Here is a 72,089-nt window from a genome sequence, read left to right as displayed (position 1 = left end):
CCAAGCAATTGTTTCATACTTTTGATGTTCTCAAACTTTTTCAATCTTCACGCAATACATGAGCGTGAGCCATGGATATAACACTATATGTGGAATAGAAGGGTGGTTGTGGAGAAGACAAAATGGGAGAATATAGTCTCACATCAACTAGGCGTATCAATGGGCAATGGAGATGCCCATCAATAGATATCAATGTGAGTGAGTAGGGATTGCCATGCAACGGATGCACTAGAGCTATAAATGTATGAAAGCTCAACAAAAGGAACTAAGTGGGTGTGCATCCAACTTGCTTGCTCACGTAGACCTAGGGCACTTGAGGAGGCCCATTGTTGGAATATACAAGCCAACTTCTATAATGAAAATTTCCCACTAGTATGTGAAAGTGACAACATAAGAGACTCTCTATCATAAAGATCATGGTGCTACTTTGAAGCACAAGTGTGGAAAAAGGATAGTAGCATTGCCCCCTTTTATTTTCTCTTTTTTAGGCCTTCCTTTTTTTATTTGGCCTTTCTCTTTTTTTATTTTTCATTTGGGACAATGCTCTATTAATGATGATCATCACACTTCTATTTATTTACAACTCAATGATCACAACTCGATACTAGAACAAAGTATGACTCTATATGAATGCCTCCGGCGGTGTACCGGGATAGCAATGATGCATGAGTGACATGTATGAAAGAATTATGAACGGTGGCTTTGCCACAAATACAATGTCAACTACATGATCATGCAAAGCAATATGACAATGATGGAGCGTGTCATAGTAAACAGAATGGTGGAAAGTTGCATGGCTATATATCTCGGAATGGACATGGAAATGCCATGATAGGTAGGTATGGTGGCTGTTTTGAGGAAGGTAAATGGTGGGTTTATGGTACCGGCAAAAGTTCCGCAGTATTAGAGAGGCTAGCAATGGTGGAAGGGTGAGAGTGCATATAATCCATGGACTCAACATTAGTTATAAAGAACTCACATACTTATTGCAAAAATTTATTAGTTATCGAAGCAAAGTACTACGCGCATGCTCCTAGGGGGATAGATTGGTAGGAAAAGACCATCGCTCGTCCCCGACCGCCACTCATAAGGAGGACAATCAATCAATACATCATGCTCCGACTTCTTAACATAACGGTTCACCATACGTGCATGCTACGGGAATCACAAACTTCAACACAAGCTTCTTAAATTCACAACTACTCAACTAGCATGACTCTAATATCACCATATCCATATCTTAAAACAATTATCAAGCATCAAACTTCTCTTAGTATTCAATGCATTTCATATGAAAGTTTTTATTATATCCCACTTGGATGCCCATCATATTAGGACTAAATTCATAAACAAAGCAAATTACCATGCTGTTTAGAGACTCTCAAAATGATATAAGTGAAGCATGAGAGTTCATCTATTTCTTAAAAATAAAACCACCGCTGTGCTCTAAAAGATATAAGTAAAGCACTAGAGCAAACGACAAACTACTCCAAAAGATATAAGTGAAGATCAATGAGTAGTCCAATAATTATGCAACTATATGAAGACTCTCTAACATTTAAGAATTTCAGATATTGGTATTTTATTCAAACAGCAAGCAAATCCTAACAAAATAAATTGACGCTGTAAGCAAAACACATATCATGTGGTAAATAAAAATATAGCTCCAAGTAAAGTTACCGATGAACGAAGACGAAAGAGGGGATGCCTTCCGGGGCATCCCCAAGCTTAGGCTTTTGGTTGTCCTTGAATATTACCTTGGGTTGCCTTGGGCATCCCCAAGCTTAGGCTCTTGCCACTCCTTATTCCATAGTCCATCGAATCTTTACCCAAAACTTGAAAACTTCACAACATAAAACTTAATAGAAAACTCGTAAGCTACGTTAGTATAAGAAAATAAATCACCACTTAGGTACTGTTGTGAACTCATTCTAAATTCATATTGGTGTTAAACCTACTGTATTCCAACTTCTCTATGGTTTATAAACTCTTTTACTAGCCATAGATTCATTAAAATAAGCCAACAACACACGAAAACAGAATCTGTCAAAAACAGAACATACTGTAGTAATATGTAACTAACGCAAACTTCTGGAACCCCAAAAATTCTAAAATAAATTTCTGGACGTGAGGAATTTATCTATTAATCATCTGCAAAAATAATTTACTAAATATCACTCTCCAATGAAAAATGGCAGCAATTCTCATGAGCGTTAAAGTTTCTGTTTTTTACAGCAAGATCAACAAGACTTTCCCCAAGTCTTCCCAACGGTTCTACTTGGCACGAACACTAATTAAAACATAAAAACTCAATCATAAAAGAGTCTAGATAAATTATTTATTAATAAACAGGAGCAAAAAGTAAGGAACAAAAATAAAGTTGGGTTGCCTCCCAACAAGCGCTATCGTTTAACGCCCCTAGCTAGGCATGATGATTTCAATGATGCTCACATAAAGGATAAGAATTGAAACATAAAGAGAGCCTCAAGAAGAATATGACTAGCACATTTAAGTGTAACCCACTTCCTATGCATAGGGATTTTGTGAGCAAACAACTCATGAGAACAAGAATCAACTTGCATAGGAAGGTAAAACAAGCATAACTTCAAAATTTTAAGCACATAGAGAGGAAACTTGATATTATTGCAATTCCTACAAGCATATATTCCTCCCTCATAATAATTTCAGTAGCATCATGAATTAATTCAACAATATAACCATCACATAAATCATTCTTTTCATGATCTACAAGCATAAATTTTTTAATACTCTCTTCATAAGCAAAATTCTTCTCAATCGGAATAGTGGGAGTATCATAAGAGACTCGAATACTATAAATTGTTTCCACATTAAAAGAGTAATGTTCAGAAAAAGGGTAATCATTATCATGACAAGTTTTATAAATATAATCATCACTACTTTTTATAGCATATGTATCATCACAATAATTATCATAAGTAGCAACTTTGTTCTCATCATAATCGATTGAAACCTCTTCCAAGATAGTGGAATCATCACTAAATAAAGTCATGACCTCTCCAAATACACTTTCATGATTATCATAATAAGATTCAACATCCTCCAAAATAGTGGGATCATTACTTCCTAAAGTTGACACTCTTCCAAACCCACTTTCATCAATATAATCATCATAAGTAGGAGGCATGCTATCATCATAATAAATTTGCATATCAAAACTTGGGAGACTACAAATTTCATCTTCATTAAACATAGCTTCCCCAAGCCTGGGACTAACATTAATTGGAGCAAATATATTCTCAAAAACATCATCTTCATCAAACATAGCATCCCCAAGCCTGGGCCTTTTCATATCATAAGCATAATAAATTTCATCATTAATAGTATGGATAGCACCAATAGTATAGCAATTATCATATTCTTCTAAGCAAGTGCCAAAAAGATTTTCAAGATCATAAGAAGTATCATTATCTTCCCAATCATAATCATCACAACAAGCAATAGGCATAACGATATCATCATCAAGTGCATCATCTTCCACAATTATATTTTCATGAGGCACAATAGTAATAGGAGCAGCATTATTTGGGAGAGATATCTTTTTACCTCTCTTCCTTTTTATTTTCTTCTTCTTCACCACATCATGTGTGGGTTTAATCCTCTTTTTGGAGCTCCTTATTAATGAGATTGGTTGAATAGAAGGCTCCTCCTCGTTACATGATTCATCATAAGAAATAATAGGAGAATATTGGGAAGTCTCTTCCCTTTCATTAGTATTATCTTTATCCTCTATTTGTTTTCTTTTCTTTATGTAATTGGCAATATAAGGATTTTCAATGCAATTCACCGCGCAATACATATAAATTTCTTCTAGATCAAAATTAAGAACTCTATAAAGGGAAAATTCTGGAATAACCTTAGTTATACGTTTCATTTCTTCATAACCCAAGAGCAAACTAAGTTCATTATGATGTGCAAGAGAAATCAAGTCATCACAATTTTTGGACACGATACGATCATGAAACAATTTGCATTGGGTAATGAAATGATCATGTTCATTGCAAAGTTCATAAGTACGGCTAAGAAAATTTAAATTTTCAGCACAAACATCTAGCCTTTCTTGCAACCATTTAGTTTCTAAGTACTTATGCCTCTTGCAATATCTATCTTCCCTATTTGGTGTGTACTTGCAAACCCAATGCACTCCACAAAAATTGACATGTTTATAGACACTACAAGAAATATGTCAACTTGCGACCCTCACTATTGGTCACTGAAAGGTCATTGATTTTCATTTGTGACCTTTTTTTGACCAAAAATAGATGGTCAAAAGCTGGCGGTCGTAAAATGAAATTAACGACCTTGTCTGTGAGAAGGTCGTGGAATTCCACAACCAAAACAAAAGGTCGTTGATTCCATGACCTTCTGTTTTGGTCGCTAGCTCTCTGCCCAGGCCACGTCGGATCCGACGTGGCAAAATTGCGGCCAATTGAAAAGGTCAAAAATTAGAATCGGCCCGGTCCAATTGGGTGTTTATATGGGCCGAGCCCATTAATTCACCCAATTTAGTGTGTTTTTTCTGTCAACTTTTGTTAGCTTCATGGGCCAAGCCCAACATCGCAGCCTTTTTATATTCAGAATTCAGCCTTTTTATATTCTAGGTCGTAGCCTTTTAATATTCAATTTCTTATTATTTTCGCTCTTCTCTAGCGTGTTTTTTCCATTAAATAAATAGCTCCAGTCCAACTTTGTTTGGGCCATGGCCAATTCAGGCCCAATACTATTTTCCATATGAAGTAGCATGTACAGAATTTTCATAATCTTCATGTCATTTAAAGCAGCATGTACACAGAGAATACAACATTTAATTACACAGGAATACATCATCTACACAATTTGCCTTAACTTACTACTACATCACATTGTTCCAACTCGTATTAGCACATCTCATGTGCTCCAGATGCAACAACTTGCCTTCCTATAAGAACACTCCAGTTCTATCTACTCAACCCCATTCACATGCAACATAAGAAGCTAGTGTAGAACGCCCTCTTAACCACATCCGCAGCAGCATAAACTGGTGGAGCGAGAAGCTTTAGCAAGGAGGCATAGGCTCCACCCTTGCGTCCGGTGGCACCTGCGGGGAGGGAGGGAGACTGAGAAGCAAGCAAATAGAACACTGAAGTTCAGGGAAACCAAGCTCATGCAAGCAAATAAAACAACTAGTAAAAAGCAAATTAGTTGCTCACAGCAAAAGGTGGATAAATCAGTTGTCATCTCATAGCAAAAGGTGGATATATCAGTTTCCATCTCACAGCAAAAGGCAAATTAGCTATGCAAGGGACAGGACAGAAAATGTATTTAAAGACCACAATACAATGGCTCAATGCCTGAAGCTTTTTTGCTTACGATAGGAGATTATACAAAAAAGAATACAAGATGCCTCTGAACAGGAGCAGAGCAGGTATAGAGCACCTATGTTAATGTCGCCCATACAATTTATTTAACTCTTAGGTTCATATTAAATTGAAATAATCTGGGACGGTTCAACAAACTACAACACAGCACAGCAAAAGTACAACATATGCTGGTAATCATATGAATCGTCATCTGCTATAGTACAACATATGCTGGTAAACAGAGTACAACATATGATAGAGCACCTATGTTGACACTCTGTTTACTTTCAAATCATCATAAGAAACTACAGCACAGCAAGAGTAGCAGATGACTGGTTTGTGATGGGCTGAGTATCAGGTTTAAAAAGCTCGATTTTCAAACATCAAATGTATCAGAATAATCATATGAATCATCATTTGCTCAGCCCATATACCAAGTGCAACTACTTCATCATTCTAGGTAAATTAAGATGTTAAATGACTAAAACTAGTAGTATGCTACAATCATATGGTACTGGTTAAAAAATGTGACCAGAGGACTACACTTGAACACATCACTTGCAATGCCTACTGGAAGGAGCAAGTGTATAGAAGAAAACAAACATTAGATAGGCTGGCCATCAGTCTTAAAAACCTCGATTTTGTATTCCTCAAAGAGAATCTCAAGAATATGTTGTTGTAGCATCATCTGACTAGCCAATCCATCATTAACACACGTGCACACACAAAGCAGAGAACGATTTGAAATCAAATGCAAGAATTGCTGTAGCACATACAACTAGCATGTTACAGTTTGTGGGTGATGGTGAAAATGCATGTGAAGTGCATAAATCACAAAGGGGTGTGTACAATACACACCATCTTTGTCAGCAAGCAAAACAGACAGGAATAGAGCATGTCAACTACTGTAAAGCACAATCACTAGCATGGTGGTGAGCCATTCTTCTTGCAGGTGCTAGACGCCCCGCCTTGTAGCGTGAGTGGAGGTAGCACGCAATCTGCACCAACAAAGCACCAAAAACAACGTCAATCCCCTGCATCACAGTCTCACAGACAGCCAAACCCTCTTAATCCTAAAAACAAAAAAGGTGTCAGCACCACCGAGGAGGAGGACGCACCAAGATGAAGGTGAACTTCTGGGGTGGCATGCTGACGCTGATCTCCCTGAAGTACTGTCCATTCATGTAGTTCTTGAGCGACACGATGTCGCCCTCCTCAGAGCAGAGGGTGCCGGCTACACCGCCGCCGAGGAGGAGGTGCTGCTGTGCCTCATCGCCACCGGAGAGGCGCGTGGCGACGTGGCTGTTCTGGTTGACGGGGTGCTTCTTGACCCGCTTTCAATTCAATAGATTCTGCACAATTGAAATCAACAGCATGAGACAACATATTAAGCCATAATCTTAAAATCCAAATTTCACATGAACTAACGGGAAGGACAACCACATGGCAACAACAATTTGAAAAGGGAATCAAGTAATGCTGAAATATAATACCAACTTAGAAAGCATCAGAAATAAGCAACATGATAAGTGGTAGTTCTAAAGTATAGAAAGATGTCAAAGTGACGGATACATTATCTACTTATTGGCAACACTCTGCCAGTGCCATGACGTGTGCACAGGAAAACAGTTCTTTTCACCAAATAACCCAGCAATAAAGAAACTAGGGATGTACAATAAGTCAATCTAACTAAAAAATAAACCCAATTGATAGCCCCACAAGCCCGTAACTGCAGATGACTAGACAACGCGATCCCTTGCATTTAGCAAGAACATGACGCACAGCATTGACAACTGAACTGCTTCTGTTGGATCTGAATTTGCTGAATTATCGAACGGCCTAAGAATATTTCAGTTTAGTAAACTGTTATGTAGTTTCTTGGCTGTAGATAGATGGAGTAATGGACAATGTTAGTGACAGGATCATGGATTCCCTAGTAACAAGCATGCTGATGTGGTCTAGTTAAGTCACCATCTCAACTAGACATATATCGAGCATGCTGATGGGGTTCTCATATCTCAATCTGGACATATATCGAGCATATCTCATTCGGCGGATAGTAACACAGGACGCAGAGAAAATGGTGAGTAACCAAAGCAGATTATGGACAATTTCGAAAATCGCAAGCAGCAACTAGTAAGAAAAAAAGTTTATGCAACTAACATGTCTCATTGGCTGATTATCTATCTGCATAATCGGCTTCAGTAAGCCCAAAGTAATCAATTCCGACTGAAGCAGCATGATGATCTATCTTTATAGGATCTATAACTACTTCAGATCTTTGCATATAGAACTTCCAAGCCTTACGAAACAGACAACTTCGGCAATGCATCCAAGCTGTTTGGTAGCAAACCACTTATGCCCAAACCGTCGGTTCCACTCAAAAGACTAGAGTAAAATGAACCATCACCGGTGGTGGATTCAGGCTGAAACTAAACCATATATAAAAACCCTATCAACAATTACATGGAAAAGAAAGCAAAGCAAAGCATCTCAAAGATATCAATGTTTGTCCGTTATAAGGCCCTAAATCTAAATGGTACCAGCGACGACACGTCAGGCTTCACATTATCATTATTGCCCAAGCCTGGTAGTATCTGAGGGGGCCTTGGGTTCCTCTTTCCTGCCGTCGGTAGAGCACTACACAAGGAAAAGGCTGCTGATAAGCGACAGTGCAACACATACCTCCGTGTTGGGTGAAAAACACAGCACTAGTAGAGCAAGGGAACATCAGCAGCTACCTGGTAGCCAGTGTTGCTGGTCGCCATCTGTACCGGATTCAGCAATTGCACCAAGGATAGTTGAGGTAATAGCACTACTGTTGCCAGGACCAGAAGAGGACATCCATGGCGCGCTAATGCGGAGAAGGAGCAACTATGGAGGCCGTCGGCGTCGTCCTGGCCGCTGGCAGACTGTGGGTGCACCTGGAGCTCGCGCATGAGGGCGCCGCATGCTGTCTCCATCTGCAGGAGTTGGTCATTGGTGGGACGGCCGCCGCACATCCCATCCACGGCGACGGCGCCGCGACCTGCAAGGGGACCGAATTGGGGGGAATTAATTAGGGCCATCCACGGCTTTGGGTTGTATGACAAACATGCTCACTCACCAGTGTGCGGCGACTTGGCGGGGTGGAGGAGCAGTCGACGGGTGCGGGCGGTGCGATTGGTGTGGGGATGGGGATGGGTGCGATGGAGGAGGGGGAGGCTTGATTTGGGCATGGCGTTGTGGCTGGGTGGGGTGGGGAATCACCGCGGCCCGATCTCCGCCCGCTCCGACGAGATCGAGTGGAGGATCAGTGGAGCTGGCGGGGAGGAAGGGGACGGGATCGAGAGGAGCTAGGGTTTGCGTGGGTGAGGAAGGGAGGGGATCGGGGAACGAGGGAAAGAAAGGAGGCGGGGGGTGGATGGAAATTGACCTGGAGGACATAGCTAGGGTTTCAGGGTTGGTGTGGATGGGTCGAGGACAGCCATTGGATCCCCGAGCATCCGACGGTGTTAGATGCACGATCCGCGTGATATGTCCACAAACCAATCAGAATGCAGTACGATGTTATGACCATCTAAATTGGTCGTAGTTGACTTAAAATAATGTGTTAAAATCATTTAAGCTACTTTATGATCTGAGAAATTCTATAAAAAATGGAAAACCTTCTCATTGTGTCACCAAAATGTGAACAAGTTTTCAGAAAAAATAACAACATGGAATAAGATAAATATCTTCAAAAAGGTGTCGTCGAAAATGAGTTTTTTTGCAAAAAAAGCATTTTCCCTTTTTCGAGTGCCCAAAATGAGTTTTTGTGTGCAGGACCTACAATATATTTATTGCAAAATTGGATGAAATCGATTTTATAAACTATTAGGCCATATTTAATGCATAAATGACCAAATAGTTGGGTGTCAAAAGATTTTATCCACCTCTGGTAAAAAAGACAAATTTCCGCTGATCCAGCTGGAAGCGGATCAAAAATTTGAACTACAACTGCCTCATAGTTTGCTCTTTATTTTTTCCCAAAAATCATTTCTAGGTATATAAGTATCTATTTAATTAGAGAAACACCAAAAGTTTTTTAAAAAGACATGAAAAATTCAAAAAAAACAAAAAATTAGGAAACCTTCGCATTGTGTCATTATATGTGATCATGTTACCAGGAAAAATGATAAAATTGTAATACGGTAATTATTTTTAAAAAGTGTTCCCACCAGAAACGAGCTATCATGTGTGGAGATCAATGGCTTTCAAGCCAAATGATCAATCTTATGGCCACATTCATGGCATAGTTTGTTCAAATAATCTCATATTGTGCACAAGGGTGCATCTTGGGATGGCAAACAATGTTGCCTAAGGGAGTTTTCATTTTCTTTTCACGGAAAATTCATTTTCCATTTTTTGAGTGCCCGAAATGAGGTTTTTTTGTGAAGTAACTACCAAATAAATGTTGTAAAAATGGACCAAATCATTTTTATAAAATACTAGGACATGTTTAATGCACAATTGACACAGTGGTTGGGTGTCAAAAGCCTTGATCCACCTCTGGTGAAAAAGACAAATTTCCGCCGATTCAGGAGGAAGCGGGTCAAATTTGAACTGTAGCTCCCTCGTAGTTTGCTCTTTATATTTCCAAAAATCATTTCTTGGTACATAAGTATCTATTTAATCAGAGAAACATCAACAGGTTTCCATGATTCAACAACTAGCTAGGAACGGTCAAGCCCGCCGTTCTGACCGCATTTTGAAACGGGTATAAAAAGTTCAAGAAAATCAAAAAATTGGAAAACCTTCGCATTGTGTCATCATATGTGACCAAGTTTCCAGGAAAAATAATAAACTTGTAATAAGGCAATTATTTTTTAAAAAAGTGTTCTTAGAAACGAGCTATCATGCGTGAAGATTCATGGCTTTCAAGCCAAATGATCAATCTTATGGCCACATTCATGGCATAGTTTGTTCAAATGATCTCATATTGTGCACAAGGGTACATCTTGGAATTCCAAACAATGTTGCCTAAGGGAGTTTTCATTTTCTTCGCACGGAAAATTCATTTTCCATTTTTCGAGTGCCTGAAATGAGGTTTTTTTATGAAGGAACTACCAAATAATTGTTGCAAAAATGGACCAAATCAATTTTATAAAATACTATGCCATGTTTAATGCACAATTGACCCAATGGTTGGGTGTCAAAAGCCTTGATCCACCTCTGGTGAAGAAGACAAAATTCCGCCGATTCAAGAGGAAGCGGGTCAAATTTGAACTGTAGATGCCTCATAGTTTGCTATTTATTTTTTCCAAAAATATTTCTAGGTACATAAGTATGTATTTAATTAGAGAAATATCAAAAAATTTCCAAGATTCACCACTAGCTAGGAACGGTCAAGCCCGCCATTTTGAACGTATTTTGAAACACGCATAAAAAATTCAAAAAAATCAAAAAATTGGAAAACCTTCGCATTGTGTCATTATATGTGACCAAGTTTCCAGGAAAAATAATAAACTTGTAATATGGCAATTATTTAAAAAAAGTGTTCTCAGAAACGAGCTATCATGCGTGAAGATTCATGGCTTTCAAGCCAAATGATCAATCTTATGGCCACATTCATGGCATAGTTTGTTCAAATGATCTCATATTGTGCAAAAGGGTACATCTTGGAATTCCAAACAATGTTGTCTAAGGGGGTTTTCATTTTCTTTGCACGGAAAATTCATTTTCCATTGTTCGAGTGCCCGAAATGAGGTTTTTTTGTGAAGGAACTACCAAATAATTGTTGCCAAAATGGACCAAATCAATTTTATAAAATACCATGCCATGTTTAATGCACAATTGACGCAATGGTTGGGTGTCAAAAGCCTTGATCCACCTCTGGTGAAAAAGACAAATTTCCGCCGATTCAGTAGGAAGCGGGTCAAATTTGAACTGTAGCTGCCTCATAGTTTGCTATTTATTTTTTTTCCAAAAATCATTTCTAGGTACATAAGTATCTATTTCATCAGAGAAACATCAAAAAATTTCCAAGATTCAACCACTAGCTAGGAACGATCAAGCCCGCCTGAGGGAGTCCTGGATTAGGGGGTATCTGGACAGCCGGATTATATCCTTTGGCCGGACTGTTGGACTATGAAGATACAAGATTGAAGACTTCGTCCCGTGTCCAGATGGGACTCTCCTTGGCGTGGAAGGCAAGCTTGGCAATACGGATATGTAGATCTCTTTCCTTGTAACCGACTCTGTGTAACCCTAGCCCCCTCTGGTGTCTATATAAACCGGAGGGTTTTAGTCCGTAGGACAACATACAATCATACCATAGGCTAGCCTCTAGGGTTTAGCCTCTCTGATCTCGTGGTAGATCAACTCTTGTACTACTCATATTATCAAGAACAATCAAGCAGGACGTAGGGTATTACCTCCATCAAGAGGGCCCGAACCTGGGTAAACATCGTGTCCCATGCCTCCTGTTACCATCCGCCTTAGACGCACAGTTCGGGACCCCCTACCCGAGATCCGCCGGTTTTGACACCGACATTGGTGCTTTCATTGAGAGTTCCTCTGTGTCATCATCATTAGGCTTGATGGCTCCTTCAATCATCGATAGCGATGCAGTCCAGGATGAGACTTTTCCCCCCGGACAGATCTTTGTATTCGGCGGCTTCGCACTGCGGGCCAACTCGCTTGGCCATCTGGAGCAGATCGAGAGTTACGCCCCTGGCCACCAGGTCAGGTTTGGAAGCTTAAACTACACGGCCAACATCCGCGGAGACTTGATCTTCGATGGATTCGAGCCCCTGCCCAGTGCGCCGCACGGTCACAATGAGCATGGTTTAGCTCTACCATCGGACAGTGTTCAGGAGACCGCACCGGCAACCGCTCCGACCCTCAATTCGGAGCCAATTGCGCCAACCATGGATGGGTGGATAGACCCCGCCACGGAGGCCGCATTCTCAGTGGCGATCGAGCCGAGTATCAACCTTACCCTTCATGAGAGCCGTGACGCCAAACTACCGGATTCTTCCCCGACTACGGACTCCGAACCGCCTGCGCCCGTGCCCATTGAATCTGACTACGCGCCGATCATGGAGTTCACCTCTACGGATATCCTTCAGTACTCACCCTTCGGCGACATACTGAACTCATTAAGGTCTCTCTCCTTGTCAGGAGAGTCCTGGCCGAACTATGTCCGGCAGGATTGGGATGCGGATGACGAAGAAATTCGCCGCCCACCCACCACCCACTTAGTAGCCACTGTCGACGATTTGACCGACATGATCGACTTCGACTCCGAAGACATTGACGGTTTGGACGACGATGCAGGAGACGAACAGGAACCACTGCCCACAGGGCACTGGACGCCCACTTCATCATATGATGTATACATGGTGGACACACCCAAAGAAAATGACGATGAGGAACGGAAGGACGCAGCGAAGGATTGTTCCCTCGAGAAGCAGTCAAAGTGGCGGCATAAGCGCCGCTCCAAATCCCGCCTTGGCAGCCGCACACTAGACGGCATCACCAACTAGAGCACATGACAGGTCGTTAAGACCACGAACATGGTTAGACGAGTCCGGTGCAGCTATATATAATTGATACAGGTTTGATGGATATACCCCTATAACAATACAAGGGGCTCAACGCGTGTAAACAAGTGACAATTAGGCTCAACTTTACTCATCTTGAACTGTACAAGGTTTATTTAGTATAATCTACCTTTTTGCACGACAACTTTTCAACTAAGTTCCTCTCTTTTACAGATGACCATCGTGCTACACCCGTCCAGGATACGGCACAACGGAGACACAGGCGCAAACGTGCAGTAGGGACCCGTTCCAAGGATTCTTTTTAGATTAAGACCCTGCGTAAACCTTTTTTTTACTATCTCTTGTTGATACACATCCCCCGGATTCTCAGTACAATTGAGAAGGATGCTGATGTATTGACATGTGGCCACGTCAGAATATTGCATGTACCTGGACATAGGGGCTTATTACAAAGGGCACTGTTTAGGCCCGGTTTACATCATAAAGACCGAATACCTTAGGGAGTGTTCGGTGTCGCGAGGTTGGCCTTATGTGCATCAGCTCCGAATCATGTCTTTGGTCAAATGTTGGGTTTGCCTGGCTCCTGTGTTTTGCTGCCTTACGTTCCGCTCTATCGGCTAAGGCGGCACCAGGAAAACTATTGCGATTGTGCCCTGGTTCATCCGGACGAGCACCTCGGTAGAGAAAGCCGAAAACTGACTGTCATGATATAGTGTGGGACTGGTCAACCACTCGATGACCTAGCGGAATCTTCGGGATTCCTCCGCCTTAACAAAGGGCCGTTTCCCGGCCAGGCATGGACGCGCCCCGAATTCGAATGAGCGCGGAGCCACCAGGGGCTATATAGTAGCCCCACTGTCAAACTCCTCTGGCTAAGTGAAAGTGTTAAAGCATTATAGTCCGATTGCCTAGTTCGTTGCGCTATCACCTCCTTAATGGACCAAGATGTTGGATCAAGTGTGAACATGCGTCTTCTGCGAACACCCCTGCATTATATGCGTGGGGGCTGAAGCCGACGACTTCCATCTTTCAGGTTATATACATATATACATAAATGGCCGCACAGGAGGCATCATAGTACTTTCGGGCAAAAGTATAAATACAGCCTTGATAAACTCAATAATACATTGTTTTTACAATGGGAATACATGTCACTTAAACATAATATTCTTCGAGCACTGAGCCTCTATCAAACGAGCGCCTTCAAGAACTTCTTCAAAGTAGTGCTCGGCAGCCACTCGGCCTATGGCCGAACCCTGTGCCGCAACAGTGGTGGCATCCATCTCCGCCCAGTATGTTTTGACACGGGCAAGGGCCATCCGCGAGCCTTCTATGCACGCCGACCTCTTTACAGCATCGATGCGTGGCACAGCACCAAGGAATTGTTGCACTAAGCTAAAGTAGCTATTCGGCCTTGGCCCTCCTGGCCACAGATGATCCACAACGGACCTCATGGCAAGTCCGGATAATCTATGGATCTCGGCCCCACCGGTCAATCGCTCATTCAGCAACAGCGGACAGACTGGAGCGTGAAACTGTGACCAGAACAGCTTCTCCACTTCAGGACCTTTCTGATCCTTCAAGTACTCGGCCGCATCAGCAGCACTTGCAGCCAAATCCATGTACTCGTCCGCAGAACTCCATAGCCGGTCCAGAGGCGCATACTTCGGATCCCCGAACTTAGTCCACAATAAGAAGGGCTTCCCAGATACAATATCCACAGCTTGATGTAGCTCCTCCTTCGTCGCTCTAATTTTGGAGCGGGCTTCCTTGGCAGCCACCCGGGCCTTTTCCAGGTCCGTCGCTTTCGCCCGGTTTTCTTCTTCAAGAAGCTGGTAATGGTCAGCAGCATCTTTTAACTCTACAGCCATCTTGGCTATTTTTTCTTTGCTCTCGCAATGCGCGGCCTGTTCGGCCCTTAACTCTTCGGTTGTCCTTAAAGCGGCCGCATTGCTACTCCTTGCTTGCTCCTTGGCTCGGGCAAGCTCCGCCCGAAGGGTCTCCACGGTGGCAGCTCCATCTGCAGTCACAACATATTAAAGATATTGGCATCATGCTGCTCTTATTATGTGACAATCACCAGAAAAATCACCTACCCTGTGCCTCGTCAAGCCGCTTGTTAACAAGCACGATGTCGGCATCTGCCGCATCTAGTTGCCGCCTTAGTTTGGCAAACACATCAGTCCGGCTAGCCACCAGAGCTTCAACCACCTGCACATAAAGGCGGTTTGGTTATTACCTGGGACTATGATCCTCTGTTTGCCGCCGTTTTCGACGACAACCAGTCTCAGGGGCTACTATCTACACAGGGCACATCTAAAAATGTGCGGTACTGTAAAAAATGTACATCATTTCAGGTACCTCAAAACCCGTCGGTAGACTCATAAAGGCTTCATGCAACCCGTTTTCGGCGGACGAAATCCTTTCAATCACCATACCCATCAACGTGCGGTGCTCTTATGAGATAGCCGCTTGCTCTAGCAGATCCCTCAATACGTCCGACCGCACACCAGACGGTGCCGGTCTCTTTCGATTGCTCTCTTCAAGAGCCAGATAATGAGGACTTCGGGTGGCCATAGGATTGCCTTCAGGCCTTGCCGGATCAGGAGAAACCCTCCGCGACGACACCTCGGGGTCGGTCGCCTCATGAGGCGGTATGGCAGGGGGAGGCGTTTCGCTGTCCATCATCTCTGGAAGAAGATCCCCTGAAGACGAGCTCTGCTGAGAAGGGCTAAGATCCGAACTGCAAGATAAATGCTTCGGTTATTTTCCTCGGAGGTAAAGCGAGGTATTTTTATTATTAAGTGCCCTTTTACTTACAGCTCGGTGGAGGGATGATCCCCTTGAGGGCATAGTGCGGCCAGGGTAGCCCCCGGGGTAGGACCCTCCGGTGAAGATTTCTTCCCCCGTTTGGAGACCATTGTCTCCGGGTCCTCGGAGGCGGTCCTCTTCCTTCTCTGGGGAGAGGAAGTTTCAGTCCCTCCTCCCCGGCTAACCTCCTTCCCGGAGGCGCTAGCCTCCTTGTTCCCCCCTTTATCTTCTCCTGAGGGCGCTTGATAAGGTGCGATCTCCAGCATCCTGGTTAGCACGGGATTTGGTGAGGTCTCAGGGAGGGGGGCCGGACACCTGATCAACTTTGCCTTCGCTATCCAATCCTGGTCAAAAAGCGGCTTTTTTAGGGCGACGTTGCGATAAATAAACAGACAGTGTGTTCATATGCGGGGCTACTTACTTGGGTATCTGGGCAATTGCAGCTCAGACCTGCATCCTCAGTGATGTCCGGACACATTATTTGTGGTCCGAAGAACAATTTGTACATCTCTTCGTGCGTCATGCCGAGGAAATGTTGAATAGCTCGCGGTCCTTCCGGGTTGAATTCCCACATGCGAAGGGGCCGGCGTTTGCAAGGCTGGACTTGACGAACTAGCATAACTTGCACTACCATAACCAGACTGAAATCTCTCTCAAAGAGATCTCGGATACAGCTTTGCAGTATTGGCACGTCCTTGGCTGGATCCCAGCTCAGCCCCCTGCTGATCCATGACATCAGTTGCGGTGGGGGGCCAGAGCGAAAGGTGGGGGCAGCTACCCACTTGGCACTTCGGGGAGCTGTGATGTAGAACCACTCCCGCTGCCACAATCCGGACACCTCTAGGAAGCAACCATCAGGCCATGGAGTGTCAACGATTTTGCTTATTGAAGCGCCTCAGCACACTGCGTGCTGCCCCTCGATCATCTTTGGCTTCACATCGAAGGTCTTGAGCCACAGGCCGAAGTGAGGGGTAATGCGGAGGAAGGCCTCACATACGACAATAAATGTCGAGATGTGAAGAAGGGAATCCGGGGCCAGATCGTGAAAATCTAGCCCCTAATAGAACATAAGACCCCTAACAAAGGGATCCAGAGCAAGGCCTAGTCCTCGGAGGAAGTGGGAGACAAACACGACGCTCTCGTTGGGTTCGGGAGTAGGGACGGCCTGCCCTCGGGCAGGCAGCCGATGCGAAATTTCGGCGGTCAGCTATCTGGCTTCTCTCAACTTCTTGATGTTCTCCTCCGTGACGGAGGAAGGCATCCACCAACCTTGAAGGTTGGATCCGGACATAGTTGAAGGTCCAAAGCACCTGACCTACATTTTGGGTGTTAGAACTCGATGCGGGGGAAGGATTTGATTGAGCAGGAGAGGGATAAAAGAAAAGGCCTTGTCCCCTTTATAGAGAGGGTGAATATCAAGCGTCCTCCTCGTAGCCATTTGGGACTTGCCTAAGATCTAGGAGTCCTACCAATCGGCACAGTTGGGTTACCCACGTCCGTATTGATGAGAATCCCATAATAAAGGGCACACGATCTCTGCTTCGACAAGACGTGCCAAGGAAACCGCCTCGCGGAACACGCTGAGATTGGTTATGAAAAATGATTCGAATAAAGACCTGGCTGTGGTGTGATGTCATGCTACGGGGTACGTCAGCAGATTAGATTTGTGGAAATATTATTCTCTCTACAGTGGTATGTGGAACTTGTTTTGCAGAGCCAGACACGATCCTCGTGTTCAAAATCTTCTATGAAGTATTCGGAGGAGGAACCCGCCTTGCAATGTCGAAGACAATCTGCGCACCGGACTCATCGTCATTGAAACCTGGTTCACGGGCTACTAAGGGAGTCCTGGATTAGGGGGTATCCGGACAGCCGGATTATATCCTTTGGCCGGACTGTTGGACTATGAAGATACAAGATTGAAGACTTCGTCCCGTGTCCAGATGGGACTCTTCTTGGCGTGGAAGGCAAGCTTGGCGATACGGATATGTAGATCTCCTTCCTTGTAACCGACTCTGTGTAACCCTAGCCCCCTCCGATGTCTATAAAAACTGGAGGCTTTTAGTCCGTAGGACAACATACAATCATACCATAGGCTAGCTTCTAGGGTTTAGCCTCTCTGATCTCGTGGTAGATCAACTCTTGTACTACTCATATTATCAAGAACAATCAAGCAGGACGTAGGGTATTACCTCCATCAAGAGGGCCCGAACCTGGGTAAACATCGTGTCCCATGCCTCCTGTTACCATTCTCCTTAGACGCACAGTTTGGGGCCCCCTACCCGAGATCCGTCGGTTTTGACACCGACACCGCCGTTTTGACCGCATTTTGAAACGGGCATAAAAAATAAAAAAAATAAAAAATCGGAAAACCTTCACATTGTGTCATTATATGTGACCAAGTTTCCAGGAAAAATAATAAACTTGTAATACGGCAATTATTTTAAAAAAGTGTTCTCAGAAACGAGCTATCATGCGTGAAGATTCATGGCTTTCAAGCCAAATGATCAATCTTATGGCCACATTCATGGCATAGTTTCTTCAAATGATCTCAAATTGTGCACGAGGGTGCTTCTTGGAATTCCAAACGATGTTTCCTAAGGGAGTTTTCATTTTCTTTACACGGAAAATTCATTTTCCATTTTCCGAGTGCCCGAAGTGAGTTTTTTGTGAAGGACCTACCTTATATTTGTTGCAAAATTGGACCAAATCAATTTTATAAAATACTAGGACATATTTAATGCACAATTCACAAAATGGTTGGGTGTCAAAATCTTTGGTCCATCTCTGGTGAAGAAGACAAATTTCCGCCAATTCAGTAGGAAGCGGGTCAAATTTGAACTGGAGCTGCCTCATAGTTTGCTATTTCTTTTTTCCAAAATTATTTCTAGGTACATAAGTATCTATTTAATAAGAGAAAAATCAAAAAAAATTCCAAGATTCAACCACTAGCTAGGAATGGTCAAGCCCGCCGTTTTGACTGCATTTTGAAATGGGCATAAAAAATTCAAAAAATTCAAAAAATTGGAAAACCTTCGCATTGTGTCATAATATGTGACCAAGTTTCCAGGAAAAATAATAAACTTGTAATACAACAATTATTTTAAAAAGTGTTCTCAGAAATGAGCTATCATGTGTGAAGATGCATGGCTTTCAAGCCAAATGATCAATCTTATGGCCACATTCATGGCATAGTTTGTTCAAATGATCTCATATTGTGCAAAAGGGTTCATCTTGGAATTCCAAACAATGTTTACTAAGGGAGTTTTCATTTTCTTTGCACGGAAAATTCATTTTCCATTTTTCGAGTGCCCGAAATGAGTTTTTTTGTGAAGGACCTACCATATATTTGTTGCAAAATTGGACCAAATTAATTTTCTAAAATACTAGGCCATATTTAATGCACAATTGACAAAATGGTTGGGTGTCAAAAGCTTTGATCCATCTCTGGTGAAAAAGACAAATTTTCACCGATTCAAGAGGAAGCGGGTCAAATTTGAACTGCAGTTGCCTTATAGTTTGCTCTTTATTTTTCCAAAAATCATTTCTAGGTACATAAGTATCTATTTAAGCATAAATACATGGTTTGGCGGTGATATGTTGAGGTTTGGACGGTGGCCCAAGGCCCCAACTCCAAAGCGCGTAGACTCGCATGCCCGCCGCATGGTCACCGCGTGATCGTGGCGTTGCCATGCGTTCTGGGAAGCCTAGGCATGTCTAGTAGGTTTGTCACTCCCCAAGTACATGCTTGGAAGAAAATAACAATAGAAGAATCTCACGAGGAGACCGAACAATGCTTAAACATGAATTAGCACCCAAGTGTTTGATTAGTGGTACGGGAAATGCACTTAGCCAATGGGCCTGAGTTTTGGCTGAGGATGATCATCTACTAAGGACACTATCTTGGAAAATTTGCAGCTCAAATAGAGGAGCCTAGGTGTCACTTGATTTGCAACGTACCACACTGGACAACCACACTCACATGTATTGTAAGATGGGGCTCAAATTTTGTGAAGAGCAATGATTTGGGAATATAGAAGATGTGGCAAAACTTTAGCTCATTAGGATATGCCTAGCTAGTACTTCCTTCACAACAGTTCGAGTTGAACAAAAACTTTGAAAATTTGCCGAGGTAGATTTACCAGGCAAATGGAGTTGAATATTGTCATGAGGCAATGATTTGGATAGTAAAGAATGCCCAATTTTTTGGGAATTTTGGGAATGACAGAAATATAGGTTGCTTCACAACCTAGGGCAAAAATTGACACATGGACATGACACATAGGCAAAACTGATGAGGTGGCGCCTAGTCATATAAATCCACCACAACTTACAAGGTTATGACCATCTATATTAGTCACGACCATCTAGAAATAAGGCAGCGGATCAGTGTTGTCTGCTTTGTGACCATTTCGTGTAAGGAAATGACGACCTCTCTGACCAAAATGGTCGATATAGTTTAGCGTTTGGAGCCCCCCAAACAGCTTTTGACCAATTGGTCTCAAATGGTCATAGATCAATGACCAATTCTTCCAGGGTCACTGCTAGAAGGTCACTAGTTGACATATTTCTTGTAGTGAGGAGACATTTTCATCATAACTAGTGCAATCATCATTAGTACTATGGATATTCAAGGGATTCATACTAACAACATTGCAATCATGCTCATCATTCAAATATTTAGTGCCAAACATTCTAATGCATTCTTCTTCTAGCACTTGAGCACAATTTTCCTTTCCATCATACTCACGAAAGATATTAAAAAGATGAAGCATATGAGGCAAACTCATTTCCATTTTTTGTAGTTTTCTTTTATAGACTAAACTAGTGATCAAACAAGAAACAAAAAGTTTCGATTGCAAGATCTAAAGATATACCTTCAAGCACTCACATCCCCGGCAACGGCGCCAGAAAAGAGCTTGATGTCTACTACACAACCATCTTGTAGACGTTGTTGGGCCTCCAAGTGCAGAGGTTTGTAGGACAGTAGCAAATTTCCCTCAAGTGGATGACCTAAGGTTTATCAATTCGTAGGAGGCATAGGATGAAGATGGTCTCTCTCAAGCAACCCTGCAACCAAATAACAAAGAGTCTCTTGTGTCCCCAACACACCCAATACAATGGTAAATTGTATAGGTACACTAGTTCGGCGAAGAGATGGTGATACGAGTGGTATATGGATGGGAGATAAAGGTTTTTGTAATTGAAAATATAAAAACAGAAAGGTAACTAATGATAAAAGTGAGCACAAACGGTATTGCAATGCGTTGAAACAAGGCCTAGGGCTCATACTTTCACTAGTGCAAGTCCTCTCAACAATAATAACATAATTGGGTCATATAACTATCCCTCAACATGCAACAAAGAGTCACTCCAAAGTCACTAATAGCGGAGAACAAACGAAGAGATTATGGTAGGGTACGAAACCACCTCAAAGTTATTCTTTCCAATCCATCCGTTGGGCTATTCCTATAAGTGTCACAAACAGCCCTAGAGTTCGTACTAGAATAACACCTTAAGACACAAATCAACCAAAACCCTAATGTCACCTAGATACTCCAATGTCAGCTCAATTATCCATGGGTATGATTATACAATATGCATCACACAATCTCAGATTCATCTATTCAAACCAACACAAAGTACTTCAAAGAGTGCCCCAAAGTTTCTACCGGAGAGTCAAGACGAAAACGTGTGCCAACCCCTATGCATAGATTCCCAAGGTCACGGAACCCGCAAGTTGATCACCAAAACATACATCAAGTGGATCATAGAATACCCCATTGTCACCACAGGTATCCCACGCAAGACATACATCAAGTGTTCTCAAATCCTTAAAGACTCAATCCGATAAGATAACTTCAAAGGGAAAACTCAATCCATTACAAGAGAGTAGAGGGGGAGAAACATCATAATATCCAATTATAATAGCAAAGCTCGCGATACATCAAGATCGTACCACCTCAAGAACACGAGAGAGAGAGAGAGAGAGAGAGATCAAACACATAGCTACTGGTACATACCCTCAGCCCCGAGGGTGGACTACTCCCTCCTCATCATGGAGAGCACCGGGATGATGAAGATGGCCACCGGAGAGGGATTGCCCCCTCCGGTAGGGTGTCGAAATGGATCTAGATTGGTTTTCGGTGGCTACGGAGGCTTCTGGCGGCGGAACTCCCAATCTATTGTGCTCCCCGAAGTTTTTAGGGTATATGGGTATATATGGGAGGAAGAAGTACGTCGGTGGACCTCCGGGCTGTCCACGAGGCAGGGGGGCGCGCCCACCCCCCACCCTCATGGGCAGCCCGGGACTCTCCTGGTCCAACTTCGATACTCCGTGGGCTTATTTTGGTCCAAAAATCAGTTCCGTGAAGTTTCAGGTCAATTGGACTCTGTTTGATTTTCCTTTTCTGCGATACTCTAAAACAAGGAAAAAACAAAAACTGGCACTCGGCTCTAAGTTAATAGGTTAGTCCCAAAAATCATATAAAAATCATATAAATGCATATAAAACATCCAAGGTTGATAATATAATAGCATGGAACAATCAAAAATTATAGATATATTGGAGACGTATCAGATCACTATTGTGAGGAAATCAAGAAGTTGAGAGTTGGCTGGACTATGTGAGGAAGCGTGTTCAGGAGCTCAAAGCCAACAACAACCAGGGCTTGGCAAATGATGTAAGCTCTCATGTTATAAGATTTGATGCCTGTTCTTTAATTAGCAATTGTTATAGTTGTATGAATTAGTTATCTGCCTTGCAAATCTATTTTTTAGAGAGAAATGTGAAGTATATATATTCTATACAAGGCTGTCACAGTAATGTGTAAAATTCAGAATTTATTGAATAACTGATTTCATGCACAGGTTGGTTTATTTTTCATGATACTTGCCTTTTCCGGGTATTTTAGTCCTTACAAGCACTTAAGAAGATATCCTAGGAGCATCCAACTGCCTGCTTGAGGGCTGACACACTAATTGCAGTACCAACATACCTTGACTTCTTCTCCATCGTGTTCAAGTAATTTTACTAAATACTTTCATGTTTTTCCAGCATTTAGACATAACATTCTCAATACTTAACTTGTTTTTTTGCAGCATTTAGAACTTGGGACATAATAATTTGTCATATCACTTTATCTTTTTGTTGTACACATACTGTAATACATTTTATTATTATTCACAGTTTTTTTTCTGGGTAGAATGTATACAGAGAGTGGTTTACCTACAACTGCTAATATGTGTAGGAAGCTTCCTTGAGATGCCTCAGATTTCGTAACGAAAGCGGTTCAACTGCTAACAAATTTTCTGAACTACCATGATGCAAAAGTATGCTTGTTGTTTGTATTTGCATACCCTAATTATGCCATGATACCATCTATTCTTAGATGTTGATGTTCTCAATCGATTTATTTCAGGTGCGGGAACATGTTTCCATTTGTCTGACTTGTATAGTAGAATCTTTTGCTTCATCTTCAGAGAAACTGGATCAATTTTGCAAGCATGGATTGATTGCACAAGCGGCTAGCTTAATAGCTGTTAGCAGCTCAGCGGGACAAGCATCACTGAGTACATTAACATATACATTATGCTTCTATTTCACTCTTTATTGCTACTGTATCATTTATGCAAATTTGCTAACTCTGGCTCATATATCCTTGAAGGGAGTAATTCATGTTTTGTCAATATGTGTAGGTGAATCTCCATTGGCAGGTAAAATACTCCATGGAATTAGGGGCACACTTAAAGTTATCCTTGCGGGTTCTGGTTTGGTTGCTGGTACAACTGTATACCCCACTAGGCCAGTTGATCAGGTGATTATTGCTTTATGAAGGCTATATCAAGCTAGATTATAGCTACTCGCTATTTTATTTGAAAGCCATTGGTTGATGACTCCGTTCGGTTGTCTTTTATCTGACTTAGCTAATGAAGCTTTTTGAGTGATACTCCCTCCGTAAAGAAATATAAGAGCGTTTGAATCATAGTGATCCAAACACTCTTATATTTCTTTGTGTGCATTTTCTCAGTTTTAAATTCACTGTAGTGTGCATACAATTCAGCTTTGTTTGATAATCTGAAATTAATCACACAACAGAATTTTCAAAATTTGGAAGAAAGTTGCAAGCAATTCAGGTGTGCATACAATTCAGGTCTGTTTAGTAAACTGAAATTAATACCACACAACGGAATTTACAAAAATTGGAAGAAAGTTGCATGCTGGATACTGCTTGTATAGTCCAGTAAAATGTAAATGTTTGTAAAAAAAGTTCAGAACGTGTATAGTGAACAATATATAATAATTTGCCAAATGTTTCCTGGTGCTCCTACTGTTTTTGTAGTGCTACAAGCTATAACAGTGAGAAAACAATGTGGTAGATTGGATTAGGGGTTTGGCATGAACTCTTGGTTGATAGACCTCTCTGTTTTCTACCTGATTTTGTTCCTCTAGCTGTAATATGCAATTCACAACGATATTATTGATCTTGATCAAGGTTTAGAGATGCGCTAGACTAGCGGTAGGTGACTGATAATCTTGACATCATACCTATATTACTTGTTCCATTTTTCTTTTTAATTTATCAAAAACCAAGAGTTTCTTATTGTACTCCCTCCGTTCCGAATTACTTGTCGTAGGTATGGATGTATCTAGATGTATTTTAGTCCTAGATACATCCATTTCTGCGACGAGTAATTTGGAACGGAGGGAGTAGTTGCTTATTGGACTCTTCTACCTTTTCTCTCACAAAAAATGTTTATAGTATGTATGTTGTCCTGCTTATGGTTTCTCATAAATGTTCATTAGAACTCAAAGTTGCTTATTTCCACCATTGACGGATTTTTCATCATCAGTCTGCAAAGAAGTAATAGGTGGCACATCTCTATACCAGGGTCCCTCGCCGTGCCGTGGACACGGCGACCTCGTCGGAGCAGTGTGCGGATGAGCCATGAGCTGACATAGCCAGTGGCTCCTATCACGCTTTGGTCCTGCTCTGGCGAGCCGCTACTGCCGCTGCCCATCTTGATCTTGCCCTACGTCTCCCTCAAGGGAGGGTGCTGGACACTGAGGACCAGAGAGGAAGTGGTGGAACTGTCAGTCCGTCCATGTTCTAAAGCTGTATTTGTGCACATCGTAAACTAGCTAAGTTGCAGGTTGTTAGGAGTACTGTGCTGCAGTTCCACTTAGATGGAAAGAGACAAGATTCATTTTCATTGACTGTCATGGATTTTTCTTTGCTTTTCACATAAAACGCTGACCAAAGACCTCATCATTGCCATGTGCATGTGCTAAAAAAGATGAACAAAGCAACTTGAAGGGGTGGAGACATACTTAGCACCGCAGAGTCACCACTCAGGAGGCGCACCAAGGGTGCGCCCCAACCACTAGTCTTGCTTAATGCGTTACTCTATTTGTTACTTAATACTTTGAGATGCATGCTAGATAGCAGTCTTGTGGTGGAGTAACAGTAGTAGACGTCGATAAGTTCAATGGTCTACTTGTCACAGATGTAATGCCAATATGAGTTATGCCACGAAGAATCACAATCATAACTATGCACACTTCTGTCAATTTCCCAATGGTAATTTGCTTACCCACTGATACTAAGTTTATGAGAGAATGCCTCTAGTTATGATTACCATTGGGAAATTGACAGAAGTGTGCATAGTTATGATTGTGATTCTTCATGGCATAACTCATATTGGCATTACATCCTTGATTGATAACTTGTGTTGTTTGTATCGGCTGGGGGCAATGGCTAACTCCTCCCAACCTCCTCCCTGGGGGTATGCGAGTCTTGCTTTGCTTTGCGGGTTGATAAGCTCTGCAATAAGTACTTGAGTTCTTTAGGACTAATGTGATTTTTTTGGATAATAAGCACTTCCACCTATCCATATTTTGCTAGCCTCTTCGGTGCCGTGATTGCCCGTTCTCACCTTGAGACTTGGTGCACACTTTGCAGGTGCATCCAAACCCCGTGATATGATACACTCTATCACATATAATCCTTATGTATCCTTCCTCAAAATAGTCACTATATACCTACCAATTATAGCATTTCCATAACCATTTCCAGATATATTGACATGCAACTTCCATTATTACCATTCACATGACTTGAACATTCATTGTCATATTGCTTTGCATGATCATATAGAGTCGACATGATATTTGTGGCAAAGCCCCTGTTCATCATTGTTATTCATGTTACACTAGATCATTGCACATCCTACACTGCCAGAGGCATTCATATGTAGTCATATTTTTCAGTTTAGTGAGTTGTAAATAAATTAAAGTGTGATGATCATTATTATTAGAGCATTGTCCCAGTGAGGAAAAGAATGGTGAAGACTTATGAGTCCTCAAAAAATTGGGGATGAGGTCCATGAGATTGTTCTAAAAAATAAAAATAAAAAATGAGAGAAAAAGAGATAAGGGGCAATAACAGCATGTACTTCATATAAAGAGTCTCCATGATTTTGCACTTTTATATAGTGGTGGGATTTTTACATTATAGAACATGGCCTGTATATTCCGATGACGAGCTTCCTCAAATGCTCGAGGTCTTCATGAGCAAGCAAATTGGATGCACACCCACTTTGTTTCATATAGAGAGCTTTCATACACTTGTAGCTCTAGTGCATCTGTTGCATGGTAATCCTTCCTCCTCACATTGACATTGATTGTAAGGCCTCTCCATTGCCTAACAACCTGCCTCGTTGATGCAAGACTTTCTTATACTTTTGTCTTCCCTTATAAACCCCAATGATCATTCTCTTTGCCACCCAAAGTGCTAAGTCCATGGTTCACGCTCGAGTATTGTGTGGAAGGTGAAAAAGTTGAAGCAATAAAAAGTATTGACCAAATTACTTAGTTTAGCACCGAGGTGTTCATGACAAATATCTTTGTGCTAGGAATACCGAGCTATGCCGTGCTTACATGATTAAATTAGTACGAATAACATTCTTTACCACTTATATTTTGAAGGGAAATGATTGATTACTAGTTTTCAGGTGTATTATTATTTTGATGTCAAATTGATAGAGTATTTCCTTAATCATTCACTTCCCAATATTCATACTGCAGTGAATTACATGATCAAAGAAACATGCTAAGTAACATTTCATATCAACAATTCTATTTTTATCATTTACCTACTCGAGGACGAGTAAGAATTAAGCTTGCGGATGCTGATACGTCTCTAGTGTATCTATAATTATTGATTGCTTCATGCTATTATATTATCATTGTGGTATGCTTTATATTCAATTTTATATTATTTTGATGGACTAACCTATTAACTTAGTGCCCAGTGACAGTTTCTGATTTTGCCTATATTTCTTTGTTTCGCAGAAAAACCATACCGAACAAAGTCCAAACACGATGAAACTTAACAGTGATTTTTTTCTGGACAATAAGAGACCCTAGAAGCTTCGGGAAGAGACCAAAAGACACACCAGGGAGCCACAAGCTCACCAGACGCGCCGTGTGTGGGGCGCTATTAGCACTTGTGGGGCCCAGGAGGCTTCGTCTAACCTAATTCCTTGTCTATAAATTCACTAATATTCCAAAAACTCCCGAGGCGAGACCTAAGACAATTTTATCTCCAAAGCATCTATTCTCCAGAGATCCCATCTAGAGGCCTTTTCAGGTACTCTGCCTGAGGGCAAACCATTGGGGAGCCAATCTTCATCGACCTTGATGCCTCCATGATGATGTGGGAGTAGTTCCTTCAGGACCTACGAGCCCATAGCAGTAGCTAGATGGCTCTGTCTCTATCTCTCTCTCTCAATCTTTGTAGGATCGAGAAGATAGAGTCTAGAGGGGGGGTTAATAGAAACTTAACCAACCAAAGGTGCAGTTTTTAGTTTACTTGAAGATTAGGCAAATTTTGTCACAAGTTAAGTTATAATCAATACTTTCTACACATGCATATCTAGAGATAGGGTTGCGGAAATAGTACAACATGCAAGTGTGCGGAAAGGAAAGAGGGTAGAGATGGGAAGATCAAACGCAATGAAGACACGGTGGTTTTTGGCGTGGTTCTGATAGGTGGTGCTATCATACATCTACGTTGATGGAGACTTCAACCCACTTAGGGTAACGACTGCGTGAGTCCACGAAGGGATCCAGCCACGAAGTGTCCATGAAAAAGCAACCTTGTCTATCCCACCATGGCTTACGCCCATGAAGGACTAGCCTCACTCGGGGTAGATCTTCATGAGTAGGCGATCTCCTTGCCCTTACAAACTCCTTGGTCCAACTCCACATGATCTTGGAGGCTCCCAAGTAACACCTAACCAATCTAGGAGACACCACTCTCCAAAAGGTAATAGACGGTGTGTTGATGATGAACTCCTTGCTCTTGTGCTTCAAAAGATAGTCTCCTCAACACTCAATCACTCTCTCACGGATTTGGCTTGGGTAGGAGAAGGATTTGAGTGGAAAGAAAATTGGGGAGGCTAGAAATCAAGGTTCAAATGGTTGGATTGGAATGCCTTGATATCAACACATGAGTAGGTGGTTCTCTCTCAAAAAATGAATGGTGGAAGTGTAGTTTCGTTCTGATGGCTCTCTTTGAGAGTGAGTGGGGGTGGAGAGGTATTTATAGCCTTCACCAAGAATCCAACTGTTACAACCTTTTGACTCAACTTGGTGACACCCAAACAAATCTCGGTGAGACCAACCTGTGTAAAAGATCCGAACGTTAGGCATCTCGGTGAGACCGAATGAATCAACTCGTAGGGACCAATATGTGATGACCTAAGTGAGACCTTGTTTCAGTAATTCTGATCAAACCAACCTAGTAATTCCGAAATGGAATGGAAGGGTTATAGAAACTTGGTCACAACACTTTGGTGGGACCGAATGTCATCTCAGTAGAACCAAGTTTCCAGGTTTTGGCCATGGCTCTGTCTAAGTTAAACTCGATGGGTCCGGAAGTGGCTATATTGGTGGGACCGAGTTTGACACTTAGGGTTTGGACAAATTTGAGTGTGGGAAAGTGGCTGAGGGTTATGGAGCAATATCTTCAAGAACTTGAGCAACTAAGTCATGATCAAAACCTCATCCTATGGACTCAATGTGATCTTGGATCACTTAACCAAAAATGAAGATACTTGGAGCTTTGTACCAATATGTTTCCATAGCATTTTGAAGGGTCCACATCCACATGTCCTTGCCAAGACAACATTGAACTTTTCCTGAAATATACCAGGTGAAAGTGTTAGTCCAACAACATGTATGTTGACATGAATTATCAAAACCACCAAGGGAGCAAATGTGCTTTCATCTTCAATACAATGATCTCCTTTGAGATTATTCGATGTAATTCTCATGGTGTGTTTGGTGGGATCCGATGAATTGTAGGTTTATGATCAGATTATTCATTGAAACTATTTGAGCCTCTTGAGATTTATTTATGTGTGATTTTTATAGATACGTATGCTTTTCGCTCTATGAGTCTTCTTTGGCCAATTGGATGAGTAGATCTTCAAAAGGGAGTGGTGCATAGTAGTAGGCTCAATCTTGTTGTGTCCTTACTTTGTGATAGGAGGAGTTGCAAGGCACATATTGTATTGTTGCTACTAAGGATAAAACAATGGGGTTTGAACATATTGCTTGATCTTACTTCGTCTACATTATGTCATCTTGCTAAATGCGTTACTCTGTTTGTCATGAACTTAATACTTGGAGATGCATGGTGGATAATGATCTTGGGGTGGAGTAATAGTAGTAGACATTAGTAAGTTTAACTGTGTACTTGTCACATACGTAATGCCTATATATGAATTGTGCCATGAAGAATCACAATCATACTATGCTCACTTTAGTCAATTGCCCAACATAAATTGTTTACCTGTCGATGCTATGTTTATGAGAGAGATGCCTCAAGTGAAACTATGGCCCCTGGATCCATTCTCTATTATTACTAATAATCCTATAATTGCTCTTTGTTTTTCATTTTAAATTTTTATTTGTTTACCTACCACTATAGGATTTAATCCTTGCAATTGGCGAGAACAAGGGGATTGACAACCCTCTTTCCTTCATTTGGTGCAATCATTTGCTTTGTGTGTGTGAAGGTATTGTTCATGTTGTTTGTGCGTCGTATCCTTTTGGTTCGACAAAACTTGGGTCTTAACTAAGGGAAATATTATCTACTACTATACTACTTCACCCTTCCTCTTAAGGGAAGCACAACAACTCTATAGAGAGTAGCAATGATCACAATGATGTAGGACAAGTTATGTGATCTAAACATTGAAGCTCAAAGAGAGATGGTGCTACACATCTATTATTAAGTATAATTCTAAGACCCAAAAGGCCCCTCAAAGTCGTCTTTACAGGTTCACCCCGCAATCCCAGAATCACCCCCAGATGTTCTCGATGGATGAACAAAGCGAGATGAGTCACCGGAGCACACGAAAATTAATTTGAAGACCTAGAAGGTCCTGAAAGTAAAACATCAAATCCGAAGCTCGTGGCCCCATGGGATGAGAACCTGAAGTTAGGCCCAAGACATGAACACGAAGCCCATTCTATGAATAGTCATTGGGTACTAAATGAACTCGCCGATGAAGATCAAAAGGGCCCAGAATCGCAAAATACCCCTAAAGGGAGGAAAGAAAAGAGGAAACTCTAAAAGGTTACTCTTGTATTAACTATCGGTATATATGGTAAGAGCCGGTTTCGTATCCTCTAGTGATTTTCCTTTATCGTCCAGCAAGTATATCGGTGACTTTTATAGCAACTTTTTAATATATTCTTATATTAGCAACCATAACGGTCCAATGCTTTTAATATTTTCAATTTCTTAGTTGTTTTCCAGCTTGAAACAGTTATTTGCTGGTTTACTCCATATTCTAACTATAATGCAGTAGCCCAGCTGTTTCTGGTGCATATTTTGCTTTTATTACCGCATCTATTATATAACGAGCCTATGAGCCGGCTTGTGAGTTTCTTTCAGCTGGCTCGCTAAGCTTCACGAGCTCAACCTCCCTTGGGTCAAGTCTCAAGCTTTATATCCATACCTACACAAATATACAAATAGTTGTTTTTTATAATATGAACAAATATCGATCCCTTTTTTGCTTCCAATCTGATTGTTCATGTGGATGATACCAGTGCATTTCTTTGCAAGGTTCTTCTTGTTCCGTTATCACGTGGATTATGTATGTTTGTTTATATCTTATAGTTTCAACAAAAAGTACAATAGTAAATAAGATCACACAGTCATCTCCATGGTTGGTAGCACAACCCACACTATTGCAACATGGTCGTGTTGTGTTGTGCTATGAAGGGCCTTAGGACTTGGCTGTCATGGAATGATGTTGAAAGTGCATCGATACCCTAATTGGGTTCTTGCATTGATGACATGTAAGTACTGGGTATAAAATTCAAATTGAGTGATCAACATATTATTAGTCCCTAGTCCCTAGTTGTGAAACAGATGGAGGTGAGTAGCCCACCAATTGAAAAGGGTAAAGGTGTTGGCTCGATTAGAATTTCTGATGATTTTCAGTTATTTGAGTTGTAGGGAAGCCGCACTTATAGAGGGGTTGTGGTGGTGTTCAAGTTTTTGGATCATGATATACACACATGCTGCATATACTCTACTAAGATCCAAACACTTAGCTTCCACAACAAAGACGTCCCATTACCCTTCTTTGCATGCTCTCTAGACTGTCTTAATGCTACCAGGTCCGGATTTCTGGACATTGCGTTGGGTGAGGTGCCTCCTCTCTGGACACCACAAATTTCAGGACTAGATTTCCTAAATTAAACTTTGGGCTATGTATTACGCCTCTGGACATTTCGGGTTTCCAGGGCCTAGATATTCGGTATTAGCCCAAATTTCCAGGCTATACACGCTTTCAGTGGCAACAATTGGAAATGGGGGAATTCTATAAAATAGACCCTTCTTATACCTCTAGACCTAATCCTTGAATTGAAGGTTGCCCCCCATTGTTAATCTTGGCAAATCTCACACCCTTCCAGCACAACTTCACCAAACTTTGAGAAATCAAGGAGGAATGTTAGATTTACTATATCATCGAGCAAAATAGTGATCCCATTGCGCTTAAGGAAACTTGTTACTCACTACTATAGATCGACATACTAGTACCCCTCATCACTGATCGGCCACTGATGCGTGCCACTGATAAGGGTCATCATCGATGGGCCAGCGTAAGCGCGTCAGTGATAAGCATCTGCAAGCCTTCCAAGACTATTAAGACAGATGAGTAAAATTTGTCGGTCAGTTATAATGTCCCCCTCAACCGTTTCGAGGTCGAAATTTTTATCACAAATGGATCTCAAAATGTCATGCCAGTGCTATTACTTATCACTTACCCCCTCCCCTTTTAGTTGTTGGTCATTGTTGTCTATTCAAACATCAGCCTATCTTTCCTGCAATGAGAAACATGTGAAATGGAGTCTTTACACATCCATGCCTCCTCAATTACCAGTGCCATCACTCAGCTACCTGTGCCTTGGTCTCCAATGAGCATGCATTGAACCGGCGACGATTTCCATGGTGGGGACTGACCGACTCTCAGTGTGCATTTTCCATGACACCAGTTGGCCGACATTATTCCCTGGCACATTAGAAATGTCAAAATGGGATTGGCACAGGAAATGAAGACCCAAAATCCTATGGTAGAGGAATACTGATGGGATAATCTTCCAGCTGGTCTATATTATACAATCATCATTGACAGGCCATTTCTGGCGGTCAGTCGATGATGAATCCAAGTGCGTATATACCCACACTCTTAGTACGTAACACTATCCCAACCCTCTGCTACCGTTCACCTTAACACTTAACCCTATTGCAATCCTCTATCGCCCCTATCTTACCCCCGCTACCACCCCATTGTCGGATCTAGGCTACCTCTGGATGAACCCTCCCCGTCGATGCGCGATGCAGTAGGTGCCCCTGCAGACGTGTGGCGTGCTGGTGCCACCGCGTGCCAGTGGTGAGGGCGTGTGACAACTGATGTAAGCGCTAGTGTGGTGTTGTCGGGTCTCCTGGGCCATAGTGGGTGGTCATAGGCCCCGACATCCCTCCCACGTTCTTCGGCCACATAATCGTCTACGATGATGATCTTGGATACACTCATAATTTTTGGATTCATGCCTAATTTTTTTATTATTGTGAATATATTGTTTGCAATATAAATTATATGTTATGTTGTATTACAAATTGGTTATATGTATCTTGATGTTGCCAATTGCTATATTCTTTTTTGTGTAAAATTGTTATTGTGCCAAGATTTATATAAACATTATCTTGCAATTGGTATGTGTTAATATCATCAATACAGTGATTTCGAATAGAAACATGTTGCAAATTATATGTTACAATGCCATTATGCTAATAGTTACAAGAAGAATAATGTCTAATTTCTATGTCGTTGTGTTGTATGTACTAATAGTTATACACAAAACACTCCAGTTGCTATGCCACTGTGATGTATGTTGAAATCTCATCTGAAGTGGACACACTCTTGAAAAATATTGTTATTTTGGTCACACTACACAAAAGGATCAGATGGTTGGTTTTGACCATTGAGGAATATCAACGGAACCCACAAGGTCTGCTCTGTTTTGCTCAACCAATCATTTTTTGGAAAATCCAGGTGAGGGAGAGGGTGCTATATTTTGTTACCTAGAATGCTAGGTGGGTGTTTTTGCTAGGCTCATAAAGTAATTGTTGTTGTCTTCCGTTATTTCTTAGCCGAGTATAGTTTGTCCTTTTACAAACATGGAAACATGATTCACCTCGTTTCCATTGGGACCTTTCTATGTACTGTATAAAACACTCTTTTTAAGAGTGTTTTGTACAGTGCGACAGAAATGTCACACCGGTGATGTTTCACGATTTCTGTCGCATTGTACAATTTTTCTTGAGTCTTCATGACATTACCTGGTACAATCGCACCAGCTAATGATTCAAAATGGTGTCCACAAGACAATGGTATAGTTATTACGAATTAGATCGCTTTAGTTAATTTGTATTGCTATGTATCTAAGTTTTTTTTCCAGTTTTTTGAGCAACCTTTACCCATGTTCAAGCTGATATGTAGCTCTTGAAAAGAAATGTGAGTTTTCTTCAATAGTCAGGATATTCAAATGGAACATGGGAGATCTATGTACGAGGAGAAGGGTGGAACGAATGGTGCGACAACGACAACACTAAGACCAACAAAAATACACAATCATGTAAGTTAAAATGTGTCAATGCAATAATGATGATATATAATTGTTTATATGTAGGGCTACCCTATGCAATGTATGAGATTGTTTGTATGTGTAACCCATGATTGAAATGCAATGTAAGAGACTTTGTATATGTGCATATGAAATGGATTATTGGAAATATGTGTATGTGATGTCGTGATTTGTATGGTTGTGAAGCTGGGGCTGCACTGCTAGTAGTAGTCCGACTGGATGACCTCTCCTAGCAATGCAACCTTTTTCTACTAGCAAGAATTTACATCACTGGCTGGCCTCTAGACTAAGGATGGTCAGTGATAAGACTCTCATTAGGGCCCTTCTACTATGGAGCACCGATGGATCGTGTGGATTGTGATGACAATTATCACAGACATGTTAACTAACACGTCTGTGATGGCAACATCATTACTGACCCTGACACACTGACCAGCCACTTGCATGTCCGTGATGATATAATTTGGACGGTCAGTGCTATACTGATTTGCAGTAGTGACTGTTAGAGTTGTGGAGACTTTAAAGCAGTAGGATTCTGTTCCAGAAGATTCGGAGGTGTGGCTCCAAGAAGTCAGTTGTGAAGGCTTGGTGGTCACCTCAAGGACAACTACTGTTGATTTGAGATCCTACTTCTTGCTGGAGGCTCAAGGAGAAGAAGGCTTGTCTTTGTGGAATTCAAAGATCTTCCTGGTAGATGCACCTCCCACAGTAACTAGTTTCCCCACAAGGAAGTGAACATCCAGATACATCTTTGCCTTTGAATAATTTGGTTATTCCTATCCAAGATCTTTGTCACTCATATTTGTTTGCTTGTTGTTGCCCTTTATTAGCATCGCATTGGTTGCTCCTCACTTAGTTTCATTTAGACGAACCATATTTGTCCATACCCCTAAAACTTGTGATGAAAATCTTCAAATTTGTAGAGGCCTATTCACCCCCTCTAGTTCCATCTTGATCCTTTCAATGGACATAAGAGCAAAGACTCTTTTTAAGGGCTCTATGATCTTAAGAGTGATATGGCCAAAGATGGATGTTGGTGATCTCTACATTGACTCGCAATTGCCCTATACGACCAAAGATAAAGAAGATGATGGTCGATTACAAAGTAAAAATAGACGCTTCCATGGAAGAATCAATAATTAGAAACCGACCAAAGCCCTCATATGTTTCTTCATGTGATGTCCCCTCCACTTCTCAAGTGGCAGAGAAATCATGGATGACCTTTGATTCATCTGGTGCCCCTCTTACACACCACCACCACCCTCCACACCTCATATTCACTATACTAGTCCTCCACTCACCTTTGACGGAGCACATTTTGTTCATTGGATGTTTCCTATTGAATCACATATCTGAAATGCTCTCACGAAACGAGGATTCAACCCTAGGGTTCCAAGAAATCCGTCCCCTTGTGAAGTGCTAATGAACAACTCAATGCCACCACTTTTCAGTTACTTCAAAGGGTTTGTCAGGAGATGTAGGCTTAAGTGATTCTCATTAAGTCCATCAATGTACTACATGATTGTCTTTGTCTCGTGAATGAAGGCACCACAAGCATTCAAAGATCAAAGTATGAAATGGGCAATGATTAGATTAATTTTATTTTGATAAACCCCAATGAAACTCCCCAAGCACTCTATTCAAGACTACCCAACGTTCTTCTGGTCAAATTGCTAGGCTTTGGGCGTGAGAAGATAAATGATGGATTTGTCCTTCACGATTAGTTCATTGCGAGCAAGCTCCTAGGATTAACATTCAGCACAAAGGGGGGTTGTACACTTGCAGCTGCCTGGGGTCATGTTACTCGATGCCCAAGTGCAAATGTGGCGGAGGCTGTGGCTTGCATTGAGGTCCTCAAGCTGGGTCTAAACTACTCACCGAGCCCACTGCTGAACAAAAACAGATTGTAGCTTGCTGAACAAAACAGATTGTAGCTTTGTTGTGAAGGTATTCCAACCAGAGCCAAATGGCTGGTCTACTCTGGGTCACATTGCAAAGGAGTTTTCCACAAGATCCCGGATGGCAGAATTGCAAGGTGTGCAAGGTTAGCAGAGATACAAACATGACTGCCCATAATTTAGCTCAGCTACGTCGTAGAGAGTTGTGTGGTGGGGTGTTGCACAGATTAGTTCCAGCCTGCGTGCTGGATTCGATCTTGCGCGATTGTAACGACGATATTACTTAAGTAATAAACAACTCCTTTTCCAAAAAAGTAACTCATTACGTTCTTTGTTTCACAACCCCATGCGTAGGGCTGGACCAAAAGCTCGTAGGCTTAATGAACAGAGCCAACCGCTCGATAGCTCAGCTCGTTATGCTCGTAGCTCGCTTCTTAAGAAACGGAGCCAATCATGGATTTTAGCACGGATTCCAAGCAGCTCTTTAATCCAGCCCTACCCATTTGAGCCAACTGCGAGGCAGAGGAGAGAACAACGCTTTGGAATGGAAAATAGAAAAATCTATGGGGGACTTGTTTCTCCAAACCTGAGAATAGCCTGGCACAGAAGGCGGGGCACATGAATCCTCCACCCACCCGATCAAACACAGGTTCCAAATGATCTCAGAAAAAAGACACAATTTCTAAAACAACGACGACGACGACAACAACAACAACAACAGCAGGTTCGAGCCCACACAGCAGGGCGCTTGCTTTGCCAGTCTTTGTCTAATAAAACTCCCCCAAAACTTGTACACCAGCCTCATCTCAGAGGAGAAGGAAAAAAAAAGCAGCACATGGTTGCCTGAATAAATGACAGCAGGGTTCGTCCATGCCGGACGAAGCAGACTTGGACGAACGATCGATGACGATCCGGTACACCCCTGAGGCAGCAGCTCCACGAGATGAATTATTGCCGAAGCCGGAAAAAATGTCGATGCCTTTGGTTCCTGCAGGTGGACAGAAATGGAGATCATTGGGATGCTGGAGCTTGTACCAGAATGGTAAGATAGCTTTTGATTCAAGAGGCAACGCATGTATAAAGAAGATGCAGGCGACAGTAAAGCAGTTCCTGCCAAACCATGGTGGAGCAGAAAATGCGGTGGCTTTAGGGGCGCAGCCTTATGTACCGAGATCATCAGAGGCCTAAAGAGATGCTGCAGACCGACACAGTGGCATCTGGATGTATACTTACTACTTCACACCTCTGTCAATGCAGTGCACAATGACAGTATAATTTGCACGCGGAAGCTTTAAACGATGCACAGTGAACAGAAACATTCGGCTTTTGTACCTACCTTAGTGATGCACATCCTAGTGTTTTGTTCAGAAAAGTGAAATCAAGACATGATTCAGAGTGCCTAATCAAGGTAGAGAAGGGGAAATAGCAGACTTATGAGGTAAACGCACATCTGAAATTCAGTTCTTTTATAGATAGTATGTTCATCTGGATGTGCCCTAGACAGACCATTTTTTTTAATCTGTATAAAAAGTTTGTTTGCACATTTAGACTTAGTCACTTAGATCCCCAACCAACCAACCAGGAACCACTTTGCCGACATCTGAAGCAAGCTACGTTAAAACAATAAGGCTCAGTGGGTAATTGTCTAGGTGACTGCAGCGGAGTGCATGGAAAAAAACATGACATGTGTAGGACCTGTCATGTTCAATAACAGTTTTGCTAAAGCACATGCGGATTTCCATTGTGATAGTTGTATGACTTGATAACCATCAGTGTTGTTGTAGCAAGGATATATATATGAACAGTAACTACATTAAGATGGAGTTGACAAATGTTGTGCCCAAAATTAGCAACTGTGGCCTTGAGAATGAATTACTGTGATGATCATACTACTATTACTGTATTATTAGCAGGGAAAATGCAAAATGCCGGGCAATAGCAAATCACAGCCCATGTGATTGGCCGGTCTCCTGCGATGCAAAATTCCCTCCCAAAGGGAAGCAATCGACACCTGTTTGGCTCGAACCATGCAAATTCAGCTAAATGCAGATACCTGCCGCTAAGATTTCGACACCCGTCCTTCGTGACGAAGCATGATTTGTGCTTCGTGGGACTTTGAAGGACACCTCGAGCAGTGCCAAAAAGTTTGCAGCTACGCCAATATAACGAATCTAATCTTAAATCGATCAATGGTAATAACGGGGCGAAAGATTGACAGTCTTACCGCTGGAGAATCGGGGTGATCAGTTCTTGCTCTTCTCCTTCATGCCGGCGTGCTGGAACCCGTTCCACAGCTGCATCGCCGCGGTCGCCGTGAGATGGTTCTCCGACGCGAGGTGCGGGGCGGTGGCGGCGGCGTTCGCGTACAGGAAGGGAGGGCTCGGACCGTCGTCCAGGTCCTGGAGCTGCCGCTGCTGCTGCTGCTGGTGCTGGTGGTGGCTGGAGAAGTGCGGCGAATTGGACTGAAGGGGCCCCCTGGTGGCACCCATGTAACCGGAGTTCATCGAGAAGTCGAGGCTGTAGTCTCCGGCTTGAGCCGGAGCCGGAGCCGCCGCCAGCCCGCCCTGGACGAGCGAGAACTGCGTCATCTGGTTCTGGGCGGAGGGGCCGAAGTTGAACGGCTGCGCCGGCTGCAGGCCGAACGGGGGCGCATTGCCGAATCTGAAGCCGGGGTACGTCGGCACCACCTGCGCGCCGCTGCCTTTGCCGGGGTGTGCGATGCCGACGCGGTCCGCGGTGACCGCGGAAACGGCCTGCTGCGGCTGTTTCTGCCAGGACTGCCTGCGCGGAGCCGCGGAGGCAATGGCCGACGCCGGCCCCGCCCCGGTGAGCAGCTCGGTGAAGGAGCCGGCCTGCGCGGAGGGGTTGCTGGCGACGGTGACCTCCTTGTCCCGGGAGGAGCCGCCGCCGACGCGGCCGTCGGAGCGCGAGAGCGAGAGCTCGGACCCCTTGCTGGTCTCCGAGGTGCTGCTGCACAGGGACCTGCTGCCCTGCGGCTGCTGCTGCTTGCCGGCGCGGGGCGCGGCCTGGTGGTCGGCCGGCATGTTGGCGAAGGCGGCCGGGTCGAGGGAGGGGAGCTCGTCGATGGCGGCGGAGGCGGCGTTGATGAGCCACTCGACGGCCTTGCTGGGCTGGTCGAAGCCGAGGCGGTCCTGCAGGTCGTAGAACTGGATGGCCGTGGGCACGGAGAGCCGCACCCGGCGGTCGCGGATGCCCTTGGACGTGTAGACCTTGCTGTGCCGGTCCTTGCCCCCCGACGCCCTCACGCGGCAGATCCGCGAGGCCGGCCCCTGGAGCTGCGGCGGCTGCTGGCCCGGCGGCGGCGGCGACCCCCACGGCACCAACTCCATGCCGTCGCCGCCGGCGGTCTCCCTACTCGCAATCGCGCCGCGCATGCGCTTGCCGCGGCCCGGCGGCGCCCCGGCCCCGGCCGCCCCACCCGCTGCGTCGGCCGACTCCATCCAGCCCCGTACATACGCTGCGGCGACAGCCAGCGAGGCCGCCTTTTATTGCGCTCGGGACGGGGAGCAGCCGTTTCGGCTGCGCTGTGCGCGTGTCAGGGCTGGAGCTGGCTTGAGTGGCGACGCCAACGGCTCGCGGCTCGGCCTTTTCCGGCAAGCAGATTTGCCCCGCCCAGCCGGCGCGTCTGCCTTTTACGATACTGCCCCTACGAGCTACCGCAGCTCAGCGGCACCCGCACCCCTGCCTGATCGTTCGTTGGCGCCGCCCTTTTTTTCAAGCCCCCGATGCAGCAGCTGAGCTCGCTCGCTCGCACGCGGCAGCGGGGGAAACAGTGGCGGCGGCAGGCTTTGGAGGGGGACCCCGGCCGTGGCGTCGGGCTGTCAGATCTGCCTAGCTGCGGCGGCGGCAGCAGCGCTGCTCGCTGCTGACTGGCTCTGCTCCACACACTTGTCGATGCTGGCGCGTAGGAATAGGAACGGAACGGTGTTCGCCTTCGCCTTTGCGGCGGCGGCGGGGTCGCTTTGCGGTCGACGCACCACGACACTTGCTCGGTGCGACGGCGACCCGAACGTATGAATGTACACGTTCGGGTCGTCCGGTTCGCCCGGGCTCACCATGTGTTCGATTTTCTCTCTTACTATTTTACTAGCACATGTGCCCGTGAATTGCAACGGCAGAATTAGACGGTCACGCGCTTGTATCGGTATGTGTTGTCGCTTTCTCTCTTCGCCACCATGGCTAACGGTGGTCTTGTTGTTCACCTATTCTATTCACGACGAGTGATCTATCACAAGGAGATAAAACTGATCCACCCTGGCTAATGGTGGTCTTGTTGTCCATCTATTTTATTCACGACGAATGATCTATCACAAGTAGATAAAATTGATCATTACAATTTGTCTTGCCCTTTCATGTAGCGATTTATAATTTTACGGATATAATGATAATATAGTGGGTGTCACCCCTATCGCACCTACACTTGATGCATGCACGTTCACCACACTCCCGCGACTGCACCCGCAACACCCGCAATGTGCTCCTGAAGTGTGCGGCCGCGGTGGCCAACCAGGGCCAGGGAAGGAACAACATCGATCACTGGCGGAGCTTAGTGTATCTCCCCCCCCCCCCCCCCCCCCCAACCTTGGACAATTTTGTGAAGGAAATATTAAGTAGAGGGCTTAGTTGGAAGAAAAATTAGCAGTTTGCCCGCTTAAATGTTCACATTTTGTGTTCCGACCCCCAAGCATTCTGGTGTAGCTCCGCCACTGACATTGACGATGTCGCATCGAGAGACACCCCAATTCATGGGCGACAGACGAAAACAAGGGATCTCGGGATGTTTTGGTTCGTGCGGCATGCGGAGTCAAGCTCCCATGCGCTAGCTTGCGACGTGCGATTCGTGTGCTAGCTCACCACTGAGGAGAAGTGGTCGGGCATAGAGCGAGCGGGGCACGTTAGTGGAGAAGCGGCAGACGGGGCACGAAGCGGCGAGAGATATCCAGGGGTTTAAGATTTCATTTCCGACAAGACACAAGTACTCTGACATATGCACCTTGATTGACTGTCATGTAGTCCCATATGCACATAGCAAGCAAGCTAGCTTAGCTGTTGGATTGATTCGCTTGCCTGATACAAACATAGGTGCTGGACTGATTCGATGGCTATCATTTATTTATTTATTTTAAAATAGGAATATATTAATATCATGAAAATAGCAATTAGACCTAGCCTCTGCATGAACAAGAAGTCAAAAACTTGGAACACCTAGTGTTTGAGTTTTAATAAAAGGCTATGAGGCTTTTGCCTCACAATATTCAGCCAAAAAAAAATAAGAAGTCACAAAGACAATCAGGATGCACACAGCCCGAAAAGAGAAGAAAAAAGAAAAGGTCTCGTCATAATGATCAACTCCTCTCAACAGCAGCACACAAACCACCACCAAAGACAACACCCGAAAAACATAAAAAGTCTCCAAAAGCGACGCCTTCAAGAAGGAAACAGTGCACAAGCGTCGTCGTTGTCCGATCCAAGATTATAGGTTGTCACCCTGGAGAAGGACCGAGCTCTCGAAACAATACCTTCAACAAGGCAATTGCTAGGCACAGCCAATGAAGGCCCGAGGACCACCACCAAATATGAAATCCTCTAGTGTTGCCGCCTCCACTTGACACCGCTGATACTGAAAGTTATGAAACACTTGGCTGACTCCATCACCCTCAAGGCCCCCTTCGCCTTACCGATCCTACGATCTAAGCAATCAAGACTTTCTTCGCCGTTGTCTGTATCATGGAAATCGATATGCCGACATGTCCCATGGTGTCAACAAACAACAGAGTTTCGTGTCGCGCCCTCCTGGAGCCACGTAGGATTTGTAATACAAGTATGTAGATGTGGGATTTGATTAACCCTGATGGTACTTCCATCAGGCTGGTGTCTAGCAGATATGTAACCACTTGCAGGGCTTGGCACTTCCATCAAAACCTCTACAATCGCATAAAACTTCTTTCTATTAGTCCACTTAGTCTTGGCATCAAACTCATGTTTGACTACATAAGTCCTGAAACACATCCTAAACTCATCCATGTTTGCCCACAACTTCCCCACTTCAATAACATGGTTTTCTTTGTCATGAACATTTATCAGCTCATCATCATGTGCATCATCTACATCATCTTCCATCAACTGTCCATCCACATCTTCACATGAATCTCTATGAGAATCTACAGGCAAACTAGATTCACCCGTCTCCTGCTTATCTGTATCATCTACTGGAATGCCAGAAAATTTGCCATCTCAGTGTCAGCTACTACTTGTGAGCTGCATTGGGATTTTCCCAGAAGAGGAAGGGTGAAGCAATATAGTAGCTGATAAGTATTTCCCTCCGTGAGAACCAAGGTCATTGAAACAAATAGTCAAACCATGCAAATCCTAGTCAAACAGCACCTGCACACACAAGAGCAAATACTTGCACCCAACGCAGGCAAGAGGGTTGTCAATCCCCTTGAACTCGTTACTTGCAACGATCAAATCTGGTAGTGGTAGATATATAAATTGAGAAGTAAAATAAAAGAGAGAAAATTGCGTCAAGGTAACTTAGGTTTCTGTAATATGATTTAAATAGACCCCGGGGCCATAGTTTTCACTAGAGGCTTCTCTCTCGAAACATAGCATACGGTGGGTAGAGAGATTACTATTGGGCAATTGATAGAAAAGCGCATAGTTATGACGATATTCGTGGCAATGATCATGTATATAGGCATCATGTCCATCACAAGTAGACCGACTCCTACCTGCATCTACTATTATTACTCCACCAATCGACCGACTCCTGCCACATGACATGATGGAGACAGAATAAAACCAAGCAATATGATTAAATCAAGTTGAGAGTTATATAATAAAGATTAGTTTGAGTTTTTGTTCTTTACTTTGTTGTTTCAATCAAAATAAAGAAAATAATGGAAAAGATCATATGCTAATCTTATGGTAAGACATCACATAAGGAAAAGTATAAGTGGTAAAATTTACTGAAAGTTGACAAACATAGCATTGGTCAATGACGCAATTCATGAAACAATTAATAAGGGAAAAGAATATTCACATGCAAATATACCATCTTGGACATCTTTTATGATTGTGATCCCCAATTAAATATCTTATGGGATGTTGGACAAGGAAGACAACGTAATGATTTATGTTTGTTCATATTCACATAGAAGTTATATTGTCATAGATCCTCCAACATGTGGTGCTTGCCCAATATCTTTGCTAGCTAAAAATCACACTAAGTAGATATACTACTTGTGCATCCAAAAACCTTAAACCCAAATTCATGTTTTGAGAGTCCACGATACCTACCTATGGATTGAGTAAGATCCTTCAAGTAAGTTGCCATCGGTGCATAAGGCAAGAAAAAATGCTTATAAATATGTTTGATCTTTTAGTGTAAGAAAAAAATAAGCATTGTATGGACTTGTGATGGCAAAGTAATAAAAGCGATAGACTGCATAATAAAGGTTGCTATCATAAGGGGCAATATAATGTGACATTCTTTTGCATTAAGAGATTGTACATACAAAACCAAAAAGCGCATGACAACCTCTGCTTCCCTCTGCGAATGGCCTATCTTTTTTACTTTTTATGCAAAAGTGAAAGTGTTCTCCTCTATTCCTTTTTATTTCTATTTTGCAAGCACCATGGTGAGTAGTGGGCCCCCTGGCCTAGTTCTGGTGACCATCTTCTGGTATGTAATGTCATTTACCCTAGAAAAAAATAAGGGGAGGACTTTTGGGACGGAGCGCCGCTGTCTCGAGGCGGAACCTGGGTAGGAACACTTTTTCTCTCCGGCGAAGCGATTCCGCCGAGGATACTTCCCTCCCAGTGGGGAAAATCGAAGCTATCGTCATCACCAACAACCCTCTCATCGTGGGAGGGCCAATCTTCATCAACATCTTCAACAACACCATCTCATCTCAAAACCCTAGTTCATATCTTGTGTTCAATCTTTGTATCACAACCTCAGATTGGTACATGTGGGTGACTAGTAGTGTTGATTACATCTTGTAGTTGATGCTAGCTGGTTATTTGGTGGAAGATTATATGTTCAGATCTGCTATGATATTCAATACCCCTCTGATCTTGAGCATTGATATGTTTTGTGATTAGTTACTTTTGTTCTTGAGGACATGGGAGAAGTCTCGTCATAAGTAATCATGTGAATTTGATATTTGTTTGATATTTTGATGATATGTATGTTGTGATTCCCTTAGTGGTGTTATGTGAACGTCGACTAGATGACACTTCAGCATCTTTGGGCCTAAGGGAATGCATTGTGGAGTAGTTATTAGATGATGGGTTGCTAGAGTGATAGAAACTTAAACCCTAGTTTATGCGCTATTTTGTAAGGGGCTGATTTGGATCCATATGTTTAATGCTATGGTTAGATTTTATCTTAATTCCTCTTTCGTAGTTGTGGATTCTTGTGAGAGGGGTTAATCATAAGTGGGAGGCTTGTTCAATTAAGAACAGCACCCAAGCACAGGTCCACCCACATATCAAATTATCAAAGTAGCGAACACGTATCAAACCAACATGATGAAAGTGACTAGATGAAATTCCCGTGTGTCCTCAAGAATGCTTTGCTTACTATTAGAGATTGTTTTGGCATGTCCTTTGCTACAAAAAGGATTGGGCTACCTTGTTGCACCTATTGTTAATATTGCCACTCGTTACTTGTTACAAATTATCTTGCTATCAAACTACCTATTACCGACAATTTCAGTGCTTGCAGAAATTACCTTGCTGAAACCCGCTTGTCATTTCCTTCTGCTCCTCATTGGGTTTGACACTCTTGCTTATTGAAAGGACTACGATTGATCCCCTATACTTGTGGGTCATCAAAACTCTTTTCCGGCGCTATTGCCGGGCAGTGAAGTGCTCTTAGTAAGTGGATCCGTTGCCGGCGGCGGCGCTGATCCGGCCACGGGGTCGTCCCTGGGAGCAGCGTCCGAAAGCATGAGGAAAGGAGGAGGAGACTATATTTTTCTGGACTCTCGGGTAAGACTACGGGATATGACTATGATGGAGGCGGGGGAAGGATTGCATTGACCGAAATACCCTCATTCTGACTGCTGCCCTCCGGACTACAGCGCCACCACGTTGCTCGCCGGACCCCCACACAACACACGCGTCCGCCTGTCTCCACCCGCAGGAGCCCCGCCGGTGAAACTCGAGCATCCACTCTCGTGTGTCGTCGTACGCGTGCCAGTTGAGTTCGATGCCCATCAAATCACTGTCTTTTCGCCTGGAGCGTGGGCATCCGTCCCCCTCATGGCCCGGACCTCTGCGCCCCTCCCCGTTGGTGCACCCTAAAAGGCCACTCTTGATATTCCAAGGAGCCGTCGCGTTCCAGATTTCCATAGCTCCCTCGCTTCGACCTGGCTTTTGGCTCTTCTTGCATCTGCGCTGAGGGCAACGTGTTCGATGAAATGCCACTGGCTGGGCTTTTGGCTCGGCGAGTCATGCGTGGGAGAGCTGAACCGCTGGTGAGGTATGTGCGTCCTCTCAGAGCGTGGACGTGATGGCTGCACGACAGTAGGGAGCCATAGGAAGAAGAGTTCCCTTACGCCGATGTGCCCCGGCCCAAGAGGAAGTGGGAGAGGAAGCCGTACGTGACGCCAATGAAGGTCCTCATCCGGAGGGCCAAGGAGGAGAGACGGGCTCGACAGGAGGCCTCGTGCTGGAGCACCCGCCCGCCAATGGCCTTCTCGTGTCGCACCTTGTTGAGGTTGCGCATCGAGTACACAGAGCAAGGGAGAGGCTCCTCAGCGGCCTCGCCAGCCTTGTCAAGGGCGAATCTGCCATCCTGGTGAAGTGATGCATGTAAAAGGATAACATGCACACCCTGATGACAATGTAATTTGCTTTGTGCAGCCATGGTCTAGTGGATTCAGCAACGTGGTAGGAGTAACAATGTCAAGTGTCTGAACTACTACTACCACGGGGTCCTCTTCATCCAACCCCCACCAGGAACTGTTCATCCAACCCCCAACAATGATCACTGTTCATCAAGAGGCAACAGTTTCGATCGGCTTCAGTGAGCAGCAGTATGGAAGGAATCACTCAAGTTCAGTTAACAGCCAAGGGATCGATCGCTCGGGTTCAGTAACGTAGCCAGTGCAATCACTCGGGTTCAATAAGCGATAGCCTCGCTCGGGTTCAGTTAGAGACCAACGCCTCGCACACACACACACACACACACACACACACACAAGTGTACGAGAGAAACGTGCAAACCTCCGTGCATCGCTCGGCCCCGACCACCCACCGTAACCGGAAACTCCCTGATATTTTCCTCGTCCTCGCTTCTACCTTGATATATTATGTCAATGACGGCCCAAAGAATGTCATGCAGGTCCATCCTCGGCCCGCCCTGGATGAAAAGCCCATTTTTTGTCATGATTTTTTGTCATAGAATTAGGAGCCCACCACATCTATGATGATACACGCTTTTGTCACAATTATCATCATAGAAGTGTCATAAGCATGTCGAAAAAAAAATCGTTCGACCCAAAATGGCGTGGATGTGTCTTTTTTTGTAGTGCAAGGAGTAGGAGACGTCATCGAGCCGCACGTGTGCTAAACTCGGAGGTGATGTCCGTTCGACACTAGATCGGTTGGATCGTTATTGGATCGCGAAGAGTACAACTACATCAACCGTGTTATATACGCTTCCACTTTCGGTCCATGAGGGTACGTAGACACACTCTCCCCTCTCGTTGCTATGCTTCTCCTACATAGATCTTGGGTGTTCATAGGAATTTTTTTCATTTTCATGCTTCGTTCCCCATCGGTGGCATCATGAGCTAGGTCTATGCGTAGATGTATATGCACGAGTATAACACAAAGAGTTGTGGGCGTTGATGCTCAAATTTCTTACCTCTCTTGTCTTATTTGCATTCGGTGGTATTGTGGGATGAAGCGGCCCGGACCAACCTTACTTGTCCACGCACAAGGGACCGCTTCCACCGACAGACATGCAACTTGTTTTGCATAAGGTGGCTAGCGGGTGTCTATCTCTCCTACTTTAGTTGAATCTAATTTGACGAAGGCGGTCCTTATAGAGGGTTAAAAGGCAACTTGATTATCACCGTTGTGGATTTGTGTAGGTAAGAACGGTGCTCGCTAGTTGCCCATAGCAGCCACATAAAATTGGCAACAACAAAGTAGAGGACGTCTAACTTGTTTTTGCAGGGCATGTTGTGATGTGGTATGGCCAAAACATGATGTGATATATGTTGATGTACGAGATGATCATGTTATGTAATAGGTTCACGACTTGCATATCGATGAGTACGGCAACCGACATGAGCCATAGGGTTGTCTTTAATTTATTAATTGTCATGTAATTGCTTTACTTTATCGCTATGTGTTAGCAATAGTTGGCGGAGACGACCAGATGACGACACGATGATGGAGATCGTGGTGTCATGACGGTGACGATGGAGATCATGCCGGTGCTTTGGAGATGGAGATCAAAAGCACGAGATGATAATGGCCATATCATGTCACATATTGTTTGCATGTGATGTTTATCCTTTTTATGTATCTTATTTTTCTTAGAACGACAACAGCATTATAAGATGATCCCTTCACTTAATTTCAAGAATCCGTGTTCTCCCTAAGTATGCACCATTGCAAAAGTTCAGAGTTTCGAAGCACCCCATGATGATCGGGTGTGATACACACTATGTTCGCATACAACGGGAGTAAGCCGTTTTTACATGTGCAGAATACTTGGGTTAAACTTGACGAGCCTAGCATGTACAGACATGACCTCAGAACACAGGAGACCGAAAGGTCGAACATGAGTCATATAGTAGGTATGATCAACATGAAGATGTTCACTATTGATGACTACCCCATCTCACGTGATGATCGGACAAGGGTTAGTTGATTTGGATCATGTGTCACTTACACAACTTGAGGGATGTTGATTTAAGTGGGAGTTCATTAGTAATTTGATTAACTAAACTAAATTATCATGAACTTAGTCTCAATTATTCATACATCTCCAATGTATCTATAATTTTTTATCGTTCCATGCTGTTATAGTATCATTCTTAGACGTTTTACATTCATTTTATAGCAACTTTATATCTTTTTGGTGACTAACCTATTGACATAGTGCCTAGTGCCAGTTGCTGTTTTTTGCTTGTTTTTTTACTTCGCAGAATATCAGTACCAAACAAAGTCGAAATGCCACGAAACTTTTTGGAGATTTTTTTTCTACCAAGAAGCAAGCTTGGGAACCAAGAAAGGACCAGAGGGGAGGCCCGTGGGGCCGACAACCCACCAGGGTGCACCGGAGGCCCCTGGCGCGCCCAGGTGGGTGGTGGGGCCCACGGGAGTCTATCCACCGCCTCTCAGCTCTATAAATACCCAAATATTCCAGGAACCCTAGGGGAGTCGATGATACGTCTCCAACGTATCTATAATTTTTGATTGCTCCATGCTATTATATTATCTATTTTGGATGTTAATGGGCTTTATTTTACACTTTTATATCATTTTTGGGACTAACCTATTAACCAGAGGCCCAACCCAAATTGCTGTTTTTTGCCTATTTCAGTGTTTCGCAGAAAAGGAATATCAAACAAAGTCCAAACGGAATGAAACCTTCAGGAACGTGATTTTCTCAACAAACGTGATCCAGGAGACATGGAGTGGGCATCAAGAAACAATCGAGGAGGCCACGAGGCAGGGGCGCGCCCTCCACCCTCGTGGGCCCCTCGTTGCTCCACCGACCTACTTCTTCCTTCTATATATATCCACGTACCCCCCAAAACATCCACGAGCACCACAAAAACCTAATTCCACCACCGCAACCTTCTGTACCTGAGAGATCCCATCTTGGGGCCTTTTCCGGAGCTCCATCGGAGCGGGCATTGATCACGGAGGGCCTCTACATCAACTCCATGGCCTCTCCGGTGATGTGTGAGCAGTTTACTTCAGACCTTCGGGTCCATAGTTATTAGCTAGATGGCTTCTTTTCTTTCTTTGGATCTCAATACAAAGTTCTCCTCGATCTTATTGGAGATCTATTCGATGTAATCTTCTTTTGCGGTGTGTTTGTCGAGATCCGATGAATTGTGGGTTTATGATCAAGTTTATCTATGAACAATATTTGGATCTCCTCTGAATTCTTTTATGTATGATTGGTTTATCTTTCCAAGTCTCTTCGAATTATCAGTTTGGTTTGGCCTACTAGATTGATCTTTCTTGCAATGGGTGAAGTGCTTAGCTTTCGGTTCAATCTTGCGGTGTCCTTTCCCAGTGACAGCAGGGGCAGCAGGGCACGTATTGTATTGTTGCCATAGAGGATAAAAAAGATGGGGTTTATATCATATTGCATGAGTTTATCCCTCTACATCATGTCATCTTACTTAAAGCATTACTCTGTTCTTATGAACTTAATACTCTAGATGCATGCTCGATAGCGGTCGATGTGTGGAGTAATAGTAGTAGATGCAGAATCGTTTCAGTCTACTTGTCGGGGACGTGATGCCTATATTCATGATCATACCTAGATATTCTCATAACTATGCTCAATTCTATCAATTTCTCGACAGTAATTCGTTTACCCACCATAATACTTATGCTCTTGAGAGAAGCCACTAGTGAAACCTATAGCCCCCGGGTCTATCTTCCATCATATTAATCTTCCAACACTTAGTTATTTCCATTGACATTTATTTTACTTTGCATCTTTATTTCTCTTTATCATAAAAATACCAAAATATTATCTTATCATATCTATCAGATCTCACTCTCGTAAGTGACCATGAAAGGATTGACAACCCCTTTATCGCGTTGGTTTCGAGGTTCTTATTTGTTTGTGTAGGCGCGTGGGACTCGAGCGTGATCTCCTACTAGATAGATACCCTGGTTCTCAAAAACTAAGGGAAAGACTTATGCTACTTTACTGCATCACCCTTTCCTCTTCAAGGGAAAACCAACGCAGTGCTCGAGAGGTAGCAAGAAGGATTTCTGGCGCCATTGCCGGGGAGATTCGCGCCAAGTCAAGTCAAGATTTGACTCCCGACAACGAGCCATTTCTGGCATCGTTGCCGGAGAGTCTACACACAAGTCAAGACATACCAAGTACCCATCACAAACTCTTATCCCTCGCATTACATTATTTTCCATTTGCCTCTCGTTTTCCTCTCCCCCACTTCACCCTTGCCATTTTATTCAGCCTCTTTTCCTCTCGCCCTCTCTTTCCGTTCGCCTCTTTTTCGCTTGTTTCTTGTTTGCTCGTGTGTTGGATTGCTTGCTTGTCACGATGGCTCAAGATAATACTAAATTGTGTGACTTTACCAATACCAACAACAATGATTTTCTTAGCACTCCGATTGCTCCTCTTACCGATACTGAATCTTGTGAAATTAATGCTGCTTTGTTGAATCTTGTCATGAAAGATCAATTCACCGACCTTCCTAGTGAAGATGCTACTATCCATCTAAATAGCTTTGTTGATTTGTGTGATATGCAAAATAAGAAAGATGTGGACAATGGTATTGTTAAATTGAAGCTATTTCCTTTTTCCCTTAGAGATCGTGCTAAAGCTTGGTTTTCGTCTTTGCCTAAAAATAGTATTGATTCATGGAATAAGTGCAAAGATGCTTTTATCTCTAAGTATTTTCCTCCTGCTAAAATCAGCTCTCTTAGAAATGATATTATGAATTTTAAGCAACTTGATCATGAACATGTTGCACAAGCTTGGGAGAGGATGAAATTAATCATATGTAATTGCCCCACACATGGTTTGAATCTTTGGATGATTATACAGAATTTTTATGCCGGATTGAATTTTGCTTCTAGAAATCTTTTAGATTCGGCGGCGGGAGGCACTTTTATGGAAATCACTTTAGGAGAAGCTACTAAACTCCTAGATAATATTATGGTTAATTATTCTCAATGGCACACCGAAAGATCTACTAATAAAAAAGTGCATGCGATAGAAGAAATTAATGTTTTCAATGGAAAGATGGATGAACTTATGAAATTGTTTGCTAATAAGAGTGTTTCCTCTGATCCTAATGATGTGCCTTTGTCTACCTTGATTGAGAATAATAATGAATCTATGGATGTGAATTTTGTTGGTAGGAACAATTTTCGTAATAATGCGTATAGAGGTAATTTTAATTCTAGGCCGTTTCCTAGTAATTCCTCTAATAATTATGGTAATTCCTACAACAATTTTTATGGAAATTTCAATAATATGCCCTCTAAATTTGATACTAGTGTTCAGGAGTTTATGAATTCGCAAAAGAATTTCAATGCTTTAATTGAAGAAAAATTGCTTAAGATTGATGATTTGGCTAGGAACGTGGATAGAATTTCCCTTGATGTTGATTCTTTGAAACTTAGATCTATTCCACCTAAGCATGATATCAATGAGTCTCTCAAAGCCATGAGAATTTCCATTGATGAGTGCAAAGAAAGAACCGCTAGGATGCGTGCTAAGAAAGATTGCTTTGTGAAAGCGTGTTCTTCTAGTTTCTATGAAAATAAACATGAAGATCTAAAAGTTATTGATGTGTCTCCTATTAAATATTTGTTTTGCAATATGAATCTTGATAATGATGGGACTGGAGATGAGTCACCTTTACCTAGAAGGCGTTCCAAAAATTCGGAGTTTTTAGATCTTGATGCAAAAATTGGTAAAAGTGGGATTGAAGAGGTTAAAACTTTAAATAGCAATGAACCCACTATTTTGTATTTCAAGGAATTTAATTATGATAATTGCTCTTTGATAGATTGTATTTCCTTGTTGCAATCCGTGCTAAATTCTCCTCATGCTTATAGTCAAAACAAAGCTTTTACTAAACATATCGTTGATGCTTTGATGCAATCTTATGAAGAAAACTTGAGTTGGAAGTTTCTATCCCTAGAAAACTTTATGATGAGTGGGAACCTACAATAAAAATTAAAATTAAAGATCATGAGTGCTATGCTTTGTGTGATTTGGGTGCTAGTGTTTCCACGATTCCAAAAACTTTGTGTGATTTGCTAGGCTTCCGTGATTTTGATGATTGTTTTTTAAACTTGCACCTTGCGGATTCCACTATTAAGAAACATATGGGAAGAATTAATGATGTTCTTATTGTTTCAAATAGGAACTATGTGCCCGTAGATTTCATTGTTCTTAATATAGATTGCAATCCTTCATGTCCTATTATTCTTGGTAGACCTTTTCTTAGAACGATTGGTGCAATTATTGATATGAAGGAAGGGAATATTAAATTCCAATTTCCATTAAGGAAGGGCATGGAACACTTTCCTAGAAAGAAAATTAAATTACCATATGAATCTATTATGAGAGCCACTTATGGATTGCATACCAAAGATGGCAATACCTAGATCTATCCTTGCTTTTATGCCTAGCTAGGGGCGTTAAACGATAATGCTTGTTGGGAGGCAACCCAATTTTATTTTTATTCCTTGCTTTTTGATCCTGTTTAGTAATAAATAATTTATCTAGCCTCTGTTTTGGTTGTGTTTTTTGTGTTTAATTAGTGTTTGTGCCAAGTAGAACCGTTGGGAAGACTTGGGGAAAGTCTTTTTGATCTTGCTGTAAAAAATATAAACTTTAGCACTCACGAGAATTGCTGCCATTTTTATTTGGAGAGTACTATTTAGTTAAATATTTTTGAAGATGATTAATGGATAAATTACCCACATCCAGCAATTTATTTTAGAATTTTTGGGGTTCCAGAAGTTTGCGTTAGCTATAGATTACTACAGTCTCTTCTGTTTTGACAGATTCTGTTTTTCATGTGTTGTTTGCTTATTTTGATGAATCTATGGCTAGTAAATATAACATCCCAAATTTTCAATTTGGAATGTTATACATTAGAGCATCTTTGCATATCATGTTTTATTGCATTTTGGTTGATCCTAGAAATTCCACGAAACTCAAGGACCTACAGATAGAGTTGGGGATTTCGTTATTTTCATATTTGAGGTTTTCTCGAATTATGAAAAGAGGATGATTTGATTTTAATTATTTTTCTCTGAATTATTTATTTTATTAAAAATGAAAGAGAGAGGATAAAACGACTTCCTCAAAATAAAGAAATATTAGAGATTTAATATTAAAATCAAATAAGATTTTTTATTCGGAGTTTTGTCGCTATTTTACTTGAATTAGGAAAAAAGTGCGGTTTTCAAATATGCGTTTTAGGCCCAAATAAATGTTCACCTTGTCCGACTTATTTTTAGAGGACGGGGAAAATTTATTTCTGGATTTTTGGAGTCCGTTTAGTATTTCTTTTCTTTCTTTTTCTGCACGTCAAAATTATTTTAAAAAAAAGTCGATCGACTTAGGGCCGTACCCGGCCATGACTTCTCGGGCCAGGCCTTTATAAGCCACCGCCCCGAGGCCCGTTACCGCCGCCCCACCCGAAACCCTAACCCTAGCCGCCACCCGCCGCCGCCGCCGCGCACCGTCGCCCGCGCCGGAGCCCGCCGCCGCCGCCGCCCGCGCCGCCCCGCCGGAGCCCGCCCCCGCCTCGCCGGAGCCCGCCGCCGCCCCGCCGGACCTCCCGCCACCGCTGACTCACCGGATCCCGCCAAAGTTCGAGGTAGCCGCCGGTTTTTTTAAAACCAATCAGTTTTATTTCGTAAACCCTAGATCCGTTTTTTTCTAGATCCGGTTCGGTTTTTTTTCTTTGGTTTAGTTATTTAGCGAACGGCCGCTTTTACGTTCGGTTTTACGAACAGTTTCCATCGTTTAGCCGCAGACAACGAACGTTCGTCCGTTAGCCTGTTCGTCAGGTTTTCTTTTTCTCGGATTTTCCACGATTATTTTCTGTCGCGATTCCTGATCCGATTTTCGTTCTAGTGTAACTTTTCGCTTGTTTATCGGAATCATGCAATTCAAGCGCCTAGAGTTTCGTCTCGAAACCCTCTTTCCGTTTAATCAACTTAAACAAGTTTTTACTACTGTAAAATTTGACCTAGGTCTAGATTAGTAAACGAAGCTTGTTTCTCTCGCCGTTTGAGTTTTGTTGCTTCGTTTGATTTGATACTTTTTGCCAACCGGAGTTCTTAAGTTGAACTTTCTGGTTAGATCTCTTATTTGAGTTTTACCCGTGCCTTTGCTTGATTGCTTATTGTATGCTTGTTTGTTTGTGATAGAGTACCCGGAGTGCGGAGCGTGCTACATCGAGTCTCTAGGTTTCGTGGATCATCAGCAAGGCAAGTAACACTTTGATCATACCTCCTACTACCCAGTTTTCATTGCATTAGATCAATCCTCAAACATTGCATGGTTAGGATCTGAATTAAATTGTGGGTTTGGGAAGTAGCTGAGGTAGTACCTATTCACCTGTTTCTTCATCAAACCATGGGAGTTACTTCTACGTTGCTTATATTGCTATGCTATGCTCGTAGACGTGGATTGGGTTTGAGTGTTTTCATGACAGATGTGAGATTGTTAATTTAATGTTTACTTAAGGTGGCAACTTTAATACACATCTGGGTGGATTGAGGCACCTGGGGAACCCAGTGATTGCCTGTATTTTTGGAAATCCCGGGGTATTGTGTGATTTTCCTATGGACCGCCACTCAGGCTCAAAGGGATCATAAGATTATTCATACTGGAAACTTCCGTGTGCAGCCACATGCCATTATGGGCTCTAGCATAGTTGATTAAGTCGTGTGGACTCTTACAGTGGTAGACTAGCAGATGTAGGGAATTGTATTTGTACCGGTCTACCCATCGTAAGGTGCTAACGCTTCTGAAAGACTGTGTCTCGGTCATCCGTTTCTCAAACACCATGTAGTGCGAGAAATCCAATGGAGGAGATCGAGTCTTGTGGGGAAAAGTGCACAAACCTCTAGAGAGTGTACAAACTAATCATGGTTAGCCGTGTCCCCGGTTATGGACATCTTGAGTATCTAGTTCTTGGATTATCATGTGGATCTCATCACTCTTAAATTAATTTGATTGGGTCTAATGATGATTACTTTTAATTGGGATCGAGTTGGGTGAACCTTCTCAATGTTTAGTAACTACCATGATAGTTAAATAAAATTTATTCCTTTATAGTAGGGAAAAATTGGCTTTTCACAAAAACCTATTAACCATACAACCTCCACCAGCCATATATGCATATAGTGATAGCTTTACATTGTTTCATTACTCTCTTGTGTTACCTTGCCAGCATATTCTATGTGCTGACCCGTTTTCGGGCTGCAACATATCATGTTGCAGACTTTTCAGACGACGAGTAAGGAGCCTTAGGTCGTGATCTTTCACTCAGTGATGCCGTTGGAGTTGATGGACTCACTTTATCTTCCAAGCCTTCCGCTTTTATCGTATTAGATGGCCTTAAGCCATATTTATTGTAATAAGTTCTCTTTTGAGACATTCAATATAATAAGTGTGTGATTGCCACTCTGTTATATATCCTTCAAGTACTGTGTGTGTCAGCATTACCGATCCAGGGATGACACTTATACATAGAGATCATACTGTTTGAGGTCTGGTCGCTACAGTAAAAGAGTTTATAAACCATAGAGAAGTTGGAATACAGTAGGTTTAACACCAATATAAATCAAGAATGAGTTCATTACAGTACCTTGAAGTGGTGTTTTGTTTCCTTTCGCTAATGGAGCTCACGAGATTTTCTATTTTGAGTTTTGTGTTGTGAAGTTTTCAAGTTTTGGGTAAAGTCTTGATGGATTATGGAACAAGGAGTGGCAAGAGCCTAAGCTTGGGGATGCCCATGGCACCCCAAGGTAAAGTTCAGGGACACCAAAAAGCCTAAGCTTGGGGATGCCCCGGAAGGCATCCCCTCTTTCGTCTTCGTCTATCGGTAACTTTACTTGGAGCTATATTTTATTCACCACATGATATGTGTTTTGCTAGGAGCGTCTTGTATGATTTGAATCTTTACTTTTTAGTTTACCACAATCATCCTTGCTGTACACACATTTTGAGAGAGACTCACATGATTTGCAATTTACTAGAATACTCTATGTGCTTCACTTATATCTTTTGAGCTATATAGTTTTTGCTCTAGTTCTTCACTTATATCTTTTAGAGCACAGCGGTGGTTTTATTTTATAGAAATAATTGATCTCTCATGCTTCACTGATATTATTTTGAGAGTCCTTCAGAACAACATGGAAATTTGCTTTTAGGAATAACATAAAAACTTTCATAGAAGTGCATTGGATACTATGAGAAGTTTGATACTTGATAATTGTTTTGAGATATGGAGATGGTGATATTAGAGTCATGCTAGTTGAGTAGTTGAGAATTTGAGAAATACTTGTGTTAAAGTTTGTGATTCCCGTAGCATGCACGTATGGTGAACCGTTATGTGATGAAGTCGGAGCATGATTTATTTATTGATTGTCTTCCTTATGAGTGGTGGTCGGGGACGAGCGATGGTCTTTTCCTACCAATCTACCCCCCTAGGAGCATGCACGTAATACTTTGTTACGATAACTAATAGATTTTTGCATTAAGTATGTGAGTTCTTTATGACTAATGTTGAGTCCATGGATTATACGCACTCTCACCCTTCCACCATTGCTAGCCTCTCTAGTATCGCGCAACTTTCGCCGGTACCATAAACCCATCATATACCTTCCTCAAAACAGCCACCACACCTACCTATTATGGCATTTCCATAGCCATCCCGAGATATATTGCCATGCAACTTTCCACTGTTCCGTTATTATGACACGCTTCATCATTGTCATATTGCTTGCATGATCATGTAGTTGGCATCGTATTTGTGGCAAAGCCACCGTTCATAATTCTTCAAACATGTCACTCATGCATCATTGCACATCCCGGTACACTGCCAGAGGCATTCACATAGAGTCATATTTTGTTCTAAGTATTGAGTTGTAATTCTTGAGTTGTAAGTAAATAAAGTGTGATGATCATCATTATTTGAGCATTGTCCCAAGTGAGGAAAGGATGATGGAGACTATGATTCCCCCACAAGTCGGGATGAGACTCCGCACGAAAAATAAAAAAATAAAAAAAGAGGGCAAAAAGAAAAAAAAGAAAAAAGGCCCAAAAAATGAATGAGAGAAAAAGAGAGAAGGTACAATGCTACTATCCTTTTTCCACACTTGTGCTTCAAATTAGCACCATGATCTTCATGATAGAAAGTCTCCTATGATATCACTTTCATATACTTGTGGGAATTTTACATTATAGAACTTTGCTTGTATATTCCAATGATGGGCTTCCTCAAAATGCCCTAGGTCTTCATGAGCAAGCGAGTTGGATGCACACCCACTTAGTTTCCTTTGTTGAGCTTTCATATACTTATAGATCTAGTGCATCCGTTGCATGGCAATCCCTACTCACTCAGATCGATATCTATTGATGGGCATCTCCATAGCCCGTTGATATGCCTAGTTGATGTGAGACTATCTTCTCCTTTTTTGTCTTCTCCAAAACCACCATTCTATTCCACATATAGTGCTATATCCATGGCTCACGCTCATATATTGCGTGAAGATTGAAAAAGTTTGAGAACATCAAAAGTATGGAACAATTGCTTGGCTTGTCATCGGGGTTGTGCATGATTTAAATATTTTGTGTGGTGAAGATAGAGCATAGCCAGACTATATGATTTTGTAAGGATAACTTTCTTTGGCCATGTCATTTTGAGAAGACATGATTGCTTAGTTAGTATGCTTGAAGTATTATTATTTTTATGTCAATATTAAACTTTTATCTTGAATCTTTCGGATCTGAACATTCATGCCACAATAAAGAAAAAATTACATTGAGAAATATGTTAGAAAGCATTCCACATCAAAAATTCTTCTTTTATCATTTACCTACTCGAGGACGAGCAGGAATTAAGCTTGGGGATGCTTGATACGTCTCCAACATATCTATAATTTTTGGTTGCTCCATGCTATTATATTATCTAGTTCGGATGTTTAATGGGATTTATTATACACTTTTATATTATTTTTGGGACTAACCTATTAACCGGAGGCCCAACCCAAATTGCTATTTTTTGCCTGTTTCAGTGTTTCAAAGGTAAAGGATATCAAACGGAGTCCAAACGGAATGAAACCTTCGGGAACGTGATTTTCGGAACAAACGTGATCCAGAGGACTTGGAGTCTACGTAAAGCAATCAACGAGGAAGGCACGAGGCAGGGGGGCGCCCACCTCCCCTAGGCGCGCCCTCCACCCTCGTGGGCCCCTTGTTGCTCCACTGACGTACTTCTTCCTCCTATATATACCCATATACCCTGGAAACATCAGATACGGAGCCAAAACCCTATTTCTACCGCCGCGACCTTCTGTACCCGTGAGATACCATCTTGGTGCCTTTTCCGGCGCTCCGTCGGAGGGGGTATTGATCACGGAGGGCTTCTACATCAACACCATAGCCTCTCCGATGATGTGTGAGTAGTTTACTTCAGACCTTCGGGTCCATAGTTATTAGCTAGATGGCTTCTTCTCTCTCTTTGGATCTCAATACAAAGTTCTCCTTGATCTTCTTGGACATCTATTCGATGTAATCTTCTTTTGCGGTGTGTTTGTCGAGATCCGATGAGTTCTAGGTTTATGATCAAGTTTATCTATGAACAATATTTGAATCTCCTCTGAATTCTTTTATGTATGATTGGTTATCTTTGCAAGTCTCTTCGAATTATCAGTTTGGTTTGGCCTACTAGATTGATCTTTCTTGCAATGGGAGAAGTGCTTAGCTTTGGGTTCAATCTTGCGGTGTCCTTTCCCAGTGACAGCATGGGCAGCAGGGCACGTATTGTATTGCTGCCATCGAGGATAAAAAGATGGGGTTTATATCATATTGCATGAGTTTATCCCTCTACATCATGTCATCTTACTTAAAGCATTACTCTGTTCTTATGAACTTAATACTCTAGATGCATGCTGGATAGCGGTCGATGTGTGGAGTAATAGTAGTAGATGCAGAATCGTTTCAGTCTAGTTGTCACGGACGTGATGCCTATATACATGATCATACCTAGATATTCTCATAACTATGCTCAATTCTATCAATTGCTCGGTAGTAATTCGTTTACCCACTGTAATACTTATGCTCTTGAGAGAAGCCACTAGTGAAACCTATGGCCCCCGGGTCAATCTTCCATCATATTAATCTTCCAACACTTTGCTATTTCTATTGTCGTTTATTTTACTTTGCATCTTTATTTCTCTTTATCATAAAAATACCAAAAATATTATCTTATCATATCTATCAGGTCTCACTCTCGTAAGTGACCGTGAAGGGATTGACAACCCCTTTATCACGTTGGTTGTGAGGTTCTTGTTTGTTTGTGTAGGTGCATGGGACTCGAGCGTGATCTCCTACTGGATGGATACCCTGGTTCTCAAAAACTAAGGGAAAGACTTATGCTACTTTACTGCATCACCCTTTCCTCTTCAAGGGCAAATCAACGCAGTGCTCAAGAGGTAGTAGTCGACAAAACGCAATTCCGGCCGCCAAAGGTTCCAGAACCATGAGATCCAATCTAGAGCCCTATTCCGGCACTCTGCCGGAGGGGAAGACGATCACAGAGGGGTTCATCATCCTCATTGGTGATCCTCTGACGATGTGTGAGTAGTTCACCATAGACCTACGGGTCCGTAGGAAGTAGCTAGATGGCTTCTTCTCCCTTTTTGATTCTCTATACAATGTTCTCCTCGATGTTCTTGGAGATCTATTTGATGTAATGACTTTTTGTGGTGTGTTTGTTGGGATCCGATGAATGGCGAGTTTATAATCAAATCTATCTATGGATATTATTTTTGTCTTCTTTGATCTTTTATATTCATGATTTTTATAGCCTCGTATTTCTTCTCCGGAACTTTGATTTGGTTTGGTCAACTAGATTGATTTTTCTTGCAATGGGAAGAGGTGCTTTGTGATGGTTTCAATCTTGCCGTGTCCTCACCCAGTGACAGAAGGGGTAGCGAGGCACGCATGTATTGTTGCTATTAAGGATAAAAATATGGGTCTATTCCTACATGAATAGATCTTGTCTACATCATGCCATCGTTCTTATTGCATTACTCTGTTTCTCCATGAACTTAATACACTAGATGCATGCTGGATAGCATTCGATGTGTGGAGTAATAGTAGTAGATCCAGGCAGGAGTCAGTCTACTAATCTTGGATGTGATGCCTATATACATGATCATTGCCTTGGATATTGTCATAATTATTTGCTCTTCTATCAACTGCCCAACATTAATTTGTTTACCCACCGTATGCTATTTTCTCGAGAGAGGCCACTAGTGAAATCTACGGCACCTGGGTCTATATTTTATCATATTGTTTTTGGATCTATTATTCCAAAAACCCAAAAATACCTTGCTGCACTTTGTCTTTATTTATTTTATTTTGCGTTTTTATAAGATTTATTTATCCAATCTACCGCAATTTTATTTATCTCAATACCGAGGAGGGCTTCACAATCCCTCTTACACGTTGGGTTGCAAGTATTTGTTCTTTGTGTGTAGGTACCGTTTACATATTGTTGCTTGGTTCTCATTGGATTGATAACCTTGGTTTCATATATGAGGGAAATACTTACCATTGTTGTGCTGCATCATCCTCTCCTCTTCGGGGAAATACCAACGCGGATACAAGCAAAAAATTGTCTTTGCAAAATTTGTGTTGTAGATCAATGGCCCGCGTTGTACTTCCCCTGAATTTTAATGCATTCCTAGAGAAAGCTAAGTTGAAAGATGATGGAAGAAACTATGCGGACTGGGTCCGTAACTTGAGGATTATCCTCATTGTTGCACAGAAGGCTTATGTCCTTAGTGCACCGCTAGGTGACGCACCCCCTCCAGCGTCGTCTGTGGATGTTGTGAACATCCAGCAGGCACATTCTGATGACTACTCGATACTTTAGTGCGGCATGCTTTACGTCTTAAAACCGAGGCTCCAAAGACGTTTTGAGCACCACAGAGCATATGAGATGTTCTAGGAGCTGAAATTGGTATTTCAAGCGCATGCCCGGGTCGAGAGGTATGACATCTCCGACAAGTTCTTTAGCTGTAAAATGGAGGAGAACAGTTTTGTTAGTGAGCATATACTCAGAGTGTCTGGGTTGCACAACTACTTGACTTAGTTGGGAGTTAATCTTCTATATGACTCGGTTATTGACACAATTCTCCAATCACTGCCGCCAAGCTATAATGGCTTTGTGATGAACTATAATATGCAATGGATGGAGAAAACACTTCCCGAGCTCTTCGCGGCGCTTAAGGGTGTGGGGGTAGAAATCAAGAAGGAGCATCAAGTGTTGATGGTTAAAAATACCACTAGTTTCAAGAAAGGCAAGGGAAAGAAAGGGAACTTTAAGAAGAATGGTAAAGCAGTTGCCGCTCCTGTGAAGAAACCGAAGGCTGGATCCAAACCTAAACTGAGTGCTTCTACTGCAAGGGGAATGGCCACTGGAAGTGAAACTGCCCCAAGTACTTGGCAGATAAGAAGGCTGGCAACGTCAACAAAGGTATATTTGATATACATGTTATTGATGTGTAACTTACTAGTGCTCATAGTAGCGCCTGGGTATTTGATACTGGTTCGGTTGCTTGTATTTGTAACTCGAAACAGGAGCTGCGGAATAAATGAAGACTGGTTGAGGACAAGGTGACGATGCGCGTCGGAAATGGTTCCAAGGTTCATGTGACCACCTTCGACACACTACCTCTACATCTACCTTCGGGATTAGTTTTAAACCTAAAATAATTGTTATTTGGTGCCTGCGTTGACCATGAACATTATATCTAGATCTTGTTTACTGCGAGATGGTTATTCATTTAAGTCAGAGAATAATGGTTGTTTTATTTATATGAGTAATATCTTTAATGGTCATGCACCCCTTGTGAATGGTTTATTCTTGTTGAGTCTTGATCGTAGTGATAGACATATTAATAATATTGATGCCAAAAGATGCAAAGTTAATAATGATATTACCACATGTTTGTGGCACTGCCAATTAGGGCATATTGGTGTAAAGCGCATGAAGAAACTCCATGCTGATGGACTTTTGGAATCTCTTGATCATGAATCATTTGAGACATGTGAACCTTGCCTCATAGGCAAGATGACTAAAACTCCATTCTCCGGTACAATGGAGCGAGCTAGTGACTTATTGGAAATAATACATACTGGTGTATGCAGTCCGATGAGTGTTGAAGCATGTGGTGGATATCATTATTTCCATGTGGTGTGGATTACCTGACCATATCGACAAGGCCGCACAGCAAGAAGAAGGGTCGGCAGCGAGGAGGCGGAGCTGCAAGAAGAAGGGTCGGCGGCAAGGAGGCGACGCTGCAAGAAGAAGGGTAGCTGGCGAGGACGCGGCGCTGCAAGAAGAAGGGTCACCGACGAGGAGGCTGAGTTGCCAGTAAGCAGCAGTGAAGGATTGAACTTGAAAAGCAAGGAAGGACAGTGGAAATGTGGCTTTTGGTGGGAGGGAGGGGGCGGGGAGATAAACATTTCGGCGGTGGCAGGAAAATTTTGCTCGGTGCCGCGAGAAACTGGCGCGCAAGTGTGGTTCAAGCGCGGGCGCTGGACTATGGACGACGAAGCTTCCTGCGTAAGCCAGACAAGATGGTACACCAAGATATTTTATATTGCATCCCACATGATTCTTTCTAGTAAACTGTTTGTGGTATACCTGATTTTTTTATTATGTTTTGAAAGATAAAATGGTGTTACGGAGGGAAAGGATGGTGTTTGAATTGCTAGAACATTTATGTACAGTTAACATGCAACTACATGAGTGTCGTGTTTAAATTTGAAATTATTCCGGGTTCATTTGACATTTTATGCATTAATTGAGTTTCTAGGCATTTAATGTGCACAATTCAAATTTAAACTACAAGCACATGCTCCAGTGCACCAAAGTTTGTTGAAAAATCACATGTGTCTTTGGGTGAATTTATAGGTCCCATGTAAGAAATGGAAATGAAATTCGAACATCTGGGCGTCGTGGCTCGGCCGGGAACATTGAGAAACTTGGTTTCTAAATTCCTAGAAATTCAAAACTCGCCTAAAAATCATGAAACTTGGCATGGTGTCATTTCATGGCACCAACATGCAGCGGTAAATTTTTTTGCCATATTTGGACAACTTTTTCGTATAAGCTTCTTGCAAACCGGAGCTTGTCTCGAGAAGACTCGTGGTTCCCGAGGGGGGACGTGTCACCTTTGTGTGTGAAATGATATACGCTGCCTCCCCCCTTGATTTTTAGTGAGGCAACATAGAACTATATGAGTGCCGTGTTAAAATTTCAAATTATTCCAGGTTTGTTTGGACTTTCTTATACATTAATTGAATTTCTGGTCATTTAATGTGCATAATTCAAATTTGAACTACAAGCACATGCTCTAGTGCACTAAAGTTGGTTGAAAATTCACATGTGTGTCCTCGGTTGATTTTCTAGGTCCCATGCAAGAAATGGGAATGAAATTCAAACATCTAGGCGTCGTGGCTCAGCCGGAAAGATTGAAAAACTTGGTTTTTTAGTTCATGTAAATCCAAAACACGCCTGAAAATCATGAAACTTGGCATGGTATCATGACATGGCACCAACATGTGTGGTAAATTTTTAGGCCGAATTGGGACAAACGGTACAAGCTTCTTGCAAACTGGAGCTTCTCTCAAGAAGGCTCGTGGTTCCGAGAGGGAACGTGTCACCTTCGTGTCCGAAATGACATACGTACACTGCCTTCTCCAACCTTAATTTTTTTACATAGGCAGATTAGACCAAATAGAAGTATCGTGCTAAATTTTGGAATAATTCCGGGTTCGTTTGGCCTTTTTATACATTAATTGAATTTCTAGGCATTTAATGTGCATAATTCAAATTTGAACTACAAGCATATGCTCCAGTGCACCAAAGTTGGTTGAAAAATCACATATGTGTCCTTGGGTGAATTTCTAGGTCCCATGCAAAAAATGGGAATGAAATTCAAACATCTGGGCGTCGTGGCTTGGCCGAAAGATTGACAAACTTGGTTTTTCTTAATTCCTATAAATCCAAAACATTCCTGAAAATCATGAAATTTCGCATGGTGTGATGACATGGCACCAACATGTTGTGGTAAATGGCCGAATTGGAACAAGCTTTGGTATAAGCTTCTTGCAAACCGGAGCTTCTCTCAAGAAGGCTCGTGGTTCCGAGAGGGAACGTGCCACCTCCGTGTGCGAAATGGCATACATTGTCTTCTTCCGCTTTAATTTTTTTACACAGGTAGATTAGACCAAATAGAAGTATCGTGCTAAAATTTGGAATTATTCCACGTTCGTTTGGCCTTTTTTATACATTAATTGAATTTCTGGGCATTTAATGTGCATAATTCAAATTTGAACTACAAGCACATGCTCCAATGCACCAAAGTTGGTTGAAAATCACATGTGTGTCCTTGGGTGAATTTCTAGGTCCCATGCAAGAAATGGGAATGGAATTCAAACATCTGGGCGTCATGCCTCGGCTCTAAATATTGAGAAACTTGGTTTTTTAATCCATGTAAATCCAAAACACGCCTGAAAATCATGAAACTTGGCATGGTGTCATGACATGGCACTAACATGTGATGGTAAATTTTTTGGCCGAATTGGGACAAGCTTTGGTATAAGCTTCTTGCAAACCGGAGCTTCTCTCAAGAAGGCTCATGGTTCTGACAGGGAACGTGTCACCTCCGTGTGGGAAACGACATAAACTGCCTCTCTCCCGCCTTGATTTTTTAGACAGGCAGCTTAAACCAAATAGGAGTTTCGTGCTAAATTTTGGAATTATTCTGGGTTCGTTTGGCCTTTTTATACATTAGTTCATTTTCCAGGCATTTAATGCACATAATTCAAATTTGAAGTACAAGCGCATGCTCTAGTGTGCATACGTTAGTTGGAAATTCATTTATGTGTACTTGGGCGAACTTCTAGGTCCCATGGAAGAAGTGGGAATGGAATTTAAACATCTGGGCGTCTTGGCTCCTGGAAACATTGAGAAACTTGGTTTTAAAATTCCCGTAAATCCAAAACTCATCTGAAAGTCATGAAACTTGGCATGGTGTCATGACATGGCACCAACATGTTGTGGTAATTTTTCTGTCCGATTTGCGAAGGCGCACACATTAACAATCAACAAAGTCATTTTGGAAGAAGTGATGTCATGTTACAAATCAGAAACACAAGTATTATTGAAACTGTGGGTGTTCTACTTACCAATTGTGTGCCGCCACGCGTCCCCTTTTTTATTGGCTAGGAGGTGTCGTGCGGGGTAGCTATTTGAGTACGGGAGGCATGCGATCAGACCCTTGTGCGTGCTCATTGGGAGATGTCGGATTTCGGGTTCCGACAAAACCCTTGAGGTTCGAACACTGGGGTGCGCACGAAGACCCCCCCCTCTCTAGCTCGCGCACACCATGATCTCACGGCCTAGCTCGACGAACACAAAGAACAAGAGAGACAAGGTGTTGGTGTCAAAACCGGCGGTTCTCAGGTAGGGGGACCCGAACTGTGCGTCTAAGGCGGATGGTAACAGGAAGCAGGGGACACGATGTTCACCCAGGTTCGGGCCCTCTTGATGGAGGTAATACCCTACGTCCTGCTTGATTGTTCTTGATGATATGAGTATTACAAGAGTTGATCTACCATAAGATCATAGAGGCTAAACCCTAGAAGCTAGCCTATGGTATGATTGTATGTTGTCCTAGGGACTAAAACCTCCGGTTTATATAGACACCGGAGGAGGCTAGGTGTTGGGGAACGTAGCAATTTCAAAAAATTCCTACGCACACGCAAGATCATGGTGATGCACAACAACGAGAGGGGAGAGTGTTGTCCACGTACCCTCGTAGACCGAAAGCGGAAGCGTTAGTACAACGCGGTTGATGTAGTCATACGTCTTCATGATCCGACCGATCAAGTACCGAACGCACGGCACCTCCGAGTTCTGCACACGTTCAACTCGATGACATCCCTCGAACTCCGATCCAGCCGAGTGTTGAGGGAGAGTTTCGTCAGCACGACGACGTGGTGACGATGATGATGTTCTACCGACGCAGGGCTTCGCCTAAGCACCGCTACGATATGATCGAGGGAGATTATGGTGGAAGGGGGCACCGCACACGGCTAAGAGATCAAGAGATCAATTGTTGTGTCTTTGGGGTGCCCCCTGCCCCCGTATATAAAGGAGTGGAGGAGGGGGAGGGCCGGCCCTCTTTATGGCGCGCCCTAGGGGAGTCCTACTCCCACCGGGAGTAGGATTCCCCCTTTCCTAGTAGAACTAGGAACCCTTCCAAGTAGTAGGAGTAGGAGGGAAGGAAAGGGAAGGGAAAAGGAGAAGGAAGGAAGGCGACGCCTCCCCTCCCTAGTCCAATTCGGACCAGCCCATGGGGAGGGGTGCGGCCACCCTTTGAGGCCTTTCTCTCCTTTCCCGTATGGCCCATTAAGGCCCAATACGAATTCCCGTAACTCCCCGGTACTCCCGAAAATACCCGAATCACTCGGAACCTTTCCGATGTCCGAATATAGTCGTCCAATATATCGATCTTTACGTCTCAACCATTTCGAGACTCCTCGTCATGTCCCCGATCTCATCCGGGAATCCGAACTCCTTCGGTACATCAAAACAGATAAACTGATAATATAACCGTCATCGAACTTTAACCGTGCGGACCCTACAGGTTCGAGAACTATGTAGACATGACCGAGACACGTCTCCAGTCAATAACCAATAGCGGAACCTGGATGTTCATATTGGCTCCTACATATTCTACGAAGATCTTTATCGGTCAAACCGCATAACAACATACATTGTTCCCTTTGTCATTGGTATGTTACTTGCCCCAGATTCGATTGTCGGTATCTCAATACCTAGTTCAATCTCGTTACCAGCAAGTCTCTTTACTCGTTCCGTAATACATCATCCCGCAACTAACTCATTAGTTGTAATGCTTGCAAGGCTTATAGTGATGTGCATTACCGAGTGGGCCCAGAGATACCTCTCCGACAATCGGAGTGACAAATCCTAATCTCGAAATAAGCCAACCCAACAAGTACCTTCGGAGACACCTGTAGAGCACCTTTATAATCACCCAGTTACGTTGTGACGTTTGGTGGCACACAAAGTGTTCCTCCGGTAAACGGGAGTTGCATAATCTCATAGTCATAGGAACATGTATAAGTCATGAAGAAAGCAATAGCAACAAACTAAACGATCGTGTGCTAAGCTAACGGAATGGGTCAAGTCAATCACATCATTCTCCTAATGATGTGATCCCGTTAATCAAATGACAACTCATGTCTATGGTTAGGAAACATAACCATCTTTGATAAACGAGCTAGTCAAGTAGAGGCATACTAGTGACACTATGTTTGTCTATGTATTCACACATGTATTATGTTTCCAGTTAATACAATTCTAGCATGAATAATAAAAATTTATCATGATATAAGGAAATAAATAATAACTTTGTTATTGCCTCTAGGGCATATTTCCTTCAGTCTCCCACTTGCACTAGAGTCAATAATCTAGTTCACATCGCCATGTGATTTAATACCAATAGTTCACATCACCATGTGATTAACACCCATAGTTCACATCGACATGTGACCAACACCCAAAGGGTTTACTAGAGTCAATAATCTAGTTCACATCGCTATGTGATTAACACCCAAAGAGTACTAAGGTGTGATCATGTTTTGCTTGTGAGAGAAGTTTAGTCAACGGGTCTGCCACATTCAGATCCGTAAGTATTTTGCAAATTTCTATGTCAACAATGCTCTGCACGGAGCTACTCTAGCTAATTGCTCCCACTTTCAATATGTATCCAGATTGAGATTTAGAGTCATCTGGATCAGTGTCAAAATTTGCATCGATGTAACCCTTTACAACGAACCTTTTTGTCACCTCCATAATCGAGAAACATATCCTTATTCCACTAAGGATAATTTTGACCGTTGTCTAGTGATCTACTCCTAGATCACTATTGTACTCCCTTGCCAAAAATAGTGTAGGGTATACAATAGATTTGGTACACAGCATGGCATACTTTATAGAACCTATGGCCAAGGCATAGGGAATGACTTTCATTTTCTTTCTATCTTCTGCCGTGGTCGGGCTTTGAGTCTTACTCAATTTCACACCTTGTAACACAGGCAAGAACTCTTTCTTTGACTATTCCATTTTGAACTATTTCAAAAACTTGTCAAGGTATGTACTCATTGAAAACTTATCAAGCGTCTTGATCTGTCTCTATAGATCTTGATGCTCAATATGTAAGCAGCTTCACCGAGGTCTTTCTTCGAAAAACTCCTTTCAAACACTCCTTTATGCTTTGCAGAATAATTCTACATTATTTTTGATCAACAATATGTCATTCACATATACTTATCAGAAATGCTGTAGTGCTCCCATTCACTTTCTTGTAAATACATGCTTCACCGCAAGTCTGTATAAAACTATATGCTTTGATCAACTTATCAAAGCATATATCCCAACTCCGAGATGCTTGCACCAGTCCATAGATGGATCGCTGGAGCTTGCATATTTTGTTAGCACCTTTAGGATTGACAAAACCTTCTGGTTGCATCATATACAACTCTTCTTTAATAAATCCATTAAGGAATGCAGTTTTGTTTATCCATTTGCCAGATTTCAAAAATGCGGTAATCGCTAACATGATTCGGACAGACTTAAGCATAGATACGAATGAGAGACTCTCATCGTAGTGAACACCTTGTACTTGTCAAAAACCTTTTGCGACAATTCTAGCTTTGTAGATAGTAACACTACTATCAGCGTCCGTCTTCCTCTTGAAGATCCATTTATTTTCTATGGCTTGCTGATCATCGGGCAAGTCAACCAAAGTTCACACTTTGTTCTCATACATGGATCCCATCTCAGATTTTATGGCCTCAAGCCATTTCGCGGAATCTGGGCTCATCATCGCTTCCTCATAGTTCGTAGGTTCGTCATGGTCATGACCTCCAGAACAGGATTACCGTACCACTCTGGTGCGGATCTCACTCTGGTTTACCTACGAGGTTCAGTAGTAACTTGATCTGAAGTTACATGATCATCATCATTAGCTTCCTCCCTAATTGGTGTAGTAGTCACAGGAACAGATTTCTGTGATGAACTACTTTCCAATAAGGGAGCAGGTACAGTTTCCTCATCAAGTTCTACTTTCCTCCCACTCACTTCTTTCGAGAGAAACTCCTTCTCTAGAAAGGTTCTATTCTCATCAACAAATTTGCCTTCGGATCTGTGATAGAAGGTGTCGGTGTCAAAACCGGCGGATCTCGGGTAGGGGGTCCCGAACTGTGCGTCTAGGCCGGATGGTAACAGGAGGCAAGGGACACAAAGTTTTACCCAGGTTCGGTCCCTCTTGATGGAGGTAAAACCCTATGTCCTGCTTGATTAATATTGATGATATGGGTAGTACAAGAGTAGATCTACCACGAGATCGGAGAGGCTAAACCCTAGAAGCTAGCCTATGGTATGATTGTTGTTCTGTATGTTGTCCTACGGACTAAAACCCTCCAATTTATATAGACACCGGAGAGGGTTAGGGTTACACAAAGTCGGTTACAATGGTAGGAGATCTCCATATTCGTATCGCCAAGCTTGCCTTCCACGCCAAGGAAAGTCCCTTCTGGACACGGGACGAAGTCTTCAATCTTGTATCTTCATAGTCCAGGAGTCCGGCTAAAGGTATAGTCCGGCCATCCGGACACCCCCTAATCTAGGACTCCCTTAGTAGCCCCTGAACCAGGCTTCAATGACGACGAGTCCGGCGCGCAGATTGTCTTCGGCATTGCAAGGCGGGTTCCTCCTCCAAGTACTTCATAGAAGATTTTGAACACAAAGATAGTGTTCGGCTCTGCAAAATAAGTTTCCACATATTGGCATAGAGAGAATAATATTTACACAAATCTAATCTGCTGACGTATTCCGTAGTGTGACATCGCACCACGGCCAAGCCTTTATTCGAATCGTTTTATTGTCCCACCTCAGCGTGTCATGCGAGGTGGTTTCCTTGGCACGTCTTGTTAAAGCAGAGATCGTGTCCCCTTATTCCGGGATTCTCATCAATACGGGCGTGGGTAACCCAACCGCTTCTAGGACTCCTAGACTATAGGCAAGTCGAAACGGCCACGGAGAGGACGCTTGATATTCACCCTCTTTATAAAGGGACAAGGCTTTTATTTTTTCCCTCCCATGCTCAATCGAATCCTTCCCCCTCCTCGAGCTCAAACACTCAAAGTTCAGGTCAGGTGCTCCGAACCTTTAATCATGTCCGGATCTAGCCTTCAAGGCCGATGGGTGCCTTCCTCCGTCATGGAAGAAGACATCAAAAAGTTGAGGGAGGCCAGATATCTGACCGCCGAGGTTTCGCATTGGCTGCCTGCCCGAGGGCAGGCCGTCCCCTCCCCCGAACCCAACGAGAACGTCGTGTTCGTCTCCCACTTCCTTTGAGGTCTAGGCCTTGCTTTGGATCCTTTCGTCAGGGGTTTGATGTTTTATTACGGGCTAGATTTCCATGATCTAGCTCCGGACTCCTTTCTTCATATCACGACATTTATTGTCGTGTGTGAGGCCTTCCTCCGGGTTACCCCTCACTTTGGCCTGTGGCTCAAGACCTTTGAAGTAAACCCGAAGATGATCGAGGGGCAACATGCAGCGTGCGGAGGTGCCTCAATACGCAAGATGACGGGAGCTCCATGGCCCAAAGGTTCCATTCTGGAGGTGTCTGAATTGTGGCAACAGGAGTGGTTCTACATCACGGCTCCTAGAAGTGCCAAGTGGGCGGCCGCCCCTGTTTTCCGCTCGGGCCCTCCACCACAACTGATGTCATGGATCAGCAGAGGTCTGAGCTGGGGTCCAGCCAAGGATGTGCCTATACTGCAAAGCCGCATTCGAGATCTCTTCAATGGAGATTTTAGTTTGGTTGCGGTAATACAAGTTATGCTGGTTCGTCAAGTCCAGCCTTGCAAACGCCGACCCCTTCGCTTGTGGGAGTTCAATCCCGAGGGACCGCGTGTCATTCAAAATTTCCTCGGCCTGACGCATGAGGAGATGTACAAGTCATTCTTTGGACCTCAGGTAGAGTGTCCGGAAATCACCGAGGACATGGGCCTGAGCAGTAACCGCGCCGCCGAACAGGTAAGGAATCTTCTGGCCGAACATACTATCTCTCATTTGTTACGAAGTTATTTCTGAGAGTTCGCTTTTTGACCAGGACTGGATAACAAAGGCAAAGTTGATTCGGTGTTCGGCCCCCCTCCCTGAGGGTTTGGACAATCCGGTATTGGAAAAGATGCTCCAGGTCGCACCTTGCCCGGAGCCCTTGAAGGAAGATACCAAGGAGGATAATACGAGCGGACGCGGGCCCCCAACGCTTCCCGCTCCAACCGAGGGAGCGAGCGTCTCCATAAAGGAAGACGACCGGAGGCGGAAAAGGACTGCGCCCGGGGATTCGGAAGCCGAAGCTTCCAAACGGGAGAAGAAGTCTCCCACAGAGGGTCCTACCTTGGGGGGTGCTTTTGCCGCACAAAGTCCGCGGGGGGATCAATTCTCCAGCGAGTCGTAATTGACCCGAAATACTTTAATAGTACATGTATGCCCTCTTTTTCTTCTGAGAGAATAACCACTGCATTTATTTTTGCAGTTCGGGACTTAGCCCCTCTCAAATGAGCTCGTCTTCGGGGGATCTTCTTCCAGAGATGATGGAGAGCGAAACGCCTCCTCCGGACTCCTCCGCTCTGGAAGCGGGTGATGCCGAAGTGTCGTCGTGGAGGGCCTCTCCTAGTCCGGTGAGGCCAGAAGATAATCCCATTGACCCCCGAAGCTCCCAGTGTCCGGCTCCCGAAGAGAGCAGACAAAAGGGTCCGGCACCGTCTGGTGTGCGATCGGATGTTCTGAGGGGGTTGGTGTGGCGAGCGTCCATCTCAGATGAACACCGTATGCTGATGAATACGGTGATGGAGAGAATCTCGTCTGCCGAAAGCGGATTGCATGAAGCTTTTATGAGTCTACTGATAGGCTTTGAGGTACGTAAAATAATGTATGATAGTCCTGCACATGCTAGGTGTGCCCTGTGTAGATAGTAGCCCCTGAGACTCTAGTTGTCGTCGGAAACGACGACGAACAGAGGATCATATTCCCAGGTAATAACCATACTGCCTCTATGTGCAGGTGACGGAAGCTCCGATGGCTAGCCGGAC

The 72,089-nt window shown here is 43.1% G+C and overlaps 1 protein-coding gene, 1 non-coding gene and 1 pseudogene across 2 annotated transcripts; all 3 read right to left on the bottom strand.

Moving 5' to 3' along the window:
* Positions 1–5,726: 5,726 nt before the first annotated feature.
* On the bottom strand, positions 5,727–5,801 carry LOC147973131 (small nucleolar RNA SNORD36; annotated as a pseudogene).
* Positions 5,802–5,993: 192 nt separating this feature from the next.
* On the bottom strand, positions 5,994–6,071 carry LOC147973130 (small nucleolar RNA SNORD36). The gene has a single exon (XR_015605229.1). It is a non-coding gene; the product is annotated as a small nucleolar RNA SNORD36 (small nucleolar RNA).
* Positions 6,072–36,393: 30,322 nt separating this feature from the next.
* On the bottom strand, positions 36,394–39,755 carry LOC125510848 (transcription factor PCF6). Its single transcript, XM_048676122.2, has 2 exons — positions 38,073–39,755; positions 36,394–36,836 (listed from the first exon to the last, which is right to left on the bottom strand). Exon 1 carries the CDS (start codon positions 39,307–39,309, stop codon positions 38,092–38,094), a length of 1,218 nt encoding a protein of 405 aa, XP_048532079.2. The 5' UTR covers positions 39,310–39,755; the 3' UTR covers positions 36,394–36,836; positions 38,073–38,091.
* Positions 39,756–72,089: the final 32,334 nt, after the last annotated feature.

Source organism: Triticum urartu, chromosome 5A (genome assembly GCF_056163025.1).
Source record: "Triticum urartu cultivar PI428250 chromosome 5A, HENAU_Tu73, whole genome shotgun sequence".
In the NCBI taxonomy this organism is placed as follows: Eukaryota; Viridiplantae; Streptophyta; class Magnoliopsida; order Poales; family Poaceae; genus Triticum; species Triticum urartu.
This window is presented reverse-complemented; position numbering and strand designations above follow the sequence as displayed.

What these genes read in the sequence shown, in the direction of transcription:
- LOC125510848 (XM_048676122.2), bottom strand. Translation starts at nt 39,309, where the DNA reads ATGGAGTCGGCCGACGCAGCGGGTGGGGCGGCCGGGGCCGGGGCGCCG.